At 40.2% G+C, this 72,089-nt stretch overlaps 2 protein-coding genes across 2 annotated transcripts in view; one reads left to right on the forward strand and one right to left on the reverse strand.

The window, feature by feature from the left end:
- The first annotated feature begins 14,622 nt into the window (after positions 1 to 14,622).
- LOC132262705 (alpha-2C adrenergic receptor-like) lies at positions 14,623 to 39,110 on the forward strand. Its single transcript, XM_059762055.1, has 5 exons — positions 14,623 to 14,871; positions 21,822 to 22,558; positions 23,012 to 23,177; positions 37,426 to 37,593; positions 37,650 to 39,110. Exons 2-5 carry the CDS (start codon positions 22,095 to 22,097, stop codon positions 38,460 to 38,462), a joined length of 1,611 nt encoding a protein of 536 aa, XP_059618038.1. The 5' UTR covers positions 14,623 to 14,871; positions 21,822 to 22,094; the 3' UTR covers positions 38,463 to 39,110.
- A 26,620-nt stretch (positions 39,111 to 65,730) lies between these two features.
- LOC132262724 (alpha-2B adrenergic receptor-like) overlaps positions 65,731 to 72,089 on the reverse strand; it is a 37,078-nt gene continuing 30,719 nt past the window's right edge. Inside the window, exons 3-4 of the mRNA XM_059762078.1 lie at positions 67,448 to 67,609; positions 65,731 to 67,381 (exon numbers count right to left, since the gene is read on the reverse strand). Of these exons, the coding sequence (XP_059618061.1) occupies positions 66,503 to 67,381; positions 67,448 to 67,609 (1,041 nt within the window). The 3' untranslated portion in view covers positions 65,731 to 66,502. The remainder of the gene's footprint in view (positions 67,382 to 67,447; positions 67,610 to 72,089) is intronic.

The following is a 72,089-nucleotide window of genomic DNA, read 5'->3' on the forward strand; positions in this document are numbered from 1 at the left end:
GGAACACATCTTGGAAGATTACACTTTCTTAGACAATATTGTAGTTGGCAACTGTAGGTGAATTATTGCTTAATTGACTATTAGGGCAATCTTCTGCTTCGGATGGTATAATGTTATTGCTGGAAATGCAATTTAAAGTTGAGTTGGAGTCTTTGGGAGGTCGCAGAAGGGGAATTGCTGTAATTTTCCCTTGCGCCATTTCTCAAAGTCATTGATATTGGGCATTATTTTGATGAATATGTTAAGTATTCGACCCTTGGCAACTGCTGCCGACCGGAATTCCACCAATTTGCCCACCCACAAGTGCACAGCATTGACAAAGGATGCGATATGAAGGCAAAAAGTCCTAAATTCTGCCGTGAGAGAGTAACTTTTGTGCGAAGACTATGTTGGGGATGTTCGAGTATGAAAATTATTATCCCAGCACGGCTTCTTGCACAAAATCCCGGAAGTGGCGAGAGTCGCACAGGGAGATTTATAAGACAGAAATGTGGATGGCCGAAGAGGCCAAAAAGGACATGCGGCGGTGAAGGAGTTTGGCGTGTAATTGGTGTGCATCTCTCTGGGCGCAGCGCGGGAAAATCTCCACCCGGAATTATTACAGCAAACGTCATCGTAAATCACATTATTTTCACCCACTGCTCTGTTGCCATTATTAATGGATTCAATGAGAATTCCCCGCCAGATAATTCACCAATGTTTGTGCACGAGAGGCGACTAATTGAGTTGCCATGGAAAATTCCGCGCCTCTTCGTTGCATTTTTCACCCCCTCCCAAATCCACATGCTATATATAATTTTCCATGCACACGACAGACAATTGTTCGCTATTTGCAAACATTCTGGGCATTGCAGAATAATTGTGAAATGCGATTGCATATGTTAATCCAAATCTATTTGGACAGAACTTATCTTATCGCAACACCTTTGGTGGTGAATTCTATAAAATTTTCCCTCATTAGTTGTGCCGCAGATAAATCGTGTCATGCGCGATTAACTAGGCAAAGCTTTGAGGTTTTTCATTGGAATTGATAGTGAGATGCACGCGCAGGTGTTTCACTGACAAAACTGATCATCAAATTACTATTGCTGCGATTTTGCTACAAAATGCCAGACAAATTTAATATGGTTTATGTAATTTTTCGGCATATTTTTTTGCGAGAAATGAAATATTGAACTGCACTTTAATGGCACTGGCGATGTGTCGGAAGTGGACAGAAAAAGCCACCCCGTAAACACACCCCAGCTAATTGTATAACAATAAATTACTGTCAGCGCTTCGGTATTCATGGCTTTGATGCATTTTCATGACAATTCACTCGAAAAAGCGCTAAAGAGTGGAATGAATGCGCGGAACTTTTTTAATTTGCGGTCGGATAAATGAACTGTGCGCCCAGATAATGAACAAAAAGCATATGAGATTTGGCATTGAGAGCGGTGGGAAAAATGGAAAGCAAACAGAAACGCCATCGGGCCTCATGAATAACAAAATTATTATTTTCCACTCAAAAATATGGTAATAGTGCAAACAACGACACAACCCCTGAATGCACAGAGCAATTTATTTGGCCAAACAGCGCGGGTGGCTCTCGGGGGTGTATTTTAATGGTGAACTCATCTGCAGCGATGGTGTGAGTTAATTGACTTGGGATTTCTTCTGCCGAGCAATTGATTTAGACGGGCTGGGCAGCCATATAAATTCTCAGCGTGGGCGGGAATCACCTGTTGTTCAGGTGGTCAATTCATTCATGCAATAGAAGTGGAAAATAATGGGACTCGCGCTGCTGAACTAATGCCAAATTCCCATTTCGCCCCTTTTGGCGTAAATTGACCGCAATGTTGCACGTAAATTGGACACATTTCTCAAATATTTACGTGGAATTCTGGCGGAAAAGACGCGTTGGAGGGCGAAAATCAAGGGGGAGATAATATGCCTTGAATCTGTGCACCACTTTCTGACATCTGAACGTCTTTAAAGGCATTTTCTAGCGCTTTTAGACTCCTTCATCTGTTATTTTACATTATTACAATTTAAGTCAGATTTTCCCGTCTCCAGAGGTTTAAGCTCTTCAAATGCTTAGATTTAAATTGTATGAACTGATTTTAATGTCTTACGATTTGTTTATGAACAATTTCTATCTTGATTTCCTAGTTTTGGCTGTGAAAAATGCTTAGAAAAGTTCTGACCAATTTGTGAGGTTAAGAAAAACGGCTTCAAAGCCACTTTGGACTAATTTAAATACTTTCAAACCTAGAAAATATGTAAATTAAAGGAATATCACAATATTTCTACTGGATAATGAAATACAAACCGCGGAAATAACTAAGAAAAAAGACATTCATCTAGGCTAAAATAACATTTTAAGGTTATGTTTGACTTCAGAGCTGTTTTTTACCTCCAAAATATAAGCAATCTGAAGTTTTAAGGACAGAATTCTTCAACTGTCACAAGATTAAACACAATTTTGAGGGCTATTTAATCACCAGAATATGTTTTAACGGTTTTTAGTACATTGAATATCCTCGAATATATAATAATAATAACCTACTTTCAATTTCTAACACTTCCTTTAGAGCTTTCCACCGTTTTCAACCACAATATCTGCCCCTTGGGGAAAATAGAGTCATATAAGTCATTTCTCATGGGAAATCAATGGATGGCAATTTTTTCTTCTCTTTTCTTTCAATATTTCCAACGATTTTCACACATTTCACTATGCTATGATTTGCCGCTGTCAATCAATCATTTTGCTGCACAACATTTATTCTGCATGATCAATTCAATTCTAGGGAGAAAATCTTGTTTGCTGTGTCGATTATTCATTACAATGCCAGCAACATGCACTCATCGATTTCCCAATGATGCTCATCATTCTTACAAGGATTTTCCACAGCACTGTAATATGTTCATGGCGTGCAATTGAAAATCTCACATGATTTTCAGCAGTATTTTATGTGATTCCTCCGACCAATTTAATAGTGGGTATTTTTACCCAGATTGCATTGACATAACTGTGTGTGTGAGTGTGGAAAATGGATACATCCGCAATCTATCTCAATTTGTAGCGTGAAAATGAGGAGAAATTAGGTGAAGAAGTGCCATGAATTGAAGACATCTCACCAGTGGAATTTATATGGCACAATTTGCGAAATATTGTGTTGTTCTGCGCTGTTTTCCCAAATACTTATCCCAAAAGTAAACTCATGAATTTCCCTGCGAAGCGATCGTGGATATAAATTGTCAATTTCTACTCGGGGAAATTCTCAAAATATCACTGCACCACAACTCCAAATACTCTTTGGCTCGGATTATGGGATTTATGGGAATTATTCTCAATAGGCGAAATCATTTTACACACACACGAAATATAACACCGCTGACATGAAACAGTGGTTTTTGTGATGTTTTTCTGTATATTTCTTTTAAATATTCAAGCAGTATTTACTACATTGTATGGTTTTGTTCACCTGCAATTCTGTGGACTCATGAATTCGCTCTTTTCATACCTCAAAGTGAAAGCACTTGATAAATTTACATTGAGTCAACCGTCAAATTGCTTCTCTCGCTCTCCATAATATCTCAACTACAATCGTGTGTCATGCTGAGTCTGTGGAATTATTCACTGACTAATTTGGTGCTAAGTAAATATATGTAGCTTGGCGTAACAATTAAATTTTGCGCAAATATTAAATATGGAATTTGAAATTCAACATTTCACCGCGTCAGTGCCGTGTCGAAATGGTGGAAATTATTGTTTCAATGGCGTGGAAAAATTTCCACCATAGATATATATGAATTTATGGGAAAATCCCCGTCAGACAATCTTGGGCTCATTCAGCGCCTCTTTCGCAATGTAATAATTCAATGAAGTGCCTTTCTTCCCGTACAAGAACGCCATATTCTCTCTCTCTCTCGTGCGCCATTTTAAAGTGTTAAATATAAGTTATCCAATTTGCTTCCCTTCTCAACCACCACGCCGAAAGACAGCAGCTCAGCTGGGGTGGAGAAAACAACTTTTCTCAATTTGCCGAATTTATCTCCCGCATGTGAAAGTATCAAAGCCATTTTCTTCATGTAACAAAAGTTAAATTAAGTGTCTCGAGACTGAATTTACACATTTCACACTGGCAAATGCACTTTGTCACCTTTTCCACACTCCAAGATAATTCAATTCAAACCATAAACTTGGCTGATGCCGAGCGAAAAAGAGGGGCTAGAAAACTAATAAAGTGTGATGGTTGTGAGAGGGAAATTTTCACTCTATGGATTGTCAAGGCGAACGTTGGGAAACTTCCCCTAAGTTGAAATACATATATTTTCTGTCGGTAATTTTAAATGTATAAAAGGGAATTTCCGCGTATATCACAACGCGGCGCTCTTGGGCAGCATTTTTCACTGACAACCCATTTAAAGTTGCACTGCAGCTTTTGGTCCTTCAGCAGGAGCAGCAATTGCATTATGTGCGATATTTAATTTCGCCAGCAAGAAGAGAGAACTTGAAGAACAGAGGCAGAGGAAAAAAACACAAGTAATGTATTTGACGAAGTGCTTTTCTCACACAGTTCAAGTGGTTTTCCAAGGGGTGGAGAAAAGAGGCAAAAGTTTATTGAAACTTTCGTTTAATTAAGCACAATTTCTGTTTGAAAAGTCGCACATGACCAAAAACATGAATGAGAATATTTTCCGAATGCTTATTTGCTCTGGTTTTACGCGACTTAGTCTAAACCGCTTAGCTGAGGTGCGAAAGAAATTTTTTTTGTTCTTCTCCTGCTAAGATAACTAATTAATCTTTTGACAAATATAATTAGTAAGTCAAATTTGGAGATACGCTCGGAATTTTATCTCTGTGTCTGGTGGAATGAATAGTTCAAATATTTATGAATGGACTTTCTGTGCAAACCAAAGGGTTGCTAATGTGTAAGATGCCAGGGATGAAGTTGTAATTATTTACAAAAATTCGTCGAATAAGTAGAATAATTGGAAAATAACTCTAGCAAAAATCCACCGGAAAAACACATGAATTTATTGCAGTTAATTTACTTTATGAAAGTGTTCGGACTGATTTAACTGGATCTTAAATGTCTCAGGAATTTTACGTGACAAATTTCTGTCTTCATTTTCTTAGTTTTGTCTTTGGTAAATGCTTAGGAAACTTCTGACTGAATCCGATTAAAAAAAAAATCCTCTTTGGCATAATTTTTAATCCTTTCAAACGTGTAAATTTGTGAATATTTGATGCTTAATAAACATTCTTCTAGGCTGAAATGACATTTTTGGGGTTATGATAAGTTTTTCCAACACAAATTCTTAATTTTGTGCTAAGAAGAAAAGGAATATTCCCAACTTAAACACAGATTAGATGATTTTGAGGGTTATTTAACCATCAGAATCTGCTTTAAATCAATCACATAACCTAGGAATGCAAAAAAATTGAATTTTCTACGCGAAATAATTTAGAAAATGCCTTAAATTTACTGCAGTCCGTTTTCAAGAATCAATCATTTCATGACGTGAATTATTCCGGAATAACAGAGAGATGAAAGATGCTGTGTCATTCAAATCTTAAATTAGCAACCCCTTGGTGCAAACACACCGAAAGCGACTCTGTGAGAGCGCAAGAAAAAGATTTCTGAGTATAACTCTATGAATATGATTGAATGCAATACAGATCAAATTTGAATTTACAGCAAACCGCTTCCATTCACACAGAGTATTCAATTGCGCGCTGCCAGAAGAGATGTGTAATAAACGGTGGGAATAAAACTATAAAGCTGTTTAAATTTTAAAACTATTTGCAGTGGAGAAGCGACACAAAAGCTTCATGGAGCTTTTCCATCTGAATTATATCTTTTATTCAGGAATCGCCTTAAATATCGAGCACAGCAGCAGAAATGAAATCACTTGTGTTGCTCCAGAACAGACGTTCGACGGGGAAGTGCTGTGAAATTTATATGACACAGTCTGTGGTGGAGCTTTTGAGAAATATTTCATGAACATCTTCTCCACAACTTTCACAATATTCTCAACACTTTATTGCGCGCTGTGCAATTGTCCCTGTTTTCTCCACCGGAGAACTGAAGGGAATGGCGAGGGTGGTTTTGTCGTAAAACCTACGAGATATTGGATGATCCGCGATGTCCTGCAGAGGCTCAAATTGCACTTGCATCGGCGAGAAATTAATAGTGCGACAAGCTGTCCTGATAGAAAGTCACGGTGCGTTGTTGCTAATTCAATGCGAGATCGCTTTTGGTGGGAGTTGTTGCCGTCCAAATGCAAACTGTCAGTTTATGCAAATTGATTGTTTGTCTCCACTATAAATCTCGACACATATTCTCAACATTCGCTGCTCACGTATGTTCCGTCATATAAATTTGCACTTAATACTTTTCGGTTTTCAGGTCACTCAGCAGAAGCCAGTGAGACAGATTTCATGTGCAAACACCATGTTGTGGGCAGAACACTTTGCTGTAAATCAAACCAGTCCTCAGTTTGTGCCGTGCACTCCGTAAATAATGCCATTACCGCCATTCAAGCCACTCAATATCTAATAATACAGCATTGCTGCACTTGCTAACTATTGTGTGATATATAGGACAACACCGTCACCACCTCTCGGCCCCCCCCTTTTCGGGCCGCAACATCCTCCCTTCCCGGCGCCCGGGAGGAAAAGCTCCGCGGAACACCACGCGGAGCCTCAGTCTCTGCCGATCTGGTCGAAAGCTCTGTGCGGCGCTCAAGAAATTCCCATCAGTGTCCGTGGTTTAATGTTAATTGAATGAGTAAAGTTTCAAGGTAAATAGCCATTAGTGTGACTTTCTTAATTAAAGTCCAGCCAAATAGTGCAAAAAGCGCCTCTGGCTCTGTCTCTGGAAAACCGCTCTCCATACTAATGGGCTGTTTACCTTAAAATTCCCCTCAATCTCAAGCGCGGGGGGGACTTTGAGCGTGAAAACATCTGAGAAACACCCAAGAATAATGTGACAGTGCGAAGATGAAGTTAAATTGTGTATAAAGTGAGACCATTTCAATTCGTGACGCTGGAAGAGACAAATTGAAAATGCCAAAAATTCACTCCATTGATAGTGGAATTGAGGAGCTTTTCCCGGTGATGGTAAGAAAAGAGCTCTCTCTCTTCTCTGTCAATATTCCCCGAATAATGCGTCTTTTTCTCGGATTTCTCAACCTCTTCTCAATGGCTCACAAAGCCAAAAGATGTCATGTGGAGTGAAGTTTCTGCAGAAAAAAAAGAATGTAATTGGAGCAAAAGGTGTGCCAAATATCTGCAATATCGAAGCAACAATGTTGACTGGAGAAGAAACTCCTTCCATGGCATTTTCTATTCGGCGGGAAAACGAAGCAAAAATATACTTTTGCATATATTGTGGAATATAAATTGATGCCATGACTGTGCAATAGCTTTTGCGTGCAAATATGAGAATTCATCGATGGAAATTGGTGCGCGCTGTGTTGTAGTTGATATTTTTAAAAGCAATTTCCCCACACGCTGTAATATGAGTAATGACAAAATTGGTGTGTTTCTGCAATTTTCCTCTCTTTGCTGTCGCGATGTTACATTTTATTCGCACCTGCGAGAGTGTTTTTTTTTATTAATCTTCTCCGCAAAGTGATTGGCTTCGCATAACCTACAGGTTTTTTTTATTCCTGTGGTGGAGTTTCAATTCCACAGAATTTCCATTAACCCTCGCGGCAAGCTTTTCCAATGTATTTTTTCATATTCATGGAATAAATTCAATTAAGTGCTAATGAAATTCTACACGGTAATTAAAATCCTCTCGGCATAAAGCACAAAAACACACACACAATGCACAGAGATTTATTGTGTGCAATTGAAATAGCTGGAGAACAGTCAGTGTTTCTGAATTGCAAAATCCCCCCGATGGGGGTTGTTCTTTCACTGGGTGTAATTAATTAAACAAATTCTCCTCATTGTTTAACTCCTCAACTGTGCATCTGATTCGCCAGGGAAAAATCTTCTGCACTGCAGAAGATTCAACTCAGATGCTCAAGACATTCGCCGCAACTTCTGCTCATTACACGGGTTGCTGAGAAGCCAAACTTTTCTCACAACACAACCCGGAGAGCAGTAATCAAGGCAGCAATGATTGCTGCTGGTAGACAATTTGAATAAATTTCCTCTAATCGTGCTCGTAAGCTCCTTATCTGCGTGTTTATGCTATCTTATCGCGCCTCGATTGCGTGCCAGATAGCATTTATCTCTTATCACAGGAGGTGATTAAAATTCGCGACAAGACCCCCTTCTGCCCCCCCACCGTCGTGACAACAGGAATTGGGGGCATGTTTGACTCACACCTCCTCTGTTATCTCGTGCAATTGTCAACTTTGCCATGCGCACATAAAATATATAGATTAAATATTGAAGTTTATTGACTCATCGCGTTTTGGGGGCTTTTATGCATAGAAGAACAATTGCGGCTTGGTCGAGGGTTGTGTCACGGGAAGAGGAGAGAAATCTACTTGCGCCAAGGCAAGACAATTCACTGCACGTGATGTACGCTAAGCTGTGTCTTTACTAAAGTTTGCATGAAAATGTTATGAATTTCGCTCAAACTGTATCGAAATGGGCTAAAGACGTGATCTGAAAAAAATAATATGTTCTAGAGAGTTGTAGGCTGTGAAGACAGCTTTCCAAAGCGCTATTATTCTTTAAAATCCACCGAAAGATGGCGCCGCTAGGAATATTTTACTGCGCCATGTATCAATAAGACTTTTATCACAGTAAGTGGTTCAAGAAGTGGTCATAAACATAACTTTGCGACTATTTTTCAATCTTGACATGTTCTAGAGCGTTTTAGTCTATGAAGTCAGCTTTTCAAATTCCTATCACTTTTGACATTCGGACAAGAACTTCGGAAGTTATGGATAGATAAATGGTAGAAAGCAGAGTGACTCAAATTGACGCCGTAATGAGTATGTTCCGAGGCTCAAAGCGTCTGTAATACACTTCCCTTGGTTTACGCATCGATTGGAGTTCACCGAAATCGTTGTACGTGTATAAAAGGATTGCAAAAGGGTCTCATTTCATGTGAAAGAAAATAATACCCATAAGACGACCCTTCTCTTCATCCCCAGTAATTTGCCTCAAAACTGATGCGAGCGAGCGAGCGAGAAAGGGGGTGAAAAAGTTGTGGGTGAAGCTTGACGAGGTGAAAAAATTATTTACCTTTTTCACCCTTATTCATGTGGCAACTTCAACAATTGCACAGATCTAAATTCTGCCCGGCTTTCGTCCGCAGAAACGAGCGCCGCAGTGAAAAGAATCCATTGAGATTCGCTCTCGAAAAGACTTAAAGCGAAGGTGGAAATTTTCAAGTTTTTGAATTCTTTCATTACAATACCTTCCATTATGTTTTGGAGGGTTGAAAGCTGCCTAATTTACATCCGACTCGAAAGGTGAAAACTTTCCTGTTCCCTCAAGTGTGTCTCGAGACAACTTGACGAGAGATGGAAGACAAAAAGAGTGTTGAAAAAGTGACGAAGAATATCTCCAACTCCGCTCGTGTCTCTGTTTGTACTCGTTCAGGCAATAAAAATGCTGTTTTGTCTTAACAACAACAAAAAAATCGCTGAAGACTTTGCTGCTTTTCCGCGCTCAAATTTCACTCTCACTCCAAATCGTGCGTTTTTCCTTTGATATCGGCCTTTGTGTAATTTCACATTCGGGAAATTCAGCATTGACAGGGCTTTTTCGCCCGTAAATCTTCTCCAGCACCTCAAAATGCCACAATTAGGAAGCAATCCGAGGGACTGAGGTGCGATTTTGTAAGTTCAAATACAGTGCGTCAGAGTTAAGATGATGCTAGATTGCAGAATTGGAGATTAGAGAAGCACTGTGATCAATAAATGCAATATTTGAAAGTAGGGGAAGATGGGGAATCATCGTACAAGTGTGAAAATTCAATGTGTATTTTATGATGACGTCTCTTTAAATACTTTCTAAAGAGAAAAATGCTGTAATTTTGACTCTATACTTCAAAGAAAACCCTTTAAAAGCGTTAAACGATAGCTAAAAACATACAAAAATCAATTTGATAAGTCCAAATCAAGGCGTCCTATAATGTAAATGTCTTCTAGACATTCCAAACTCATGATTTAATGTGATTATCCTAGTAAAAATTATGGCTATAACTTGGATTTAGAGCAAAATTTGCAGCGTCTTGACTTAATTTTCACTGTCCTTGTACGCAGCTCTCGCTGCATTTGGCAATATCTCGGCCCCAAATTGAGATATCGCCATGATCTCAACGCCATTTGAAAGATAATTAAATTCTAATAATTTCTTGTCTTATGGTAATTGTCTCCAAAATTGATAGAAATATGGAATTTTTGGCACCAAAAGGAAAAATGGCCTAAATTTCATAGGTGTCCTAATCTAATTTTCGCTACTGTGGTGTATTTTCCGCGAAACTCAGTTGTATACATTTGGCTGATTTGTATAAAGTGAGCGAAATGGGTAGCAAGGTAATATTTGTGGCAGAAATTTTGAAATATGCGTGTTTGTAGAAAACATCTTGAATATTAATGAGTGGTGAATTTTGAGTAACTGCCTCAAAAGTGCTATAAATATTTAATTGTATGCTAATTATTTGCTTTGACTTCAACACCCAAAGTGCAATGTTATGATGAATTTTCCCGTCAAGCAGAAATATCTGCATATATATGTCTATTTTGGTCTGTTTGCCGTGCGGCAAAACCATATCGTGCCTGCTATTATTAGTTTTTCCCTCCGAATGGGGAAATGCCGCTCATGCCACAGTGTGGCCTGGGTCTGTTGACCTCACGGGGGTTGTGCTCGCCGGTGAGGCAGAGAGTGTGCAGAGTGCAATAAATTTCAATTTATTGACACAGTGTGGCTGTATAAATTTTCAGGAGAGCGCAATTTTTCCCTCACGCCTGCAGTGTTTTATTGTGACACCTCGACCGCTGGGGTGGAATTCGGTGTAGTTGCCAGAGAGCGAGTGGGAAATATAGGAAAATAAACATCTTATATTACACTAGAAGACCATGGAGAGGAAAATCACGGAATATCAACACAAGTTTGTGCGCCCAACTTCAAGTCACACCACAATTACAATTTGTGCACTTCCGAATGTAAAAGTTTCACACATCTGAGAGAGAGAGTTGGTTTTTGCTTGTGAAAATAGGTGTATTTATGTACAATTCACTTCCGGACTACAATTGAAATGCTGCTATGTTTATATTTGAGGTGCTCTTAAGCGGAATCATATCAACAAGTAATACTTTGCTTCGCCTCAGAGTTGAGACAAAATTTTAAATCCCATCTGCAATTTGCATTTTGGGTAGAAACTTTCAGAGCTGGAGAATTGAATTTGCATGTTTGCACCCACGACATCGAAGCAAATTTATCACAGTCACTCTTTGCACTCCTATAAATTCACAGTATTCAACAATACAAGCAATTTTTGCCATTTGGTGCCACGCAGAGCGTTTTTCTTTTTGTTGAGTCAGTTGAAGTGTTGAGAAACTTGCAATATTCCTTCTTTTACTGAGAAATTATCACGATATTTTACGTAAAAACTATCTTATATATCGCTTTCTAGGTTATGTAGGAAATGAAGCACCAGATTTAGTAAAAAATGAGCAGAATTAAGCAATAAACATAGCAATTCTCAACCTTTGATGTCAAGAAACACTGAAAACTGAAACATAACCTCAAAAATATTGATTTGAATTTGGAAAATGTTTATTTAGATAACTTTCTAGACAATTTTGAATGTGATTCAGTAATTTTAAATTCATTGGTAAATCATAAGAGACGCTTTTGTGAGCTAGAAAGCTTCCACAGCATATAAAACTGAAAGTATTGGAGGCCCTGCATATCTTCTTATCGGGACATAGAAATGTTAACAAAGAGGAAGATTGTGGTGAAGAGAAGGAGTTTGAGCTAAAATGACGGTTTTCGTCAGCTTCCACAAGAAGAAAGCTTCCAAACTGAGTCTTTTGAAGATCTCTCAGTGATATTTTAAGGTTATGTTCGGTTAAAATACCCAAAAATGCTGTTTGAAGTGTCAGACAAATTTAAAAGTGCTTGAAATCGGATCCCTTCGTTGTTCCGCTCGTATTTTCAATTAAAATCCACTTATTGGGTGCCAAAATAATCTCTCCTTTGGCACTTTCATGAGAGTCTTTAAGATAGTTCGATTCCCGTTTGGATAAATATTTACTCCCGATAATGGTTTGATAGTGAGATTGGATGGTATTTTTAGAGCCAAAGATCGAAAATCATTTACAGACACATTGAGAGGTTATGCAGAAAGTGAGGAGAGTTTTATTATTCACGCTCTTCCCGGACAATGGCACTGTGACCTATTTATTGGGTGGAAAATGGTTGAATTGATTGCGATTTATTTTAAGTTTTGTGGGTTAAAATTCAGGTTGACGCGCACAATTTATGATGTGTTTGAAAAACAAGATTACAGCGAATATTCACTTCTCTCTCCGTCTTTGCCATTAATGTTTAAAGACGTCGCGCTATTGATGGTGTGAAATGGATTTGGGAAGAAATCAAACACCCTTGGTATAACTTCGTCAATTCTATTCGCCAGCGTGACGAAAAGTGTTTCTCAACAAACACAATCCGAGATTATCAATATCCTTTGATGGAGTGTTGCGAAGCATCTTCGGCTCAAATGTATCACTTCCTGGAAATGACAGGGACATCCCAAGTGGTTTGAAAGACATCGCCAGCTATCGATCAAAAATGTGTCAGTCGCTATATTGCCATCCTGGATGGGAAGAAAGAGGTTTTTCCCGCAACTCTAAATCTTCCGTCTTCAGCAAGTCGCCACAATTTATTACGCCTTCGCATTGAGAATAATTTATGCAACAAGTTTTCGCAAAGAGAGAGAGAGAGAGCACGGAAAATTATATGCGGAGAATTTTCAAGTGTGCTGGCAAAATTCCCAATATTTCTTCCTGGGCCAAAATTCGCCGCCCTTCGTCAATGTCCAGCGCCGACCTTCGTCCAGAAGTCTCAATCTCGGCGGCGAGTGGAAAATTTTGGTTGCTCCCAAGAGAATTTCCACCCAAAAGTGGGGGTTTAAAACTATCGATTGCAGTGCTCAATCGTTTATCGTCGAATTAATGATGCAAATCGCCGAGCAGCTTAGCATGAGACATTTTTATGCGAGTGCTCGCGTGCACATGTGGCGATGGGGAGAGAATTCAAATGGTAATTTCCATCTCCTGACCCACTTCGCACTGTCGTTCCAATCCCTTAAGCATCAGCCGTGGAATTTCAAGCAATTGTTCTCAACTTTTTGCGTGTCTCCATAATTGATTCACAGCTTCACGTCTCGCCCAAGTGACTAAAGGATCTCGATGGCTTTCTTGCTGGAGAGTATTCGGGAAATTTTTCCGCCACATCGAGGATGGAATTTGCAGCGTGATCCGTGATGTGGCAGCTCGAGGGGCGCCCTAAAAAATAATGTGAGTGGCACGAGACGTGTTTAAATTCTAATGCCTAAAATCAACCCTGTCCATGACATTATATCTCGCGATAAGAATCCTTCACTGAGCTGAAAAACCTCCTTTTTTCCCCAGGAAAAATGTCTGGAGAATATTGTGAAAAAGCACAGAATGCGACAAGAAATGCTGGAAACTTTAATTCTCGAATCACAGATGAAAAATAGCTGAATAAGGAAAAACATCATTTGATATTCTCGCTAAAATCAAACTTAAATTTAGATTTTTGAGGAATTCTTTTGGTCTCAAATAAATCATTTAAATATTGATTTTTGCTTTCAAATAATCAAAACTTAAAAATGATTCAAAAAATTATTATTTAACTTAAATATTTAATAAAAATTTTTAATTTGAATAGTAAAAAGAGTCAAAAATTTCACTGGAAATACAATTTGAACTCCAACATTCGTTTAAAATTTAAATTGCTTCCCTCTGGCGGCACTATATGGAGAAAATATTAATATATTTTATTATTTTAAATAAGTTATTGAATAATCACAGAATTAACTGTCTGAAATTGCGAGTGATTTTCAGTTTTACGTGAAAATTATGATAATTCTTTTCAACGACTTCAGTTTACTGTTTTGAGTTCAATTAAGTGCATTTGCTCTCTTGTAAGATAATCTGTATAGAGAGAGAGAGACAATTGAAGTCAGAAATTGCATGTGGATGTGAATATTGCTCTCAGTGATGTCGGTCCTCTACTGCGTCGCTTTCGCCACCCCGCGGCGAGGTGGGAGGGAAAGTTCGAGGGGAGCTTTGCGAGAGAGCGGCCGGAGAGAGAGCGAGAATAAATTGTGACTTTAGGGGTTGATTTTGTGCGCATGTATCGGCAAATTGTACCATCTCACCGTGGTACTATCGCATATATAGGCCAGTAGGTATTTTCCCAACTTCCCAAATATTATTCAGCAATACATACTTTGCTCTCAGCTATATTGGCGCGCGCGAGAGCGAATCACGACTCTCTCGCTCGCTCTCTGTGTAGTGGAAATGCCAGAGGAGAGCACACAATTTTCCATCCGACAGACCAACACACACAAGGGCATCTTATGCTCGCTTTTCTCACGCGACTTTTCCTCCGAGCCTTTTCACCATTTAGTTACGTTTCGAATGTGTCACAGGCGAGTTTGCATACAGACCACGAACACAACCCTTCCCCACTGTCGCAGCCCAGTGCGCCCCACGCAGGCAGTTCGCGAGGAAACGGGCCAGGAAAGCACTGGAGAGACGGACGTGGTGTCGCACATGAGACTCGGTGTTTTTCTTTATTTATTTCTCTCCTGCCGCACGCAAATGTCTCTCCACGCTGATCCCGAGGAGCTCCGCCGCGAGGCAGCATCGCGTGTAAGTACCCAGAGAGACAGTCCATTAAATTTCACTCCAGCCACCCGGAATTCCTCGGCATGGCAGTGTGACTTAATAATTCATCTCGCCGAAATTGCGAGGTGTCGTTTGACGTGCGAGAAAAGTGAACTTGGCGCGCGAATTAAGCAAATTGGACGTTGGCTCGCAGATCGTCCAGAGATTAAATGGATTGTGTGCCTCCGAAGGAGCGCCATCCGAAGTGACGAGAATCAATATAGAGAATTTACATAATCTAATGTATGCTTCGCCTGTATATGACGAACTATTGATCACAAATACCTCCCGACGACATTTCAATCCGGAAATATCCAACTCTGTCTTCCGCATCGCCTGAAACAGGATAATTACTTCTCGCAAGCGGATAATTAGTCCCAAAGGATTACTGTCACTCATCTCTCTCTCGAGGCGTGTGGCATTTGAACTTGATTCCGCCGACAGAAGGACAACTGCAGCGGCGGAGATTGTGGGTCAGATGATGAGGTGTGAGTTCAGGAGGGAGAAAATTAGCCTCTAAAGCGCAGACTGCGCGTATCTTGGCAGAAATCCAATATTTATGTTTCATCTATTCACTCGGACTTCTTCTCAACCCACACTCTCGGCCACTTGACGACTTGGGTGTCTCTCCGTGTGCCCCCAAGGGTGCCTCGGGCAGATTTCCTTCTCGTGAAAATACACTACGGCAAAAACCACTGTCGCTTGTCCACGCTATTGATCGGAAAGACATTTGAAGAATCCACTAAAACGACAAGAAATAGATGTAAAATTGAACGCAGAACATTTATATCACATTTTACGTACAAAGAATATGTAAAAATGTGAAAATATGGGAAATATCTATGAATTTCGCAAAAATCCCATCGGATATAGGTAAAAAAAATGGTAAAAACGTAACCCAATAAAAATTATATGTTCTAGAGAGTTGTAGACTGTGAAGTCAGCTTTCCAAAACGGTATTGTTTTTGAAAATCCACCCAAAGATGGCGCCGCTATGAATTTTTTACTGCACAATGAAATTAAAAAGACTTTTCGCACGAAAATGGTCAGAAACCCCATTTAGCGGCTAGTTTCCGATCTAGGCATGTTCTAGAGAGTTGTAGGCTGTGAAGTTAGCTTTCCAAAACCGTTTCGTTTTTGGCAATGAGATCGTAACTTTGGGAGATATGGGCAAATGATTGTTTGAATGTCTCAAATTTACACTTTCCAAAGTGTTGAGGGAAATTCTCAAATTTCTTTAATAGAAATTTAATGAATTTTCCGGAGTGTAGTGTCACATAACAGAGGATATTTTATAGTTAAATAGGTATCGAATTTATGGCGCCATTCGGCACATTTTTATTTTACCCGCTTTTCTACTAATGGATACATAAATTTCACGAAAACAGTTCAAGGAAAGCGTAAGAAATTTTTCGATATATATTTCAATTAGTTTCGCTATGGCACAAAACCTTCTTATTCCACCTACTGAATAATAGATATGCATTGTTATATCAATACACTCAAAATTCTCGAACATATTGTTGAAATATAAACTCCGGTTTCTTGGCAAACGAGAAGCTTGTTAAACACAAGTGATATTACATAGTGTTTAACGTGTTGGACGTCAAAGTTCTCATTTTCGCCCTTCCGAAGAGCACCGGAACTTCTCGTCTTGCAACTACACACGCTCCCCTGGCTCTTTTACGATCTGCCCACCCGCCAGATCAAACATTGACATTCCTTTATGACCCGAGGGTAAGTGTTTCTCCCCAATGGTTCGCCCCTTGAGCCACTCTCGCATCCGCTGCGGAGCCAAGAGGTCCCGGAGTGTAAACCAGAGGCTGAGGCTCACCTGCTGAGCACTGACTTGCGTCAGCGATATGGGTAAAATTACACAGAGAGGCGATGGGAGCAGAAGCCACAAACGGCATCTTTATATAATTTCCATTGTATGGGCTGCGAAAACACGTGAGAGTGTCTGTGGCTCAGTGGGTGGCGCGGGGGGAATGTGTAATAAAATTTGTGTTGACAGGTAATTGTCTCGTCTCGATTCAATTTGGCATACCCGTTCCGTGTTCCCCGGCGACGGCACAGAGGATTAAGGGGTTGTGCTCACACTTTGTCATCCACTCCCGCCAACAGCTCCGTATGGGGATGCGTATATGACTTGGGTGTGCCTCGTTCGCCCCCGCCCGAGAAGCAGACAGTCTGCCCTGAGTCTGTACATCACTTGTCACTCTGCACAAGCTTCTGTGCCAAATCCCAAACACTCCAGGCACTTTGGGAGCGTCTTAAAGATGCATTTTCTGCCGTCAAAAAGCACTTTCCGTAAAGCGAAATAGGATTTTCGACAAATTGTGAGGTTATGAATTCACTCAATTAATTTTTAATAGACTTTTCCTAACTTTCTCTAATTATTAAACTTGGTAATAAGTTCAAATCTGTTCCTTTGAAAAATAAATTGGGGTGAAGCGTCCAAAAAATTATACTTTTGATCGTTGAAAGATATTTTTAAGGTTATTTTTAGCTTTTAAAATATTTTAGGGGTTTTCCGCTATAAAATTGCCATCATCGCGTGTGATTCCTTAAGAATAAATTCTAGAAAAGCTCAATTCTTGCTGTAAATTGATTCAAAGTCATCTTACTTTCACCTCAGTTAGTCGCATAACCTAGAAAAACCCTAAAATTATGCCCTTATCCTTTGCAAAATTTTACTTCATTATAATTCTGATGAACTGTACACCACTTCCGACCTCATTATCTCGCCCTTGTGCTCACCTCACACAGACCCAGAATTAATTGAATTTATATGAGACTATCACAATCAAATTGGTCGTCTTTGAAGAAGTTCCTCCGCCTCGTGCGGATCTTTTCCCGCTGCGACATATCTAATTTATAATTAAATAGAAACAATACCCGGGACCGGCAGATACTTTAAAAGTAATAATCCCCCGCCATACCCATGTTACAAGACAAACAGCGACATGCCAGCCAACTTTTTTCCCGCCACACCCCATCCATGGCCACCATTAAACTTTAATATTTCTGCGTCTATGCCTGTGTGTTCATCCTCTCGGCGAGCATGACTTCTCTGCTCGCTCCCAAATTATCCACTCGAGGAAAGTCGAAAGGTAAATTGACACAAGACAGCATGAGAGAGAAAAAAAAGGAAGAAAGCACCTTCTATCGCTGAGCAACCGGTGATTTCTTTAATCTCCTCAATCTGCTCTCTCTTTGTTGAATTGATAAAATGCACTTGGCTCAGCTTTTATCTCTCGTCTCTTGTTCAATACACGTGAAGTTGCTGGAAAGTTCAAAGCTTCACGGCGAATTTGATAAGGAGGACTTTGGTAAGAGAAGGCAATCGGATGCGCATTGCCCTGCCTTGTGCGCCATGGATTATATATCGTCAAGATGATCCTCTGTTACTTCCTGCCAACAGATTATATAACACGCCGGGTGAACTTTGACTTGTATTAAATCCATCTTAAAGTGTATTGAAACCACATTTAATATCGCAAATGGGCAATAAGATAAGTTGAATGAAAGGCAATTTCACCCAGCACATCGACTTAAGGTTGTTGAAAGTTTTCTCGCACGAGGCGAAATCTTAAAGAAAAATTTCTCACGCAAATTTCTTTTTGGCAAATCTTTGTGGTTGAAGTTAACACACACTTTGATGTTGAATAAATTTTGGCGACTCGTAAAACCTTCAGGGCAGTTAAAAGTTGTTGCGAATTCCGACACGAGGAGAAAGTTTCATTTGTATTTCTCGCAGTGTTGAGATCATCTTCAGTTGTGTTCCGCGCAAGGAGGAGATATTGTGGCCAGAAGTGTTTAGAAGTGGAAGTGCTTGAATATTTCCAAAGTTAGGTGTTGAAGAGCTACTTTCAAAGTAAATAAGTGCAATACTTTTAGAATTTCTACATTAATTTCTTCAAGAAAATTCTCTTTGTTTGTTTTTTTAGGTTATTTATGACTTTAAGTAAAATTTAGTTACTAAATTAACACCGAGAAACGCCAATTTATGCACTTAAATTGGAATAATTCATATTCTTTACCAAAATTGATTTTCGTGATCAAATATTAAACTGTGATAATTACGCTAAGATTGATCATAACCTCTAAAATATAATTTCAGGATACAAAATTGTCTATTTTAAGAGCTGTTTGATTAATTTTCTACTCTAAAATAGCAAATTTCAGCTCATTGTCGATTTATAACTAATTAATATTGATGGCAATTTGTGGTTTTTACTATTTTTTGAGGTTATGGTCAACAGTGAACCCAGAAGGGCGATTATAAATTTAATTACATTAAAATATTTGCCAGAAACTTAATAAATTTCTTAAATACTCTTTCTCTGTGGGTTTTTCACAGTCAAATAAGTGAAAACTGAGTCTTTTTAAGACAATTGTGACCTAAATTTGAGGTTATGATGCTTTAGGCAGTTGAAAAAATGTATGAAGTTCCGAAAATCGCATGTTTTTAGCACTGCCAAAGATCAGGAAATGTCTGTGATTTGTCACAGAAATTGTGGAAGCTTGTTTATCCATACTATCTCCCCCTTGGCTTCTCATCTTCACTTACTCTTCTCAATTTCTCCCCCTGGAATGCACCGCCAGAGTGGAATGAATGTCTTGAGGTGCTAAACCTTGAGGTGTTCTCCCCTGGGCACATTCAACCCTTCTCGCACAGCCAGAGGATGCACTGCGGGGTGGTTTTCCGCGAAGGTTCGCAGATGTAATTTGCGCAAATCGATTAACGGCACGCAAGAGCTTTCCCCTGGCCATAGTCACCTACTGAGGAATTCCATCGCGGGTGCATTTTTATGATAAACGAGTGCATTCCATTTGATACCCAGGAGCCGCACACGAGGTGCTCGGCGAATGGAGCAAATTGAGCGGCGTGAGAGTAAATTAAACAACTATAAATTGCACTACAAGTTATAACAATATGAGTGGTAAAAAATGGATGCAATTATAAGAGAGAAGGCGTTCCACATTGCGATTTACGACTATTTACCTCGTTCCTCGGTCTCTCCTTCACGCCGCCTTCTCACTTGCATCCAACCTGGTTATTAACGTGCAGTGAAAGACTAATTTGCAGCCAAGTCTCACTCGCCATATCGCGCGCCGCCACGGCGATATGTGTGGGCGTGCGAGATAAAGTGACTTGCGGGCTCTTCATCGTGTACTTTGGGTAATTTAGCTGTTATTAAAATTTAAATTTATGGCCTGAAATCAACCCTCCAATGTGGGGGTGCACACAAACACAGTGGGGATATATGGGAATAATGCTGAGGCTGGAAAAGAATTTTCATAAATATATATACTTCTCCTCAAGTCGGAATTTGTCAATATTTACGCTTGATATTGAGATTTTCATGTGCCAGACAAACAATTTCCTCCACTCTGTGCCATTTTTAGGCATAAATGTAAATAAATAGCACAAATTGTACCACAAATACGCCACGAATATTTTGCAGAATCTGATTGACTCTTTGACTTCACGCTTGCAAGCTTCCATTCTCATCTCAATTAAAGCTCTGTGTGGCGGGCTTTTCAATCTGCACACAGCTCAAAAGTCCGCCCATCTGCTTGTCCAATCAATACTTAAATAATAGTTATTGCTACTCCTTCGGCCTGGCATGAATCCAATTTGCGCGCTCTCCGCCCAATAAGTACTGATTAAATTTGCAGATAATTGGGATAATGAGTGGTAATTGAACATTTTTTTTTTCTTCTGCCAGGCATGTGAAAAGCACTTAATTGCCTCGCGAGTGCCGCAAAAAGCCGCTCTCGCACACACACACAAATCCGCGCTCAAAATGAGCTTTCGAGGGGGCTCGATATGGAAATTGATGACGTTTTTATTGGAGTACAGCTTTGTTGATCAATAAATTCCGAGTTGGGCCTGGGAGAATGGGTGGCGTTTTTTTTCTCACTCTCGGCGCTCTGTTGGAAGGAAAAAAAGGGGCCCATAAATTGAGTGAAATACAGAAATATCCGGAATTTTTGCCAGAAAGCCACCGATGAAAGCTCACAGTTGTTTTCGCGCCCTCCCGCAGAGTCAGCTCACTATTTTAATACAATCGTGGATGAATTCATATGAAGAAGGATTTGCTTGCTTCAAGGGGAAGATGGTGTGCCTTAAATTTGTACACCAACATGAATTTGAGCACGAAATTTTTTGACTATTTGCACGCTTATTTTAAAATTCTCATAAATCTTTCAAAGTAACAACCGATATTTCCTGAAAAATTCAATTAAATTGCTTTGCTAAGTGTATTTTCCAGCCATAACCTCAAAATACCACTAAAAAATTGCCAAAGACTCTGTTTGGAAGCTTTCTAGATCACAAATTTATCTGTTATGATTTAATATTTAACTTAAAATGACTGATTTAAGGTCAAAATTGTCCGGAAAGTTGACTAAATAAACATTTTCCAACTTCAAATGAATCTTTGTGAGGTTATGTTCGATCTAAGCACAATTTTCTGTATTTCTGTGCTTCAAAAGTTCTGAATAGCAATGTTACTAGCAATCTTTCCGACTTGAGCATAAGAATTGATGTGCTAGAATGCGAATTCTTCGCTAAATCTGTCTTTGATTCGTTACATAACCTAGAAAATGATTTTTAGGATTGCTTCTGAGTAGAAATTAAGAGAAATCCAAAGAATCACTCCGTAAAAGAAGCCCTCAGAAAGTAGAATATTGGAGGTTTTTGAGCACTTCCACTTCCTAATACTCCCGCTGAACTGTACACCACTTCTGGCTATATTATCTTCCCCTTGGTTTGCCCGTCAAAGAGACCTTTTTTCTGTTAAATTGTACAAATTTAATGGCGGGAAAAGCTTGTGAACAAGCATAATTCCTTGTATGACAATTGGAATCGACTCTCCCGGATTATTTCCACTGACTCTGGGCGTGTTTTTCTCGTGTAATTGCAGGTAATTTGGGTGTGAGTGGGCAGAAGTGAACGACAAACCGCAACTCCCTTGTGAGCAGAAATCTGGCCGCAGTGGTGAATGAGTTGAATACAGCAAACGAGCTTTTATGATGATTGTAAACAATGTGTGGACAATACATGATCCCAGTGCGGTGGAATGTAAGGCAAAGCGATAGGAAATGCGGGCTTCTGACGGCACACGCGTGCTGCCGTAGGTGCAATCAATCAGACACGAGTACATTTTTCGGCGCGCAAGTGCGTGAGTGTGGTGACAATGGAGCTGCTCCACCAGGTGAATCTGACAATGGCGGATGACTTCCTGTCGATGGTCAATGCGTCATCGTCGACCATTCTGTACGCCGCCCTCGCCACCACAAGCGCCAATATCAGCGGCAACGCCACCTTCTTCGCCGTGCTGCCCAGCAAGTACAGCCTCGCGCACATCGTGATCGCCTCCATCGTGGTCACCATCCTCATGGTGATCATCGTGGTGGGCAACATGCTGGTGATCATCGCCATTGCCACGGAGAAGTCGCTGAAGGGCATCCAGAACTGGTTCATCGCGTCACTCGCCGTGGCGGACTTCTTCCTCGGCCTCGTCATCATGCCCTTCTCGCTGGCCAACGAGCTCATGGGCTACTGGATCTTCGGCGCCTGGTGGTGCGACATCCACTCCGCCATGGACGTGCTCCTCTGCACGGCCAGCATCATGAATCTGTGCCTGATCTCCCTCGACAGGTAATCAATCGGCCCACGCTTTCTATAATGAGATTCACCGAATTTCACTCGTGCTTAATTATAAACACTCCTCGAAGTTTTGTTGATGAGTTCACGCATTATCGATTGTGAAAATTGCTGTGCAGCGTTAATCATCGACACTCATCATCCCCAGATTTATCCGCAGAGTCTGCAGAAAGACGCGAAGTCGTCTAGTCGATTTGCGGTTAAATATTTAAACAGCAAACTCCGCAATGTTTACGTGACCTTTCACTTGAGATGAAAATAACTGGAATTAATTGAGGAGAACATCAGCGGCGTAGGAAGTGTTTATTTCCATTGCAATGCTGGAAGAATTTCTGCTACACTAACTGAAAATCAATTGTTATTTTTGAAATTGGGCTTAGTTTGTTAGCTGGGAAATGTGGCAAATGCAAATTAGACTAGATTGACTTGATTAATTGATCCTCACAGATATTGGAGCATCACGAAGGCCGTGGAGTATCTGAAGACGCGCACGCCGGCTCGGGCGGCCGTGATGATCGCTTCCGTGTGGATCATGTCAGGAGTCATCTGCATCCCGCCGCTGCTGGGCTGGAAGGCGAAACGCCCCGAAGGTCGAGCCCTGCCTCAATGTCAGGTGAGAGTCCTTGCCTGCCACGTGAGTGGCGAGCAATAAAGCAAATTGATCTAATGGAGATGACGTTGAGATACTGTGCGTGTGAAGACTCCCACGGAGAGAGCTCGACGCTGTGCGAGAGCTTTATAGATTTATGGACAAAGATATAGACCTTTAGTGCCCAAAAGTCAGTGTTATTCGCACCATGTACAGCGGCGGCCACACTCCCACCCCCCGCTGGCGCTGGGGGTAGTTTTTCCCAAAGGGGCGGCACAATTGAAAATGTTCGACGGTAGCCACAGAGGTCACACACTGACACGGAGACACGTAAGCAATTATATAAATTACACACACTTTCTCTCTCTCTCTCGCTCTGTGAGACAATTCCGCAAGAAGTCCCTGAGCTTTTCTTCGGGAAAAGCTCGCAGAGCTTCAGTGCAGAAAATGAACTTTAAGTGCCACTTACAAGTGTAATTGTATAAATTGAGTGTGTCTCCGCCATCATTGAACCTTCGGGGGGTTTTCTTGGGACTCCATAGACGAAGGGTGTCACTTGAAGGGACACTCGAAAGGGGTTGACTGGAGACTTTTCCCTTGACAAGATTAGTCCCCTGCTTTTCCCGCCTCTCTGGCCTCAGAATATCCATAATCTGTGGCCAATTTCCACCCAGAGTCTCAAGTGTTTGATTTTACAAGGGGACAATTCAGAATTATCCATGCAATTCGGGGAATGGCGTGAAACTGCGCCATCAACTCATATTCACAGGACAATTCACCAGAGCTTTAAACTTCAGACTATCAATTTACTATAATTGCATTTGTTGCTGTTGAAACTCATGTTACAATAACTATTATGAAATGCTATGTTAATTTAATATTGTCGAGAAATTTATTATAGGTTTGGTTTTTGGGGGAGAATTGTAAGAGCTTTGCGAGAAGAGTGAATTTCGGGTATATTTCACAACTTTAAATGAAGTTTAATACTCTCAAGAGTAACAAACATTATAGCTCTGGAACTAAAGAGTCTGAATAGCTGTCGTAATACATCAAATGGAAAATGCTTTAAGCCCGATATTTCTCCATTTGCATGATTCTTTATGTGCTTTCTCCAGAGTATCTGCTTAAATATTGAAAATGCACTGCAACTACGTGAAATGCAGTCTTATTGTGGTGCTTAGAATTTGGGCTAAGCGTATATATTTGAGCTGGCAAAGCGCAAACCATCATTTCTTGGGCTGAATTTGCGAGGCCGTGTGCAGAAGACAGGCGGATTTGGTGTGCGGTGAGCACACGTGAAATTGGAAAAACCGCATGTGACCTCATCATGTGGCGACGATTTAAGGGTGGCGGAGCAGCAATTGTGATTTCTGCGTTTTGCGGCTGCCACTCGCAAGAGCCGCGCGGCAATCATGGCGCCTTCAACACGCACAACTCTCGCCGTCTTTGATGTTCAACTACACGATAGTGCCTAAATGCCACTCGCTGGCGAACCGCACAGATTCCCTGCCGAAAAACTTTATTTCCAACACGTCTCGGCTCTGCACCCTCGTCAAAAGCTCGCACCGTCTCTCGGGGGTTGCTCAGGCCGATTTGAATTGAAGCGCGCTGCACAGAGTCTTCAATTTATATGCTAGGCCACTTTCTCCGATGCCCAGGAATGGGATCTGCCAAGGGAAAGACAATAATAATCCTCAACATCTCCCAGGACTTTAGACTTCAGGGATTGTTTGAAACAAGACCCAAAATAACCGAAAACTAACTGAAATCTAACTGCCAAATTTAAAACTCTAATTTTCAGACTGTTTTATGAAAGTTTAACTCAATATTTGATGAATTTCTTCTTTTAATGAACCTTTTTTACACTTCTTTTCAATTTTTGGACGGAAAACAACTTCATTTCCAGTGCAAGAAGTTCAATTTAAAATTCCAGGTTATGTCAAAGGGGCAAAAATCAGTGATAATCCTTAAATTAACAATAAATATTCCTTCAAAGATATTGAATATGAGATTTTTGACTCAAAATCGCTTCTGTTTAGTGAAAGTTTGAGGTTATGTTTCACTTTAGCGTTGTTTCTTAAGATTCCAACTTCCAGAATCACGATTTTCCTTGAGTAAAAACAGAATTCTGCTGATAATGTGAAAATTCTTCCAGTTTAAGCACAAAAATTCCTAATTTTAAATGTTATTTAGTCTTAAATTAAAGATTTGGTTGTAAATTAATTTCCGACTGATGTGTACACCACTTCTGCCCATATTATCTCCCCCTTGGGATTTGCTGGTCTTTGCAATATTTTTGGGGGTAAAAATTTTTGCAGGATTCTGCAAAATTCATGTTGAGCTTAAAGCGCGCGCTGAGAAAGTTGCTCTGCAAGACGGCCAATTCGTAAGCAATTTGCTTTCGCCAAAGTCATATAACAATTTCTTGGGGGGGAGCAATAAAAGGCGGCATTTGTTCTCACTCTCTTCCATCATGTAAATATTGGGTGCAAAGAGAGATCTGTTGGCCTCTGCCAAGAATCCATCGGAGGAAAAAAAAGTCTTCAACATCTATAAATTTGACTTGAGCGAATTTCAATTGAACAGCCCGAGATTTTTGGAGAATGAGGGAAATTAATTTGTTTCCCAACTTTTTTTTCCCTCTCATCTCGGCGTCTCTCTATCTTAATTTGCTGGGGAAATCCCAGCCACGCTCCGGGGCGCCCCGACGAATGTATTAAATATTCACCTCTCACATTCGCATCCCCCCCAGGGGGAAGGGCACGCGCGCGGGTGGGGAAGTGCTGAGGGAAATGAGCAGAATGATGAAATAAATTTTTATTTGTTGAGAATTCCTATTAGCACCACCCCTTTCAAATGAGAATTTCACCTTTTATTATATGAATTCCACGTTTCCCACCCCACTCGCGCAATTTATGTAACACTGCCACATTTTTTTCCCCCAACGCACTCCCACCGCCCCAAAAACCATATATACACTCAAAGGCATCAAAGTGAGAGTATGTCAAAGAATTTTTATTCGCTTATCTCCCATTCTCTCCCTTGTTCGCTTGCTGGGGGTGAAAAAAGAACGTTGGGGAGACATTTTTCACGCGCGTTCCCTGGCAAGAAAATGCCATTTCCTATGGCTTTCGCGCAACAAATACAAGACTTGATTTCACATATAATTTCCCAACCAGCTGGAAAGCCATAAAAGAAGATATGACATTTCTAATTATGAAACTATTACTCAAATTGCACATAATTCAATAAACACCATGACATAATTATTGACACATGAATTGTTTCTTGAACGTCGCAGGAAAGCTGTGTAATTTTCCTTTTTTTGTTTTCCAATAAATCTTTATGGGTCAGTAAAATTCACGTGATTCTCAAGCATTACTTTTTATTGCCACGGAAAGCAAGATCCTGGATTTCTTTTATTGCTCTGTCTTCCAATAATTCAATCTCGGTGTCAATGTATAATTTAGCATCGGAGTTTGATTTTCAAACGCAAAATGCATTTCCACTGGGAAATTGAAAAGTATGAAAAGCCAAAATTGTATTTTTTGAGCAAAGCGAGTTGAAAATTTAGCATTAATACTTCAAAACACTCAAAACGCTTTCAAATCGTTCGTTAAAGTGCAAATATTGCTCTGTATTTATTATTTTTGTAAATATTTTAATTGATTTTATTGGTATTTATTGAAATGTTTTATCAAAATATGGCAAAATTAATAGAAAATCTTTATAGATTACTTTCCAAAGTCGATTTTATCCAAACAAGCTCTAAAAAATTAACTATTCATACTTTACTTGAACTTTTCTACAAAGTTTTCAAGTAAAAAAATTTGTAAGACATGAAAAATATTCATTTAAAGTCTGAAAAACATTTCAGGATGATTCAGAAAATCTAAAACTATTTTCAGAAAAGGCATTTTATGTGTTTGATTGCAAATTTTGAGATATTTTTCTTAGAAAAATTGTTGAAAATTCGACTTTTCATAGTTTGAAATTCACCCGTCGATTTGTAAGGATAGTTTTTAATGGTGTTAGAATTCACCTTTTCAATATGCCAAAAAGGGATGAATACTTGTGTGGCAATCCTTTTTAAATCACACCCTCGTCGCCTTTTCACTGGCAACTCGTGCGAGGATTATTTGAAATTTGAAATTTTCCCTACATGTATGTGGAAAGTTCATGTCGGAGGAGCTGAATATGCGACACTCTTGTGACCAACACGAGCGTGAGAGGTTTGTGTGCAATTGTTACCCATGAAATCTGCAAAGGATCAAAAGCTTCCACAGTGAACTAAAATCCCTTCGCTCTCATATGTGTGACATAATCCCAAAGCATCCCTCTGGTGAATCACTATGAATAAATTGCGGGAGGGTCACTTGTAATTTTCCTGAATACCCACATTAATTATGGGCGCAACAAGAAGTCTGTGGCAAATTAAAAAAGGAGCTCTGAGGATAATGAGAACGTGTGTGTGTGTGTGTTTGGTAATTGGATGGTTTATTTGCGATGCGTGCATAATTCTTCGTGGGTCACCAGAAAGTCGTTTTCTGCATTTGATGTTTGCGTAATCAGAATTTTTGGGGTGTATCCTGAGGGGGTGAAACATAGAGACGATATAAAACATTTTAATGCGCTTCCCAGGGTGATGGGCGAATGGGGATAATGAACCGCTTTTCCCACAGAAGGAATTGAATTATAGGGCAACATAATCTCCGGCAATTGCCTATTAATGGTATTTGCCATATATTCTCAGTCGTATCCGCTTCAAATCTGCGAAATTGTTGTGAAAAGGGCGGGGGGGTTGGCCGGGGCAGAAACTGAGCAGCATATGTGGTACAATGGGGGGTCCTTTTCGTCATAAATGAAATAATGTAATTTGCCATAATTACTTTTGTACTACATGAAAACTTTAATGGTAATCGCGTTGGGACACGCAGTCGAAATGTTTTCCACATCGCATACCTGCCTCCCCTCCTGCCACCCCCCTTTTTCACGCTAATTGGTCCCTTCTCTTTCGGATTTCCCGCTCCTTTGTCGCGCGCGCTGAAAGGGAATCTCTTTATGATTATAAGATCAATTTTATTACACAATACGCCACTGACGATGTAGTCAAGTTCAATGTCATTTGATATACTCGCTCTCTTGTGCTCCGGTTGCGATGGGGCGGCGAAGGAAGGGTGTGGAGACTCTCTGCCTGGAGAGAGGTTGGGTGCAAACGACAGAATGGGAATGAGGCGGTGATATAAGGAAAAGTTGCGGTGCTGAATTCCATCAAGTGGATGGTATTCCACAACTTTGGAGCTTCTCGAAGGTGGATTCGGATCAGGAGAGATGTGAGTCGCTGTGGCGAAGGGTTTCCGCCAAGGGGGAGATGCTGTAGTCAGAAGTGGTGTACAGCTCAGCTGAAGTACTTAAGAAGTGGAAAGGTTTCAATATTTCTTTCCAGAAAGCTGTTCAAAATGGCATCAAAGTAATTTTTCTAGGTTATGTGATTAATTAAAGCAAGACTTAGTATGAAAATAACCTTCAAAAATAACAATTTTCATAATCAATATGGAAACAACCTTATTCATTGGTAGAATTCATCATTTTCAAACGATAAATATCGCGATTCAAGGTTCAAATTCTATGAAAATACAACATGAAGTTCCAAATACTATAGGAGGTTAGTTATATGCAACAGCGAGATTCTCGTCAGAGGGAGAAGGCCGCCAGGGCAGTGGCATTTCCGACACAATATCTCCAGGGATACCAATTGGGCAGGGCCTTGTCTTTTGACGGTTGATATAAGGAAATTTTACTTACAAACATAACCTCAAAAATGTGATTCTGATTTGAAAAACCTAAATTTTGAGCTTTAAAGAAAGTTTCGATGGTTGAAAATACACAATTTCCATATTTTAAATTATTTGGATAATTCTTAAAAGCTTCTTAATCCTGGTTTTTGAGGTTATGATCGGAAAAATTCCTAGAAAACAGATAAAAAGCATTCTTTTTCGAAAATATCAATTGAAACCTTTGAAATTTCCTTATCAAAGTTGGTAGTTTAGTTCTCAGGCTATTAAAATAACATTTTTCCTACAATCTCTGATCTTTAAATTCTGGAAGAGGTAAAGAAGCACTAGAGAATCATATTTTCCCCCTCTTGGTTTTGACACATGTCTGTGGATCACTTTCTTGTGGGTCTGAGTCTTTGATGGTTTTCAAAACCATCTCAGACAGTTAAAGCCAAATCTCGCGCCAGATTTGTATCTCAGAATTTCCCTCGGGGATGCGAAGGGCTAATCTTCAAAATATACATCCGCGTATCGGCTTTGCCGGGGCGAAGGGGATTAAATCCACCTTGAGATCCGTGCCGCCTCGTGGCGAACCTACGGCTTCGACGTCTGGCTTGGCAGAGAGCTCTGAGGCGAGCACACATTGGCAGAGAGACGAAATGATTTCACGTTTGATGCTGTGCAGAGGGTCACGGTCTTTCATACATAAAACTCCCCCAAACATACCTTCACCCACCCTTCCAGTGCCATTTGGGTTCACTCACATGCACATTATGAACGATTCCCTGGGTTGTGGAATTGTTTCGTCGAGGAGCATCGTCTCCGAGATCATCTCATGCCACACACTCCACTTCGCCACCCCTCAAAATACATTATTGTGAAAATTCCGTGGTGGATACAAAATCGAAATTCAATATCATTCTCCACTGTCCCCACTTGGGGCCTCCCTTTCCCATGCAATTCCACATTAGCCCCGAGCTTTGTATTTTATGCGTTATTGCCCCACAGAATGTATGAATGTCATTTTGATTTTATGTTATTTAATTTTGCACTTTTTCCACTCCCCATCGACCTTCGGGTGAAAGTTCACAAGACATCGCAGGATGCGAAGAGTGCGGGAATCTTTTATGTAAATTTTATCTCAGATAGTTGTGCCAGCAATGCTTTACCCTCTCTTTCTCTCTCTCAATTATAATACATCCTTTCTGGTGTATTCCTCTGACATATTATAGCTTCAATTGGTATCCTCTTGAGCGAAGCCATTTGAGGGAGAAGAATGGCAGCTAAATGAGAAACTGCAATTGTTGCTCATTCAAAAATTCAGATCAAATTCCCAATGGATAGCGAACAATGCACAATAGAGTTCTTTCATTGGGGTAAAAAAAAAGAGGGAGAAATTGCTGGGATTTCTTTATCATCTTCTGATGCCGCTGAAGTTCAATACTTCACATGCAATGAGAGATGATTGCGAGAGGGAAGATTGGCAATAATTCGTCATATTTCCGATTATATATTTCCCCTTTTGCTGAAATCACAGCGTGAAACCGCATTCATCGTGTCAAATTGACGTCCTTCTCTGTGATCAAATCCTTCTCACACGCTTAAAATTAGATTAGACGCAGTTGAATGGAAAATAGATGAAGAGTCAACAGCTAGATTGTGACTAATTGGTGTGATTCTGGATCTATAATATTCCCCCCATATTCATTTCTCATCCCATTTCCACTTGATTAAGTGTTGCTGTGGATAAAGTTTCTGCAATGATGATCAAAGCTTTTCACACTGACATCGCCGTAAACACGGCAAAATGTGGCACACACACATTACGAATGGGCGGCATTTGAGGGATGATTTTCATCGTGATCGCAAATTCAAATGGGAATTCGGCTCGCCAGCGAACAATGTGCCTCTAATCGAGCCATCATTTGAGTGTTTATGGTAAACAATGGGGGCACCAAGAGGGGCCACTGACAATTAGAATGTAATTACAGTGAAGAGATGTGTTCTGCTGGATGTGTTTTGCTCTTGGTTTTGTTGGGGCTATTCTTGGGTATTTGAATGATGGTTTTGTGTGGATGCAGAGGAAAATTGCACACCACAAATTGCCACCCACACAAACATTTTCGAATGGAGAGAAGAAGAAGAAAAGCCCCAGAATTCTGCACACAAGAACACTGCAGAGATGCTTCCTTTTGCCATTTTGCAAACAATGAATTTGCCACTGATTGTGGAGAATATTATACAAATCTCCGCTTTGCATGTTGATGTGGAAGTGTGTACTCAAGCGCAATTACATTGAGGGACGCAATTGAAATGGTTTTCAGATGGTTTTCATTTGCTTCATAAATATTATTTTGCGGTTTGTTAATCCCCAAAGATTCCATGTTTCCACAGTCGCACAGCTGACAGACTTGAATGTGTTTTGGATTCTCACGGCACAGCACAAATTTCATATTATTATAGCCAAAATCTCTAAACATGTTTAGCGTATCATGTCGCATTGCAGAATGTAAGTGAGAAGTCGTTGCAACTTTACGTTCATATCATATGAAATAAACTGTCAATGTTATGAATAACAAATTTATTTATTTTCTATAAGACATTGAGGCATAATAATGAAATTTTTAGGCATCAAGCACAGATTAGTTGGATTTTTCGGATCATTTGTGAATATCAAAATACACCTGATTGAGGTTATGTCTTTCCGGACATCCTTCAACCCTTTCCAAAGGAACGAATTGCATTTAGAAGTACAATTTTCTTCTATTCATTGCGAAATGCGACTGTGTTGAAACATCACAGCAAAAATAATCCTTTCCAGACATTCCGGAAATGGGTTTTTGACAGTTTTGACAGCTGAAATTCGTATTAAATAAAATCCCAACATTTTCTTGCATTGTTATCTCGTTTATATTTCAATAGCGCTTTACACCAGCGCTGCTAGACGGTCACTAATATAAGCTATAAAAGCGTAAAGTTGCATCCTCGATTCGTAACTCTTATGAATTGAAATACAATGTTGCATCGACCCCTGGATTTTGACAATACGCTTCTATTGGCCTTTTTATGGAGAGTGACAGGATTGAGAATAGGCGAGAACTTTCGTGGCAGAACTTAATGAAGTGAATCAGCAATGGATGGGAATTGCGAAGGTCGCGATGGGAATTTTAATTACATTCGCCACTTTTGGTCTCCAAACAATAAATTACTTTGTCAATCCGAAATGAGAATTCTCCAGCGGCAAATCCACAATGAGATTTATAATTGATGGATGCCATTCCGGTGTTGGTTGGGGTGAAATATTGCCTAAAGCGCCAAGACTTCATCTTTTTCCCCACACCGCCAAAGGTGTCAAAATGTGTGAACGTGTCGTGAATACTGCAACTTTACACAGCGACAAAGTACAAATTACATGTCATGTCTCCGCAGAGAGACACTTTTCCAATATATCCGGTGACCACGGAGCTTTCCCGGGGAGCTTTTGTGCAAATTAAAAAATTCCTCGCAGTCACCGCAACGCTGCCCAGAGCAATGAATATTCGAGTGCTAATGCGAAAATGTGATTTTCCCTTCCGGCAAAGTGAGGAGAAGCGCACGAGTAAATAGATGAGAGGGCAATAAAGTTGCCTAAAGAGCTTATTACTTGTTTTCAATTTTTATACAGATATTTCACAACCCCGCCCCCTCTTCAGGTACAATCGGCCACCCTTTTTGTGACTACACAAATTTTCCAGACACCTTTTTTCGCCACTTTCTTCCTCGCACTTCACAAAAAAAGCCCCGCTAAAGCATGTTTGCGGCACAAGAAGTGAATTTATGTAGAGTTCGGATCAATCCATTTTTCCCAGAGCCTTTTCCATGTGTCCTCAGCGATTTTGTGAGTGGCACAGAAGAAAAGCAGGGGAAAACTTCATCATTGACCAATTTCATGGCTTCTGGCAACTCAATATCTCATGTTCAATTTGCCATCAATCATTAAATTTCATTTACTCCCTCATTGAAATTCACCTATTTTGTACGACGTTTATCCAAGAGTCTTTACATCTTTCACCACAACCACTCAATAAGATTTTTCATCCTTTTCCACCTTACATTCAGGCCATCGTGGCCCCAACACGTGGATCAACCCCAAACACACGCCTGAGTTGATACAATAGAGGGATTTCCTTTTCTTGATAAATAATAAAGATGGAAAGAATTGAAGAGAAATAATATTAAAACCATTTATTTTGGGACAAGAAAGTGTACGCAAAAGTAGACGTTAAATGATTAAAGAATTAAATTGTTCTAAAAAGTAATTTTTAACGGAAAAATCTGGCAAAATTCCTCAAAATTTCCTTAATTTCTAAACTAATGGAGAAATTCTCAGTCACACAAAAAATGTAAAAAATATGTTATTTTGGTTTAACACACGCCTTTGCTATTCTGGCCTACATATTTTAAATCATTTTGTATCGTCTGAATGTGTAATTTTAACACGACTTCCAGGGGTTGTTTAAATGAATCTGCAAATATCTTGCAAAAATGAATCAATCGGAAATTGTGGTTCTAATTTTTAAGCATGATCATGAATTATGTTTACAATAAATCCTTTTTATCGCGGATTTTTCACCACTTTTCCTCTCTTACACATTGTGGAATCGCTTAAAACTCTAAAACATTGTTTTAGCGAGTTAAACTTTTACATGTGTAAAGTTTAACGTGTCTGTGCTTGGCTGGGAATCACTCCAATATTCTCAGTGATGACAGGATTTCTCCAATCTGCTTTATTTGCAACTCTGTTGTAGCGTCACGCGAGTCTTTGGCGTTCAATATCACTTTTCGCGCGCGCGGAACACGATGGAGGAAAAAAAGCCAAAAGGGAAATTTATTCAAAGGATTCGAACCCCCAAACGACTAACCCTCGACGCTGGCACAAAAATTCATACATGTATGAAAAGGGTAAAGCGTGGTTGATAATAATTTAACAGCTCCGGTAATATATTCATATTTTATTGCGGTGTCACGTTTTTTTTTCTCCCTTCCGACATTCTCTCCACGCGAAGGTGGCAGGAAGTCGCAGGAGTGGCCCAGAGAAGACGATAAAAAGATTATATTGTTCCACGGCGAGATACCCAGGGAAAATCTCTTGTGTGGGATTTCGCCATTCTGCTCGATATTCGATGTTTTCTCCGCCTTTTTTTTCTCCACTACGCCATCAGCGCGTCTCCTCAAGAAGGAGAGAAAGACGTGAGCTCCACAGACGCCAATCTAAGTAATAATAAATGACTTTATGTATTTTAGAAAACCACTTTACCTCAATATTTCGATGTTGATTTCGTCACAAGAGCGGCAGGGATTTGAAGAAGGGGAAAAGGGGCGATCCTTGCTGCCGCCGAAGGGCGATATTGGATCAGGCATTGACGCAATGGGAGTCTTTGTGGATAATTAAATGTGCGTGTGGGAAAATTTTCAGTATGAGCCAATAAAATCCAATGGATAGAAATTGAAAAATTGGTCGGATTACATTTCCAATTCATGAAAATCACTGAAAATCCAACTTTGAGGGTTGCCTTTAGGTGATGAATGTGCGGGAGTGTAGGGGAAGGCGGGGCGTGTTGTGCAAATGCGGATAAAGTGTCTAATTGATGCGAATCTGGCGGGAAATACTGCGAAGGTGCTCTAATGATCTCGACAGCAGATTTATCTCTAAAGTGAAAAAGCTCTCGGCTATCCCAAGGGGGAGATAATGTAATGAATTCTCAACTCTTCCTATTGGCAGTGCTTAAAAATACATTTTCTTTATTTTGTTCGTTTTTCTTTGACCTAACCTCAAATTTAAAAACTTGAAACTTACAGAAAAATACAGAATTTAGGAGATATTTCAAGTTTTCAGCAGATATTTGGATGATATTCAATTTTCTATCGCTCTTTTGGATTATTTTGACACATAACCTCAAAATTATCCTCAAATATCTAAAAGACTTATGTTAAGAAGCTTTTAAGGGAGAAACTGGTCGTGAAATTTGCTATTTTGGAGTAAGAAATCAATCAAACACTTCTAAAATAGACAATTTGGTGTCCTTAAATAATATTTTTGAGGTTATGATCAATCTTAGCGTAATTAACACAGTTTAAATTTGAAATATTGTGATCTCTTCATCAGATTTTCTTATTCAAACAGCAGAATCAATGATTTTCTCTTTAATTCCTTCACATAACCTAGAAAAATGTGAAAAACCATCATTTTTCGTGAAATTGCTGTGAAAAAATTCAAAACTGTGTGCTGATCTGTGCGAAAATCTCCCCCTTGCCCTAGAATCCAATCGCCCTGGGTCTGGAAGGAGTTTCAAGTGCACCCCGACGCCCCATTAGGCGAGTGCGGAGCGAGATGGGAATGTTGTAACATTATTCCATTATTCCCTCGGGTGATGAATCATCGCACTTTGGCTCTTGTAGGGCATCGATTTTTCCACATCCTCACAGCGCCGCATCTCCGGTTCTATTTCCAGGATGATTCTTTAATCTTTAATTTAATTGACTGGGAGAAATCGGGAGATTCGCTCGGAAAATTCGACACTCCGACGTCACACGCGAGGGTGAAATATTTTTAGCCACCGAGATAACGATGCGCCTTCACCTGATTCCCCCGATGCTTCTGGGCTGTGGCGATAAATTATGTTTCAAGTGCATAGGTCAGGGTTGACTTGAGCGTCGAGAGGAGGAAAAGATCAAGTGGGAGAGACGGTCTAATTGACAGGCTCCTTGTTTGAGCTCCGCACACTCCACCATCCCCCCTTCGGCTCACGTGGGGGCTAAGCCGAAGGGGGCGGGGGTGTTTGTCTGGCAAAAATTGAATTCGACGATGAGGAATAATTTGGTGAGTGCCGGACTCTTTTGCACTCCACTTTCCGGTCACTGAACTTCAATATTTGGCAAGTTGAGTAATTCAGTAAATCAACCACTGTCACTTCCTCCAAGGGGGAGATATTGCTCACCCCCTCGATATCTACAACGCAAGCACATTGAGAAAGTTCAATGAAGAGATTCTCAAGCAAATCCTGTCATTTCCCATCAAATTAGCGAACTTGTTTGGGATATCCTTCAATTGTTTACTTAAAAACAATTGATAATCATGAATTTTGAGGTTATGTAACCATTTTAAGTCGAACTATGTGGAAAAATTGTATTTAGTCTTGTGTTATGCTGAGAATATTTGTTCTTAATGACTCTGAAACTTTTGCGTTAAGAAATAATGAAAATGTGCTAACATAACCTCAAAATAAAGCATTTAGGAACACTTTCTTGTGGTTTTAAAAGTATCAATCAGTAATTTTGAGTTTATTACTTCAATAAGTAAAGAAGAGATGTTTCTAGCCTTGCCCTAAAAGTGTTTTAAATGAATTCTTCAGCGGTTTCTTAATAGTATTTTTAGGTTATGTAACCAATTTAAGTCAAACTAAGTGGAGAAATAGTATTTAGTCTTGTGTTATGCTAAAAATAGTTGTTCTTATTGACTAGATTACTTAACTGAACTTCTTGAGTTAAGAAATAATGAAAATGTGCTAACATAACCTCAAAATAAAGTATTTAGGAACAGTTTCTCGTTGTTTTGAAGAATCAATCAGTAATTTTGAGTTTCTTAAAGTGTTTTTAATGAATTCTTCAACAATTTCTTAATGATATTTTTGGGTTATGCATTGAAAGATGTTCAAAAGTGTTTTGTATTCAACTTGGGACACTTTATCTCCCCCTTGACTGCCTCTATGTCAACATATGTATGTACATAATATCCGAAGGTGGGAATTTGCCCCTGACATTTGAGTGCGCAGCAAAAGGATCAATAAGATGCAAGAGGAAATCACTATTTATGGCATGTGACATAAAATTAATTTGCAAGTGTTCGAGCGCCTCTTCGACTTACGCTTCGGATAAGGGATTGTGTTGTGGGCATTGAATTTATACCTTGTTAAGTAGGATTAATGGATGCGATGGACCTTCAGCATTTCCATATATTGATTCAGGAGCTTCTGCGGTCGAATGCGAATCTATGTTGTAAACAGGGTGTTAAATTGCATTACACAAAATATATGAGGTTATATTAAAACATGATTCATTGGAAAGTTGTTTTTCATCGGCAAAGCCTCTCAAGTTTGAAATATTGTTGTGGTGTATAGTTTTGGCTGGGGAAAATTAATCTTGCAAGAGCGTAGAATTTTATCCCTTTCGGCATCACATGAAAATGCATTGGGCGCTTTTTGTTGATGCAAACCAAAGCCATACAAGTTAATTCACCATTTCTGTGTGGCTTTTGCAAAATAGCAACCTCATGAATATTCAAACGCATCCTATAATATTGTGGCACTCCAGCGCATATAATTTGCATGCCTTTCTCCGCCCCGTTCCGCTGTAATTGTCATATTCCACCCCGCGGAGCTTCAGCCCTTGTGGAATGGGGGCTAAATGCCAAACTGGAAGCTTTAGTAATTCGTCTCCCTTTCTCTCTGGCATTCCAGCTCAGCCAAGACGTCGGCTATGTCCTGTACTCGGCTCTGGGCTCCTTCTACATCCCCAGCTGCATCATGGTGTTCGTGTACATCAGGATCTACTACGCGGCCAAGCGGCGAGCGCGACGCGGCATCAAGAAGCCGTCGCGCAATTCTGATGAACAAGTATTTGAGGATGTGAGTCGGCGGAATGCGGCGATTAGCATTTAATTGAATCTCCTCTCTCTCCGCAGACGACCAACTTCATCTCTTCAGTCACTTACAACACACGTCCAATGCCAACAGTGCCTGAGTGCTCTTCCCCCCACCTGATCGCCACGATTGAGTCCCACCAGCCCAGCGAGGACAAGCAGATCCCCGTGGTGACGTGCGATCTCGCCTCCGAGTCCTCCAACAAGGACACCACCAGCCTGGCGGACGCGGAGAACCAGCTGGGCGACGTGGGGGCGCTGCGAGAGCCCTCCACCATCCACCTGCAAGTTCTTCCCATGATCAGGCACACCACCAACGGCATGAGCGCCATCGCGCTGCAATCCACCGCCCCCATGCGCTGCCGCGCCTTCTCCGTCGGCATCGACTCGGACATGGTCAGCGAGTTCGATCCCTCCAGCTCGGACTCCGGCGTGGCCAGCCGCTGCTCCTCCGTGAAGCCCTCCAAGTTCCGCCTCTTCCATCCCATCTTCGGCCGTCGCTATCCGCTGCGCACCGACGTGAGCGCCGTGCAGAATGCCACGGAGCTGGAGCCCGTGATCACGAAAGGGGAGAAGAAGCGCGATCCGGAGAAGGAGAAGCGCCGCCTGGCGCGCAAGAAGGAGAAGCGCGCCACGCTGATCCTCGGCCTGATCATGGGCTGCTTCATCGCCTGCTGGCTGCCCTTCTTCTTCCTCTACATCCTCATCCCCACCTGCGACAGGTGCAAGATACCAGACACCGCCTTCGCCATCGCCTTCTGGCTCGGCTACATGAACTCAGCTTTCAATCCTGTCATCTACACCATCTTCAACAAAGACTTCCGACGCGCCTTCCGCCGCATCCTCTTCAAATAGCGCTAGGCCGACCACTTCCCAATACTGTGTCTTAAGCATACATTTGTGCATCTCCGAATTTTACCCGGTTTTTAGAAGACGCGAACAGAAGAAGAAAATCACCGTATTTTCGTCATTTACTTTCTTACAATGGCAGACTATTTGCAACATCTGCAACGGACAGTGCATTTCTTGGTATTTTACTGAACTTCTGAAACAAGAACTTCGAATTTCACGTTCCTAGAACAATATATATATATAAATATTGATGAATTGTATGCAGAGCATTGTGACACTCTGAGCTGTATTTTGAATGATAGAGCGTGACTCAAAAGTGACTCCCTGTAGATCAGTATAGTCCTTAGGTTGATCCTAAGCTGTATAAAAAAAAACTACCGTGAAGTTATAATATTGTGTACCCGTACCTTAAACTGTACAAACCAATCAGATAGAGGAAATTACTGGCAATTTATGATGTGTGGAACCTCGTTGAGTAGCTAATATCCCAAAATTTGATGTATGAAAATTAAAAAAAAAACTTTGAAAAGCCCTCACACTTTTCAAAGGGGTCTTTTTTGTAAAAAGAGCGAAAAGAGGAGGAAAAACATGAACAAATGATAAGAATATGAGTGAAATTCTATCAAATAAACTCTAAACTATGAGATGAAAGGAGATTTTTTTGCTATAGTTGGCCGTTGAAGAGCTTTAAGCTGAGAATCAAGGGGGAGATATTACGACTGGAAGTGAACAAATTGGAAGGATTCTCAGAATTTAGTGAATTTTTCGAATTTAATAACATAAATTCTTATGCTTAAGTCGAAAAGATGGCTAAATATTGGCAGAAATCAGCATTTTCATGTAATTAACATTGATATTCTGAAGTTTTGAGGTTAAAAAGAGCTCAAAATTGTACTAAAGTCTAACATAACCTCAAAAATTGTTATTTAGACTTGGAAAATGATTATTTAGCAAACACTTTGGACGATTTGAGCGGTTTTGAGTGGATTCTAAGAGCGATTACAGACTTGCTGATAATCCACGGGAGATTCAGCCAATTTTTCAGGAGTTACCGACGGCAGCGCGCTCGTGCGAAAATGCGCCGAAACATTGCACGATTCAGGAAAGAGAAAATGGCCTATCTTTTGCTGGATGATTTCCTGGATTAATAAAATCAATAAATTCTTCTGCGAGTCATTAATTTTCGCAATTTTAACGTTTCGCAATTTTAGCTGAACACACCAAACACAGTGTCGCTAGTGTCGACAAAGAAGTATAATCCCTGAGTGTCTAAAGGTGCAGATCAACCACGAATTATCGCTGATCTGACCTTTGCACACTCCAAGCTCATCGATTGATTCGATGATAAGCGACAAGTCTGTAATCGCTTTAACAGTGTAAGATACTCAAATGCAGGAATTGTGAATAATTGTACAAGTTTAGGGCACACTATCTCCCCCTTGGTGAGAATGTAAATTGAAGAATTGCAGAGGTGTTTATATAATCTCACATATGAGCATCTTTGGGATCTCAATTCAATTCTGAGGAATAATGGCAATTGAAATTAGATTTGCCCAAAAAGGTGCCTTGGAAGTCCCTTTGGTGGATCCCCAACATTACGTCCGCATTTCAATATGTGCCATTCTCTCTAAGCAATCCGAGGCGAGAGAAAGTCAACAACTGTATGACAAGAAAATTAGATGTATTGAATGTGAACCTAATTGTCCTCAAACAAGGGGGTGGGGGGTGGCTTTGTGTGACTGTCTGTTTGTCCATGGAATAGGTAAACAATTTAAATTACATTTCTGAAATTGTATGAAGAGGTCTCTTGTGAGGCATAATGTTTGGGCGAATATTCAAAATGAAATTAGTTTCTGCTGGAGGAGCTTCTGCCAATGGCGCAATGAAATCTTGGGGGGGATAGTTTTGTGTGAAAGTGGCAGAATGTCTTGATTCAATTTTAATTGTTTCGCAACAGGTAATATGGGAAAGTTTCTGGCGTCAAGCTTTTCTCTTCTCACCTTTTCGTGACTCCGCCCGAAAATTTCGCCCAGGCATTTCCTCTGGGCTGAAGAACTTTTCTTCTGCGGGGTTTTGTGTATGAGAGAAGTGTTGAGAATTGGCGGGAAATCCGGGGTGAAATTTTCTTCTCTGGACGTGCCGCAACTGTAACAACTCAGCCAACCATGACGAAGAGATGGTTTACACACAAAAGCTCCATACGCCAATTTTTATCGAAAACTCTTGTATTCTTTCAAGTATATTTGCTATTGTGTCATAAATCATAAATCAGTCATTCTCTTTTTCCATCGAATGTTTTTCTACCCCCTCAAAGTGCTCCAAAGCGTGATACATTTTGCCTGGTGATCTCCTTCCTTCCTAGACATATTTATTCACTACAGCGAGTTGCAGAGACGAATAATAAAAAGTTCCTCCAAATACCATTTATTGTTGGCACATTGAGAGCCAACATAGCAGTTTGTCTGTCGGAAAGTACTGGTGGTTTTGCGATGGGTAAATATTTTCGAGGAAATTCTTACGGCAAATAGTTGATGGCAACAGGAAATACCAAAATGCTTAATTTGCCTCCCCCAAGAAGAAAAACACACACAAACTCAGTGTGACGAATTGCAGCGAATTAGCATTGGGACTTGACTTAAGATTAGATGCCTCAAAAGTAATCCAATACTTAAAAGCTTTCTCATCTAATGTGTGGTAATTTATTCTCACTCTCAAGCACAACTTTTGCATGCAAACCAAAAGCACTTTTCACATCCACTTCAGGGCGCAAAAAGGGGAGAAAAAAAGGGGACGAAAGCTCGCGTGTGACATTTGAAAAATGATCAAGTGAGAGCTTTTGTAAAAATGTTTAAATGTTCGCTTTTTTTTTACTCTCAGCAAACTCCGTATGAAGTCCCAAAATAAATAGACATGCTGTGCCGAGGCAGGATGCAATTGATGGTTGAATTTGGACGACCAAATAAATAACACAACTGACAGAAATGTATCGTAAATTACTCATCTTGTCAGTGGACTTGTTTTTTTTGCTAAAAGTCATTCAGCTATTCAGAGAATTTTATGAATTGCATGTCATGACTCAGCGATGAAGTGCAGTGATGGGAAACTATGCCGAAATCCACAAGAAGTCTGGCTGCAAGTCTTGAAGGCGCACAAGGAGGGGCTGAAGAGGCAGTCAAGAGTTGTCGAAAAAGTTCAACACCGAAGAGAATATCGCTCGCAGACACTCCATATTCTGTTGTGTGCCGTTGGGATCATGAAGAGACGGGAAAAACTTTGAAATTGATAAACTTTGTCCAACTTTGATAATATTTGCACTGGACGATGAAGATGGCGCATTATAATGGAGGACAAGGAATGTTCTATAGAATACAGTGTCCATCATAATTCAAAAGTATTCAGGAATTTTATTAATTTATAAGAATTGTTCATGGAATGTTCCAAAACTTCCGCATATAGACAGAGTCTCAATGCCTTCAACCAACAGTGCCACACTGTGCGATATATATAGAGAATGTTATGAAGAAAAACATCCTTTTATACTTCCACTCAGACATTTTATTTGCAAATCAATATTTTCCCACAATAACTTATAGTTCAACCATACATGTTCACCATAAAATATCACCCTCCCAACATTGGGGCGACGATGAGCAGACAAAAAGCTTCCGTAGTTTTATTTCATATCATGACCTACAAAATCGTAAAATCCCCCCCACACTTCCGTCCTAAGACATCCCACTTTTCAAATGTGGCGAGAAATATGAAGAATATTCATTTTCTTACACTCTTTCCACTTCTATTTGGGCGGCGAGACGAAGGACAGCTGAAGAGTGATTTTACTTTACAGCGTAATTTATGGGTAAGAATTGCAGGTAATTGTGTCATTTGAATTGTCGTGAGGAGACGAGTGGTTGGAGAAATTTCTGCAGTCAATGAAAATTGACATTTCGCGGCGCCGCGTGTCTTGTCTCAAGACCAAGCTGTGATATTGATTGCGAATGAATGCAATGTCTTGATCAGAATTAGCAAAATAAGACTAAAATTTGAAGTTTCATAGCTTGAATTTCCTTCTACAGTTCTGTGACGTTGTCCTGGAGTGTGTGTTTAAGTGAAAATCACGCTGAAAATGCTTCTTATTCTCTACACGCAATTTAAATCCACTCCAGTTGATGAACGTTCTTCTCTATGAAAGGTATGGTTTTTCCCCCCATTATTGTTTCCTTGGCACACACCCCTAAAAAAGGGGTGGTTCGCCACATTTTGCCTCAAGTGCAAATAATTCTGAGATTTGCTACCGTAAAAATACCATGAGAAATAACAAGGGTGAGAGCCGACATTCAGTGGACAAATGATTGCTATACATAATGAGGTGAAGATGGGGAGAACACGTAATTTCTGTTCGACCATTGAGACACGGACAGTCCTAATTGGCATCCGTTTTATTCCAGCACACACAGGACTAATCTGCGCATTCACAAGACAAAAGCCAATTTGGTAACACGATGACCAACTCATTATGCTAATAACGCTGCAGAATGGCTCAAATTTCTACTATTATCGGCTTCACAATTTCTGGGAGTGCCTGAGGAGAGAGAGAGGATTTGGGATACTCTTGTGTGCACATTGCATGTGGTCGCGACTGAGTTCGGATTTTTGGGGTAATTGATGAGCTTTTCTGCATTCACGATCTCTCGTGCTCAGCAGAGCGATTCTGGCATTCACGTCAGTCTCTGATAAGCCACGCATAGAAGCAATTTCAATTCTTGCTTTGGGTCTATTTATACAACTTCAATGTCTCTATTTTCCAAGCGCTTTTCGTCCTGATGGAATACTTAAGAAATTATTGATTCGCCTGCATCAATTGCCGCATTCAATGAATAAATTAATTCGATTGAGCGGCACGAGGAGCCTTCCAGGCATTCACCAGTATTGACATTCCCGTCTGCCAAGGACTCGACAAAGCCCCAAAAATTATTGACTCGTGACATCGATTCCCAATAGGTAGAGAGAGAGAGAGAAAGAGACTTTCGGTGGGGAAGTTTTGGGGAGTTTCAGGATCAACTTTGGCCATCTTGTGTGTGTGGAAAATCAATTTGTTGAATATTACTTGATGATCCATTCAATCCAAAACTCTTCACGTGCCCACCATTGTTGTAAAAGTTTGCCAACCTCCGAAGCTGTATTTACCCACTTTGCAGTATAACTTCTCTCTCTCTCTCTGCTGGCAAATGAATTCCAATCAGAATTGAATTTCGTCATTATAAATTAATGCTTGAAGCATCATTAAATTTTGTGAGTTGCGCCCATGAGTTTGGCAATAATTTCAATATCCGATTGAATTTCTTTGCACAGCAAATTGTTGACTTTTTCTTTTCTCAATCCTTCCTTCGGCGCGCCACCCTTGGCAAACAAGGCGGCGAAAGGCAAGAGCCCCTAATCAATTCAATTAAATCGAGAAAAATGACTATGGCGCGGATGAAATTCATGGGCAGAGAGAGTGATGGCGAACGAAGGAATGCCATTAATAAAAAAGCAATTACACTCTCTTGTGGGTCGCGGAAAAATGAAAAGCGCGTTGCATGCGGAGTTGAGAAAATATTTGAACAAGCATAATTGTGGAATTCTGATTAATGGAATTCTAAAACCCCATCGCGGAAAAGACGCGCGGTTTTTCGCGCAAGAAATCCAAATTTCATGCGATAATTTGATCAAAATTACCCACCAAAGTTCAATATGATGGAGAAATTATAAGCTGCAATCATAAACATATCCAATTTCCCCAGGAAAAACGCCTTTTCTCTCTCGACGAGAGCTCGTGGTGTAAATTGGGTGGAAAATCAAATGTCTCTGGCACTCAATTTTGTCCCACATTTAACTCAAAGCGCCTCAGTAAATTACGCGTAAAATAATTTTATGACATGTGTGAATGAGCATTTCATTACGGAGTGGTTTAAGTGAACAGAAAAGGTATATTTTTACGATTTCATCCACGAGAGAGGTTAAAGTGACCTGTAAGAAATTTCATTGCTTGAGTGATGTTGCTGAGTGACGAGTTCAAAATAATTCCCGCGCGGAAATTTTATAGATCCCCAACAAGGGGGAGATATCTTCATTTTGATGTGGTTTTCTAGACTATAAGGGACATATTTAAAACTAAATAAAAAGCTTAGGATCCAAGATCTTGCAATGTGAATGAAGTTAATCCCTTTTATTAGTAGAATTGCGCATTTTCTCTCAATGAAAATCGTGATTTTGGGTGCTAAACGGCAAAAAACAGTACTAAAAACGAACATAACCTAATTGTTTACCTTAATTTTTGAGAAATTAGATGAAGAAGATCATTTGTAAAGTTTGTTAATTAGATTTTGGTTAGTTTTTAGTAAAATTTTATGGTATAATAGCAGAAATTAACAGAATATCGCTAAATTTGCCATTTTTATCGTTTTATTCATTTAAATAACAAGCTTATGATTTAAGTTCTTGTAGATTAAATGGACTTACTTCCTCTTATTCGTAGAATTTCACATTTTCATTTAATAAGCATCGTAATTTTGGGAGCTTAGCGTCAAGAAACAGTATTTACGTCGAACATAACCTCATTTTTTAACTTAATTTTAAAGAAATTAGATGAAGTAGATCATTTTGTAAAGTTATCAATTAGATTTTAGTCAGTTTTGAGTGAAATTTCAGGGTGAAATACCCAAAATTAACAGAATATCGCTGAATTTGCCATTTTTATCGTTTTATTCAATAGCAGGTTTTTTTTAATCTTCTGATATTTCTCCCTTGATTCTGAAGCCTTTTCTGAGTTTCGCAACATGATGAGAGACAAATTCTGCCTGTTATCATTTCATATTTTCACAGAGAGAGACTCAAAATCTTAAATTCAAAGCTCTTCACACGAAACTAAACGGTAAAATGGTTTAGTGAAGTGGTGAAAAATTTGAATGTGCGCTGAAAGACCCAATAAATTTCCCCTGAGTTTGCCAGGTGAGAGTGAAAATCACTTGAAATTCAATTTGAATAACTCACAGTTGAGTCTTTATGGGGTTGAAAATCACTCCTTGACTATTGCCTTTGCCTGCTTCGCAATTGCCTTTCAACTCATGTCTGCCACATAAATATTTGTGAGTGCTAAAAATTGCGTTCAATCGCTTTCTGTCACACTTCCTCAGCTGCATGGCGCCTTTATATTAAAGTGAAACTCTCCTCAAACCCCATCAACTAATCCGCCAAGGACTCCATTGGGCTGTGTGTGTCATTCTCCGTGAGCAGGAAGATGACTTCGGGAGAGTTTGTGGGTGTGTGTGTCAAAATATGGGACAATTATTTCTCGAGTCGTTGACAAACGAAGAAAAATTGCGGTTGTTTTCTCACATGAAATCTTCGCCGCCCCTTCTTCCATCCGACGGCGCAACTTTTCCCCTCGCCTTCCAGACACTCAATCACCAGCCCGGCGCTCTCAATGGCCCTTTGTGCTTGCGATGGTGGAAGTTTACACGGAATGGATTCATTCTTGGGGACGCCAACACGAATTCACTATGTTTCTTGGTGATTCTACAATGAACACGTAGCGAGGATCCACTTTTCAGGAGCATCCCCAGAATACAAATCATGACAACTTTGTGTCATTATCGGTTTGTAAATCAGGATCGGCCTCCTTTTTCTCCCGCTCTCGGGACGCATTTCTCACGGAGAAAACACATTCCCTCGGCTCCATTTGATAATTCACAGGAGAATTAATTGAATTTATTGGGGCATCCCGAGCAAATCCCCCGCCATTTGTTCATCGAACTTTCCGCATGGCGAGTGTCTGAATAGGGCGGAGAGGGTGGGAAATCGCAGCTTGTCTTGCCCTGATACAATCGGGAAATATGCGAGTTCGAGGAACGTAAGAACGACAGTTGGTGGCTTAAAATGCATGGCTGCGATGGCAGTTAAGATGGCTCTATCGAATGGCCAAGAACTCTTGCTCCGAGCATCTAATTTGCCCCAGGAGATTTGTGCACACCAAGTGAATGCCTCGTGAAGATATGTTGGAGGAAGACAGTGCGGCGAAGGCAGTAAAATTCACCATAAAATAATTAAGCCATCTTTTCACATTCCATAAATTCTAATGAGGATGTTTTCGCCAGCTCTCGTGAGACTATAAGAAAACTCACAGTGAGGCGAAATGGGTGAAATTTTCTTCTGCAATTTATGCCTCACCTTTGCAGAGGATGCAGAGGACAAAGGGAGAGATATTGTGCCCTAAATCTGTACACCACATGCTGACAGTTTCGCAGACGCTTCTGAGCGCTCTTAAAGACATTTTGCCTCGCTTCTTAGACTTCTTAAACTGTTTTTCAAACCTAGAAGTGCCATATTTGAGGTTATGTTTGACTTTTAAGCTGTTTTCTACTCAAAATTTTATCAATCTGAAGCTTTTTTGAACAAAAATGTTCAATTCTGTCGAGAAAAGGCGAAATAATCGCAGATCCTCAGAAATATTATGATTTTGGAGGTTATTTAACCGCCAAAAACTGTTTTAAATCAATCACTTAAACTAAAAACATTCATAAAATTGATTTTTGTAAGTAAAATAATTTAGAAAATGCTTCATTTTGTTGTAAAATAAACTTTTCCAACACCTTGAACAGTTCTGAACGCCTTTAAAGGTATTTTTCGTCGATTTTTTGACTTCTTAAACTGTTTTTCAAACTTTCAAATAACATATTTGAAGTTATGTTTGACTTTAAAGCAATTTTCTACTTAAAATTTAACCAATCTGAAGTTTATTGAACACAAATGCTCAATTCTGTCTGGGTTATTTCACCGCCAGAAACTGTTTTAAATCAAACACATAACCTTAAAAAAGCAATAAACTTGACTTTTCTGAGTAAAATAACTTAGAAAATGCATCATTTTGCTGCAAAAGAAGCTTTTACAACACAATTGGTCGGATTGTCGACCATTCAGTGTGAACAATGCCATCAATTCATCTCTGGAAGCAATTCCCAATCTAGAAGCTTCGCAACTCTGTTTGGCACCTCATTTCCAAGGGTGATGCTGTGAAATTACATACTGAAACTTTCATCCTCCGCACACTGTGCTTTTTTGCTGGTCCTCAAGTGTATCTCGTGGTGCTCCCATGTGACCCACTAAACAGGCAACCTCTCCGGCAGCATCCGGAGATTATGTTGTGTGTCACAAGTGTGCTTCCGCTGAGCGAGAGCGGAAGATTTCGGGCGCTCTTTCTGGGGCGTGTTGATTGATAAACAGGACGGACGTGGCGGAATGGCTGCAAGAGGCCACAGATTACATATTGCCCGTGCTCATGGGGTGGCAGTGTGTGTGGGACACCCTGTGAAATGCGAGGCAGTTACTCGTCTTGTGCCGGAGGAATGGAATGTAATATTGGAATTCCTTTGAGGCCATTATTTTGTGTATGAAGTGGAAAAGAGCTCCTCCGACGGAGGATGTGGTGATGAGAGTCAATTTGATCGCTGCCATACATCACTGGCAGTGGAGTGACCCCCGGAGACCTTGACCCAGATTCCACCACCATCCCCCAAAGGGGGTGCACTGGAGAATGCTCTCGCGATGCTTAATTGTGAGAAATTGCTTCATTCGCGCCGCGCGCATTGCGTCCTGATTTATGTTCACCACTAGAGCAGGTGGATGGATTTGACATCATTCGTGGAGATTTCCAGCCATTCGCGCGCCACTCTGTAATTTGCCCTTATTCATCCTCCGTGGGAGTGATTAAAGTTAACATGATTGAGGGAATTCTCTCCGGTGTACGTGTGGTGGCTTCACATTAGCAATTTGGCCCCAAAAACCAATAGTCATAAAAGCTCTCACTCTCTCTCTCGCTCAATGCCAAAAGCTTTTACGACAACTTTAGCTTTACAGCGACTGCAATTAAATTATCTTTGGTACATTTGTCGGAGGTCGGAAAATCCATCCTCGACAGTTCCTTCACACTTGCCACATTAAATGCATACAATGTAATTCAATTTAATTTTATTACACATGCACCATTATCAAAATGTTTTCAAAACCATCACAAGCTGCCTTTTTACTGGTGTTTGCTCTGCAAGTGTGCGGATATTAAAAGCTTATGAAGTGGCTCTTTCTGTTTGATTGTTAATAACACAGAGAGAACACATATTATTGCTTTCTATGCTCTTGCGCACCACTACATATTATTGTAAAAAAAACAGACAGAGAATATGGTAAACAGCCATAAGATATGTTTATTTTGCGTCCAGCGCACTTAATGCCTGGAGACTGACATATTTTGATTCGAAACGTCCGAAATTCAAATAAAATTTTAATTTGTTTTCATACCACAAAAAATCCCAAGGGGGAGATAATATGCCTTACATTTGTACGCTACTTCCAGAAACTTCCAAATTTGCCTGACACTTCTAGAACTTGAAGTTTTTAGACTGTTTCCATTTCAATTCACTAATTATAATGAATTTCTTAAGTTTCTAACTGATATTTTGGTAAGAATCGACTTTACAACGCATTTTTAGACATCTTTTCCAACCATAAACTCAAAAAATAAAAGAGATCGCTAAAAACTCAATTCCGAAGCATTTTAGATCAGAAAATCGTCTGTTATGATTTGTCAATAAACTCAAAACTGCTGATTTAGAGCCACAATTGTCCAAAAAAATTTCTTGGTCTAAATAACTTTTTTTTGAGGTTATGTTCGCGTTTAACACTATTTACCATGTTTTCTGCACGCAAATGCCTTATTATGCCAATGATTAGCGATCTTTCAGACTCTAGCGTAAGAATTGATGTGCTAGAATGCGAATTATTCACTAAATCTGTCCGTGATTCGTTACATAACCTAGAAAAAAAGATTTTAATTATTAATTTTGCGTGAAAATCGGAGAAATCCAAGGAATTGGGATAATTTTTCAGTACAATAAACACTCAGGGAAGGAATATTGTAAGCTTTTGAACACTGCCACTTCTGAAGCATTTTTACTATATTATCTCCCCCTTGTAAAAGCCCTTTCTTTATTCAAATGAAACATGAATTCGCAAAATAGATATTCATCAGTGTGCGGTTTCAATGGTGAAATGATAACCATATTCTGTAAAACACACAAAAAAAGTGAATGAATTAAAAAAGCATCGCGTAATGTGAGCTGAAACATGGTCAGTTTATGCAGTAAAAACTCTTCTCTGTATTTGAATGTTTCACATCATAACCAAAATAGTTATTTCGGTGCATCTGAATGGCAATTCATTGTCATATTCACATATTCCATGTGGAATTTGAACACATTAAATTGATAGACAATACGAATAAACATCACGTAAATTTTTATATGAATTTTTACGTCTTCTTAGCACCATTTAGGAGTTTATTGTCTGGGCGTGAAATATTCAGAAGGGATTCCTCACTTGGGGACTGATATGTCTGACCTAAGACAAAGAGATCCTCGTGAGGGAAAACCCTGTCGATTTTCTCATAACGGGGGCGAATGGAAAGCCATGAAAAAATAATACGACTTGGGATGTAAAAAAGTGTACCTTTGAACTGATTTTATTTTATTCCTCCACGACACATTTACTTGACTATTCCTTCGCTGGGTTTTCGTGGAGATTTATTCATGAGAGCCATTCAATCAATATTTTATTGAATTACACGCAGAATATTTCGCTCAAGGAGTGCCACAGGAGGGGATGAAAAAGGGTGAGGCGCGCCCATAACATTTAAGGGATGGCAATGAATTGAGTCTGTTATGCCATTATAATGGGAATTTGTGACTCTCTCTCTCTCTCTCTCAACATCAATTTCTCAAATAGCCAGTCAGAGAAGAAATATTGGCTGTCTTGCATAGTTTGAAGTGAATTTTTATGGCTGACGGGATAAATTTAAGTCGGCAATGAAAGGGGGAATTAATTAGGCTGTGTTTCTTTGTCTAATGAAAACAAATGGAATTTATTCATAAACCATCGCGTGAAGTGTGCTGCATTCCTCAGCAGGAACAGGTGGTGCGGAAAAGCCCAAAGTCACCTGATGGTGACTTCTCCCTATATCAAATCCGTATTGGAAAGTTTCACATTAATAAAATCGTGAAATGGGATAAAGAGACCTTTTATTTTGTCGACAGTAATAAAACTTTAAAGTTATCGAGAACGTGCTCAGAATTGAGAGGCGAAGCCCATGAAAGCGGGCGTCTTGTGAACTTGGGAGTGAAGGTGTCTGAAGGTGTTTTTGGCTCTTATATGCTTCACGAGAGGCAATCATCGTCGTTTCTCCATTAAAAAGGGGTTTTTCGTGATATTCCACCAGTGTGATTCGGAGTGAGAGTTTTGTGCCAAAATCTATATTGATTCAATATTTGTGCGCTCGGAATGTTTTTCAAAGTCGCGTGAAAATCACACGCGGGGAAATGTCATGATTTCCACGCGAATTGTAGGCGTTTTGGGAAAGTTAAATTTAATAGCTCGAGCCCAGATGAAGGTGAAGTTGTGCGCGGGAAAAAGTCGTGGGATAAATGTAATTAGAAAAGCTGTATAGTTACTAAGTTAAGTTTGAACTTTGTGAACGCCTCCGCGTCTTATAAATTTAGACATTTTCTCAGGGCTCATGCTTTCAACGTGATTTAGTATATTTGATTAAATATGACTTTAGAGAAGAGCTTTTTCTCTTTATCATCGGAGTGTTTCTCGCTTTCGCCCACAGCAAAACTTTGCTGACCATCATAAACTTTCCCAGTATCATGTTATGTCCTGCCAAAAGTCCACTTCAATCAGCTTTTTAATTTAATCTCGTCTGCAACTGAATCCTTGTAGATTTCATTTTTTACCACTGCAGACTCTCTTTGATCTCATTTCTAATGTTTTTCTGCTTGGTTTTGCTTTTTTTTCTCAGTATAAATGATAAGATGGGTTCTAGAGGTAAATCTTCTTTCAAAAATTATGCAAAAGCACAGCGCTATGAATTGCGTTTCATTGGAAAAATGCAGAAAAAATGGTCATATTTCACATATAATGAAGCTCTCCAAATTGCTCTTCAACTGCACGCAGAAACTGGGAAATGAAACTTCAAATTGCAGGCATTAATCGATGGCTTGGCATGAGTGTGTGTTGTGAAGAGGATGAGATTGCGGAGACTTCAGCATCATTTATTAAAATGAAACATGACGCGGAGCTTTCACATAAATACGATTGCAGACTGGTTTAGTGCCTTCGCCGTGGACGCGGAATATTTGCGCTTCTGACCACACAATATGACTCCGGGCAACCGTGAAAGCTACAATCAACAGAAATAATTAAAATTACCACCATTAATCAGCCGGGGAAACACTGGGCCACCCTCACTTTGGGGGTCCACCGAGTGATTTTTCATGCCCGCGCGTATGTTTGGGTCGCCAAGATGATTCATGATCTGTGATTGTTTCGCCCTCTGTGCGAGGGTGCGGGAAGCCCGCCAAAGGAAATCAATTAATTACATTTTGGTGCTTTCGATTGCCCAGACTTTGACCGAGGGTCGAGACCAGAAAGATTTTCACGCCGAGGACCTTCCGAAAGATTTATCATTTTTTCACTGCCATGCGAGCATTTCCACCTCTATTAACTCGGCATTTTATTTTCCACATGAAATATGGACCTTCGCATGCGGTGTGAAATTCATTCAATACATTTCGCTGGCACCATCTTGATATTGAATTGAAGACGCGTTTTCGCGGCTCAGAGTTTTACTGTTTATTGCGAATTTCAGTACAGAGAGAAATTTAAGAAGTTCTGCAGGTGATATTGAGAAATATAGGAGGTAAATTAAGGATATTTGGGGTAGATTTAAGAAAATCTGAAGATAATTTTGAAAAATTGAAGTTTTAATTCTGAATATTCGGTGTTGATATTTTTTTTGAAATACTTTTCTAGGTTATGTGACTAAATAACATCTTAAAGTAGAACTTCTTATCCCTAAACTGAATGTATTTTCATTTTATTGACAGAATTGCATATTTTTACTCAATGAAAATCGAGATTTTAGGAAAAAATGCTAAAGTCAAACATAACCTCAATTTATTGTAAATAAATTCTTGCGATTTTGAGTTAATAAATAAAAAAGAAAATTAACAAAGGGCTTATGATCAAGAAAAATACGCAAAATTGCAATTTTAGAAGAAGAAAATCATGAAATATTGTAAGAAAACGTGAATTTGAAAGTCGACAGTTAGATATCGGTTAGTTTTCGGTTAGATTTTGGTCAGATTTCAGTTATTATTTGAATCGTTAAAGATTTTCTATACAAACTGTGGAAGATAAATCTGAAAGTTGTTCCTAAGGATATTCTTGGGTGTATAACCTAAGAATTTCTTAGTGTTATAATACAAAATGACGTAGATTTTAATTTACAGTAAATGTAAAAGGTTTCGTCCTTGTTGACAAGTCCTGTATTGCTCTCCAGTGAAATCATACGACTCGAGAGGCAATTCATTGCACTGAATGGCGTATTTTGAGTGATCGAAGGGCTTCTGCTTGTTGACAGAGGCCATTTGAGGCTACAGTAAACAATTCAAATTGGCTGGAAGGTGTTGCTCGCAAATTCCTCGCAAGACACGCACACAAAACACCGGAACCATCCTTGGATCTCTCTCTCTCCCTCCCACCGACTTCCGGACGCCCATTAAAGGCGCCCGCTGGCAGGCCACCCCCTGTGGTGGTTTGGGCACGATGGAATCATAAAGATTTTATTAGGAACTCTTCGGGGAGTAATTATTTCTGATTGCGATGGTTTGGCTGCTGAGCACTTAGTGTTCTCCGTGCAAATGTGACCTGTTGAGGGGCCGGGACGGGGGGTGGCACAGGATGCAATATCTGTTGGGGGTGAACATGCGAAATGAGGCCCTTCGCAGTCGAATGGCTGTGATTTTGTGACTTTCATCACTTGTACATGGAAAAATGCGGTGAAAGCCGGAGGATTTGCCGTTTATGGGCATCGAGTCATTTGATTTCACATGAAAAGCCACTTTTGCACCTTTAATACCTCAGCATGGCTTGTAAACTACCCACACAGTGGGCGATTCGCGTGAGTATAAAATGCGAAAAAGAAACCAATCTCCGCGCCATCGAGGGAATTTACTGAAGTGGGAACGAAATGCTTAATCATTTGAATGGTTGAGTGGATATTTTCGTCTCAATGTCAAGCGATGATGGCGACGATTGGGGATGAGGGTTGGGGGGATGAGAGAGGGAGCCAAAGGAGCACCCTCATTTATTTCATCTGTCCCCATGATTGTTTGAGTGTGTTAAATTTTTCACGACATTAAAATTTCTGGCACGTCTTCGACATATTTCATTTTTATGAACTCCATCTCCAAATGGATATATTTAATTTATCCAAACCACTCCACTTAACATTTTCCCTCCCTCTATAGACAGCGACGTCACACCATTCTGCTGGGGCATTATTCACCAATGTTGAACATGGGAGAGGAAATGTGAAAATTGTCCCCATTATTTTTGCACCAATTCTTTAACCGTCTTCTTTCTGTGCGCCTCCCAAAAGTGTCCCAGCACGAAAAAAGAGTAGATAAGCACCCAAACAGGCTTGCAGGGAGTGAGATTTCTGGGACACGCTTTAAGAAATGTGACAAACTGTGATTTTCTTTGAAAATTGGTAATTTAATGACACACAAAGGACGAATTGTTCACAATTTTCAGTGCGAAAATCGCAAACAATCCAGATAAAGAATTTACAGGCCTAAGAAAATATTTTCCAGGACATTTTATGCTATGTTTTACCCTAAAATTGTGTTTAAACTTAGCAAATATTCTTTGTCACTTATTTTCAAGTCTAAAAATTCGTTTGAAAAACATTTATGGGTTTCCTTGTGTCGATATTAAAGTGAAAGTGTTTTAAGAAAAGTACAAAGCTTGATTCTCAGCAAAATGTGAGGTTATGAGTCTGCTTAAATCTTTATTGAATTTATTTCTGATCCTTTTAAGGTCTGAATTGGACCAAAATGCCTTTAAAAGACATTCTTTCAATTTCAATTAGTATTTGTGGTTATATTTGACCATAAAAGCACAATTTTAAAAGGTGCAAAAGCTCAAATTTGCCAAATGATTTAACTGAAGCGCAAAAATGGAATATTTTTGATGTTATTTAGTCATTAAATCTGTCTTAAATTAGTAAGTTGTTCAGCACTTCTGTGTAAAATAAAGTGTTTAGCAGCAATAGGAGTAAAATGATTAGGCCTTTGTCGTGAGGATTTCAACCCCAGAGTGTTGAGTAGGGAAATTAATTGCAGGGTGAAAGAGTGAGGGAAGAGTGAAAAATATAACATAGCATTTTAATATAAATTGCATGGCGCGAAGGTGATAAATGCGCCAGCCGATATCTCTGTAATTCACCAGGTGGGGAGCATCTTGTGTAAATCATGCTGAGCAAATTTAATTACGCACCCTGCGTAGATGGTGCGTGTGTGCCAAGGTGAAAAACCATCCCCCGCGATGAGCAACTCTGCCATTTATACGCCTTTCAAAATTTATTGAGTGATAAAACATAAACAAACACCAAAGGATCCTCTCAGGAAGTGCCATTGGTGGATTTTCCGCGATATTCCGTGCGCGCGCGATGGGGTGATGAAAGAGATGTTGCTCCATCATATCGCGTACATCTGCCGGTGGGCTTGCGGGGATGATATTTCGTGGATGAGAGGGGCTGAGAAATTAGATAGCTATTTTCATCAAGACGTGCGGCAATAACAGATTTACCATGAATAGCGCCTTCAATATTCTCCATGTTTATTTCTCATGAAATCCTTAGAGGGTTTTTGCAATAAACATTCAGCCCACTAATCTCCATTTGCCAGCAAAAGAGCTCCTCCAGTATGTGATTTGAGCTTTTGTGGGGCGCGCGGGCGGTCGCTTATCGGATTGCAGACAAAGAGCGCGCTCTGTTTAAATGGATTCACAATATTTTTCTGCAAAATCTCACCTCCAAGTTCCGGCGTTGGCAGATAAAACCGGATCCTTACACTGCTCATGCACGGAAAATATCGCTGGCAGCTCCTGGGTGGTTTGTGTTTATCAAGGGGTGGCTAATATTGGGGAAGCAAATTCAAATTCTAAATTTTCGTGCCAGTTCAACGTTCATTTTTGAGGGTTTTCTCGAAATAACAGATGTTTTATCTTGGTTATTTCTTCAAAATTCATTTATAAATATCTTGTTCACAATTTCTAAAGAGTAAAAAGCGAATTTCTTAGCTGAACAAGTAGAATACACAAATAAATAGACAATACTTCTTTAATACCTGATCTTTAATCGAATATTTACGGTTTTACGCAAGGTTTTGTGATAGAAACTAGTATTAAACTGAAATAATGCTGACGATATTCTATAGTTCAGTTAAAATTCCTTTTTCTAACCCATAAAACACTTTATTCTCACAAAATGATCTCCAAACTGGTCCAAAATACACTCTTAATATTCTCTAAAATCTATTCTTCAGACCTAAAACTTCTTCCAACGAGACAATTTGATTTCTAAATCCCACTAAGAATTCTTGTCTTCGTCCTTTTGGGCATATTTTCCGGAACGGAGCTTTCTTCGAAACGACGAAACGTATCGCGATGCAGCGAAGACACAAGATTCTGAGGCATTCAAAAGCCATATTAGCAACCCCTTGATGTTTATGGGGAAGGAGAGCGCAGTGATATCAGATTTTCTATGGGGGGCTGTGTGTATCCCTCGAAGAGATCCTCTGAATTATTTAGGAAGTGCAGAGGTGAAAATTTACGTGCGATGCTCTTGGCAGGAAGTGAGAGTTTTTGGGGTCTTTTATTGCGCTATTTCTGCAGTGATTCATGAGACGAAAGGGCGCAGCTTTTCCTCCATATCTTCCCGGCGATCGGGAGCAAAAAGTTTGCGCACAAAGCACAGCGCGGAGATTAGATTAAGTGAAATACAATCCGGAATTCCGGCAAAAGACACACACAAACACACTGTTAACTCTCAACTCCATGGCGTTTCTCCGCACACTCGCCACGACAATATGTCACCATCTGCAGAGACAAAGCCACAATTGTATGTTAATAATCGTGGCTTGTGACATTTCACAGAGACGACAAGATAACAAATAATCTATTTGTGTATAATTTTAGGTATACCAGAAGTACAAATGAAATGTATGTAAAGTCCCGAGAGATGTTTTGTTTGCTCTCATACTGGGGTTTAGGTTAAGGGGTGAGTCTCTCCCTCCCCCCTTCAACCCTGGCAACCGCACAAGGAGTTCCTCCACCAGCGAGAGAGGGAGAGAAAGTTGAAAGGCCCCCAATAAAAACAACTTGTGTCGTTCTATGATTAATCCGCTTCTACACTCAAGTGGATGACACACACGCCCAGGCAAAAAGATGATGTGTCGCCTTTGATAAACGGATTCATTGTTTAATTCAATTTTCATGATGGAAGAAAGTTGCTGCCAAATGCAGAGATAAGACTTGTAATCTAATTCATTCGCTCCCATACAATTTTGTTTTCCCTTTTTTCAAGGGGTCTCTCTGGATTGGTGTTTCTCTCCTGGTGCGGAACAAAAGGGAAGAAAGTTTCAACACCCAAGAGCATCCTTTCCACAACATTTCGCCACCAAAAGTATCCTTATCCTGGATGAATCCGATGAGAGACGAACACGTCTTTTCCAATGAAGACTTGAAACTTTTCTCTGTGCGAGAAGAAAACATTCTTCTTGGTCTTTTCAATATAGGAAATTGTCTGGAAGCTTTTATTTCTGTATACAAAAACACATTCACCTCAATTGTCTCAGTCTGTAGGCCTAAGAAAAAAACAAAGGGGACGTCACAAGCCGATTTTTCAGGAATCTTAATGGTCTTGTTCAAATATTTAAATATTGAATATTTTATAACATTTATTGGCCTTTTATGTTTAAAATTTAAATATGTGTGTAAAACCCGGTCAAAAGCTTAAGGTTGGCTCGAACTTCTAAAAGTAGAGGTAAGACGTTGGCGATCCAAACTCAGGAGCCAAATTTGCCTTTGGGAAATGCAATCGGAACTTCTACATGCCCTTAACTGCTGCCTTTTAACTGATATTAAAATTTAGTTTGAATATTTATAAATAATTAAAAAAAAGATCTAACGATAATTACATTTTTCTAATATTCTTTCAAAAAATTATTGAAATTTATATAAAATAATCAAAATTTGAAAAAAAAATCACGAAAAATGAAAAAATTACTGAATGAAATAATTAAAAATCACGAAATAATAAAAAAGTCATTGAAATTTGTTTGAAGTAATCAAATTTTGAAAAGAAAATCACGAAATAATCAAAAAATGATTGAATAATCACAAAGTTGATAGTCTCAAATTGCGAGTGTTTTCCCCCTTGAATGATTCACTGAATTCACTAATGATTTGCCCCTTGGGAAAAGGGAAACACTCGTGATGACTCCTCCCTTTGGGGCTCCAAATCGTTCTTTAATTTCCACATTGAAGGCATATCGCAAGGGTTTCTCACATCATCTTCATTACCATTTGGCCTGGAAGTTCATGAAAATTGAAAATGCATCATGAGTCCGTTTTCCATTTCGCCTCATGGTCGCCGAAGCGGTGTCCTGCATGTGAAAACTGTTCAAAATTCAATTTTCTTGCCGTTCTCGCCCAGAACAACCATCTGGGGCGGGGGGTTCGGATGGGAAAAAGAAACTTACACATTTATGTGGTTTATGGAAATTGGATTCAACTTTCCTCAAGTTTTCCTCCGCTCCCTTTCAGCTAGCTTGGGGGGTGAAAACGGTCCGCAGGCGCTTGGGGGCTGAGGGTGTGTGGGGTTTTTGAGACAAGTGAAAGGGATATACAAGTGGTGATAGTTGTCAGACAATCGTCCTCATCAGCTCGAGAATAATTTTGGGGGGGTGGAAAATCGTATCGTGTCCAAAAGGCGTCTGCTCGGTTATATTGAAAATGATCCTCTTGGCAGGGATTTCCACCAGCAATTTCAGCTGTTCTTTTGGCCTCTTTGCAGAGGCTGGAGAAAGAGAGAGAGATCTAAAATAAGATACAATTAAGTGCTGCGGAGGAGATTCTCGAGAGTCTCTTGGCGAGTACGTGGAATCACGTAGAGGTCGGGAAAAAAGGCAGTCAGGGGGGTGAGGAGGGAAATATAAATATCAATTAACTGAGTCATTTAAGGGAGGGTGTTCGCCTGGGGGCGCAGTATCGATTAAATGGGGAGAAATGTCTCAACTTCAGCCCCCCCTGAGAGATTCTCCGCAACCCTCGGCGCACGACAAATACATCCAAATGTAGCTATTCCCACCCGAAAAAGAAACTGGAGGCAGGAATTCAATTACATCCCATGGCTTACAGATTAAGGAGCACGAGAGTAATTGTAAGTTATCCCCTGGATGGGAATCTATGTCGGTGACAAGTATGAGACAAGAGGAGATTTCTGCGTAAAATACAATCAAATCACCTTCATCGCAATTGAGGGTGATTTCTTGCCATTACGGGCCGGATGACATCAAATTTGTGTGGAGAGAAGGTCGACAGAGAGGTGATAAAAAAAGACGACGAAGACACGACTTGTGATTCACATTGATAATCGAATATTGACGCACTTGGTGGCATTTTCCCACTCTTAATTGAATTCCACGTGGCCAGATTCAATCATCGAGCAGAGATCTTTCCTATCGAAAATATGACCCCAATGATTCTCGAGGAGCATATTTCAGGGCACACACCAGTCAAGGGGGAGATAATATGCCTTAAATCTGTACACCATATTCACATCTAAAAAATACCACCAAGAGATTTTAAGAAATTCAATTTAAACGCTTTCTAGGACACAAAATCAGCTGTTTTGATTCGCTAATGAACTCAAAATTGCTGGTTCAAATTCAAAATCACCCAGAAGAATTTTTAAATAAATATTTTCCATTCCTAAAATAATATTTTTGAGGTTATATTAAATCTTAGCATGATTTGCAGCCTTTATTGACTTTTATCTTCCTCTTGGACACTTGAAATAATAGTTAATTGATTTCGGAGATGCTCTGCATACAAGTTGAGAGAAACAACATCGTAAACAGTGGAACAGATGCTTTGAATTGCGCCAATAAAACAACAATAATAATAATAATAATAATAATGGATAATCACAATTATTGTTCCTCAATTAATTTCACAATGCTTCACTTGCAAATGAATTTTTAGTTAAATACATTTTGCAATTAACATAAATCAAGGTGTTTCACTCTTGCGGTGCCAATTTGTTGGGTTTAATTAATTTTGCCAATTAGTCACAGTTGAGATATTTTAATTGAATATGCCCGAAATTTTTCATGCGGGACGCAAAATTGCTAGAGATGGAAATCATTCATGTCACTATCACTCACCTTCGCCAAGAATTATCAGCCAAATTATTTACGGTGGTAAGCAGAAGGATCCCGAGGATAACCCATCTTAATGCGTCGACTGAGAAAGGGGCGAATGTTGGGGATTGTGTCGAGGTGGGAAGGCAAAGCCATGTGAATTGTAATCGATTGGCTCTATTAGGGATTTCCTCCCTTCGCTGCCGCCTCGAAGGAATATAGAGGTCATGGCGGAATACCGGTGCGTGTTCTCGGCAATGCTGAGAAACTCACCCCGTTTCACCCTGTTTTTCTTTTATGTAAATAAACACCCATGAATGTGCCTCGAAATGCGGGTTGGCAATTTCAGGGGGAAATGACTTGGTGATATTAGCAAAAGTTTGACAGGAAATCGACTTTTATTTATGTATATACCATGCAAAAGTCTTCTGCCATCCTGCGAGCTTTCTTGCCGCCAGCCCAAAAGCTCTGGGGCAAGCTGGGGAGAAGAAAGAAACGCACAACTTCAAGTGGAAACGCTCCAGAGGCGCAAAGAAAGAAAAAAAGAGTGACGTGAGAAGTTCCTTAAAAGTTGCAACAAACAGACAAACGCGCGATTGTATCTCATGAAAATTCACCTCGCTTTTCAAGCCATGGAAACTTCTATCGATTTGAAGGCAATCAAATTGGAGGAAAATGTTTATAAATAGCAAATCAAAAATTAAACTGCGTACAGAAACTCTGTCAAGCTATGAAGTTCAATTTAAATCTTCTTCTGTAACTTGATTTCTGGGAAAAAATTAAATTTTCCTGGAGTAGCTTCACGATGTCACTTGGCAGCCCTTCATCATCGATCTGTCGCTTGTTTTGAATTGATTCTCCTGGCAAAACACACGGAAGTAAGGGAAGTTGAGGGTGGGAAATGTTTGGTGAGGAGTTGTTTTGTGTGTGATTTTTTCTCAAGCCAAAAGCTTTCTGGCTTTTTCCAGTCGCTTGCAATCACTCACGCTCATTCGACTGTATCGTAAAATGGAAATTTGATGAGACATTAATATGTCTGAGAGTCGTGTTTAAAAGCCCCACAGCATCTCCTCTTGTGTGGACAGAAAAAAAGCCACCTAAACATGTGACAGTGTTTGGCAAATCTATGAGTGGCAGCAGAAGAAACACTCGCAGAAAGCATGGCGAACGGTGGAGTGTTTTGTGGTGAAAGCTCACAAGTCCTGCACTGCCAATCTTTTTCCGCTTGGCGAGTGGGTGGGAAAGCTCCTTTGGATTACGCGCCATTCACAGTTGGAGGCTGGTTCCGCTCTGGCGACAGTCTTTTTGTCACTCCCGAGAATTCATCCGCACTCCGGCGCGTCTCTGGGGCCCGTAAATATTTTCAAGTGGCAAATTAAAATGCTTTCAACTCACATTATCCTTCTGGTGATCCCTGGTGAGGAAAGGCAGCGCGCGCGCGAGAGAGAGAGAAGTGCGTGTGCAGCACTAAAAGCGTCATAAATTCACTTAAACCTCAACGAGGTGCGGGGTTGGCGTGAGCTGCGCCGGAGAAAGCTCAAGTGACGCCAAAGCTCGCGTTGTTTGTGACAAATTGTCTTCCTTCTGTCGTATTAGATTTATTTAATGTTTTAATTAAATATTTCACTTCCTTCTGCCAGAGATGAAAATGCGTTTTTTGTTCATGGTTAAAATTCAATTCAATTTTTCTTTTTATTCTTTCCTTCACTTGTTACATTTTTACAGAATTTCATCTTTATACACACTATACTATCCTTCCTTCAGTTTGAGAGTTTATGTCATAAAATGTACACCTAAAGTTGCTTCCTATCATTATATGAGAAAGTTCTCCAAATGTTCTCCTTTCAATCACTTGCTCACAAGTTTCACACTCGTACTTAACTCAATATATATCGTGAACTTTCTTCATTAACTCTATACCTCATGTTCTGTCTGAAATGTTATCCATTAATTTTGAAAATGCAGTATACTTAGCACTCTATATCTCATATGAATTATAATGGGATTCTGTCAATTTTCTTATGCTTTTCTTCTACTATATGAAATATATTTTACACATACAAGATTATATCTTAATTGATTACATTATATCTTACAATTTCATGTAACTCTATTCCATAAAGTGTGAATTCAACGAGACAATCGGGCTCCGGATTGTCTGATTGAATGAAATGACTTTCAAATGAGTTATCGACTTGCCTTACACATTTTCCCCTTAACATTACAGTATTTCTTCTTCTTTTCTTAATTTTACACTCAAATATTCTCGCATGTGAAAATCGAATTTCGACACGCAGAGAGCATTAGGTGGAGGAGGGAATAAAAGGAGCGGAGACAATCACATGTTGATAAATTTGCATGCTATTTTCCTTGGCGCCAAAACTGATATCAATGATAACCGTGCGAAATATTCAATAGCACCATTCTTCGTTGTGTACAGTTCTTCAACTTCCCTCATCGGGGGAAGATAGACGAGGACTTCCTCCCCTTTTCCTCATGCTGAGAAATTTGTGTTTTTTTGCTTGGTCGAAATGTGGTGTCTGAATTGCGGAAATTTAATATAGTACCTCAATGGGATTCGAAAGAAGGTGGAGAAATGTGAGCACAGAGATATCCAGTGTCAGAGTTGATGGAGGGAAATTGAGTGAAATTTACCAGATAGAAGATGCTGCGAACACCTTCAATTGCTGCAATGGAATTATGTTAAAATTACCCTAATTTTTGAGGTTATGTTTTCCACTTTTACAGCGAATCGCGGAAACAAATCGCGTTGGGAGTGGAAAAATGCTGGGAAATTGTACCCTGAGGACAATAAAATACGTTCAAGGCAAATTTACGTGAAAAAGTGCCAACGATCTGTTATTAGCGTCGTTTTTGCACAAAAATTCGCCTGATTTTCACAAAACTCACAGTAAAATGTACTTAAACAGTCAGTAGAGTTTTAAGTAAAGATTGTAGGCAATTTTTCACGTTATTTGGCGACAAAAATACTGGAATATTGTGTCGATCTTCGACACGGTAAAACGACACGGAAAATAGGGTGATTTTTGCATAATTCCGTCCCGGAGGAATTTAATAATTCTTCAAGATCAAAGAAAGTCCGTTGTCTGGCCCAGCTTGTGCTACAGAATCTACAAGTGTGTCAACTCTATGCGAGGCTGAGCATGTACGTTAACATTGGAGTGGATCTTGGGTGAAAGTTGAGATGGTGAGGACGCACCTTCATGAGCATAAAATGCCATTAAAGCAGAGTAGATGGAACATGTTGAGAATCATGAAATGGTACGTGTGCCAGCGATACATGGAAGAATCTGCCTTCATACGTCACCGGCGACATCATATGAGGTGAAATGTGCAAATGCGTGCGGAGTTGGGCGCCGAAATAGATTTTCCACCTCGGGTGATTTCTTCGCTGTGCAGAATCAACGCGTGATTGTCTCGTTTGTGAGGAATTTTCTTCCGTGAAATTGATTCTATATAGTCCTGCTTTTTGTGCACAGAGAGAGAGAGAGAGAGAGGGTCCTTCGTCCCGCAGCCGAAATTATTGGAGGGGGTGAGTTTGGAGGAGAGCATCTGCCTAAGCGCTTGTCTTTCCCCACGGGATTTTCCGTTTCTTTTTCAAAAATAGAAGCATCCTCTGGTGGTCTCAATGCCGGAAGATGCTCCCCTCGTGTATCCTGCAATCATACTCGTCTGATGCATTGCTTTCCTCGTCCCGCATTGCTCCTTTAAAATGAGATCTTGTGGGTTTTCTTTGTGTGTCACCAAATGAATTTGACGGCGGTTCCTTGTGTGCTCATGACATGTATGTGTGTCTCATTTTGCAACATCCCCCAATGAAATGATTGTACAGCAATGTGAACAAATATTGTTTATATAGTTATGTGTTTGTTTCTTTGTCACAAGAACAATCTCGCGCATATCTTGGAAGAGAAAAGAAATATGCTTCCTTCTGATGCCTATGTCAATAATTTCTCGCTCCCTTTGATCTCATCCGACTCGCTTCCCTCATTCAGACCAATCTCCTCTCCTCCGCCACAGTCAATTCCTTGTCTCAGCTGAGAGTTTCGAGTATTTACACACATAAATATAAAGGAGGATTTTTTTACACAGTGTTTTACGCAACTCAGTCTTTTACGGTACACAATTCTGATTAATTTGCCTTCCTTTTGCTATCCTTCATCACTAAAATACACCCCCATTGAGGAATTCCATTGTAATCCAGCTTCAAATGCTTTCTATCCAGAGATGGGCCAAAGTGTCTATACAGTTTTATCAACCCCTGAAGAGAAGAACTTAAGGACTTTTGTGCGTTAAAATATTTGCCATTCGTGTTTGTTAATCAATACATACAATTTTAATGGAATTCATTTGATTATCAACCAGTTCTTCACTTTGCAATGTTGTAAGCTTTCCTCTGACGAAAGCCCATCTCGTCCAATCGCGCCGCGGTGCCAGTTTTCCCGGGGGAGAGGAAAGGGAAGGGCGTGTCCCTCCCTCAAATCAAGCCATATATAACTTCATATTTTTTCCTGTAATGTTGCTCGCCTGTCTTCAATCGTACGAGACAAAGTGAGGACGAAAGGCATCCCTTTCATGTGTGCGCCTCGCTGTGCGCCTTCTTAAGAGTGAGAGAAGAAAGTCCTCAAGATTTACACTTGGCGTGTCGATTGCCTACATTCCTAGAGAGTTGAAATTTCTTTAACTACACTTACAACTCACATCAAAAATATGCCTTAAGCTTATGTACAATTGTCCTAGAGGTGAATGGGAGTGTCCATTTAGATACACAAATCCTATACAATGACTTATAAAATCATTTTGGTACCTATACACAGATTAGGAGGTTATATCCTTGTTTCTCAATTTGATAAATTGTGGGTGATTGTGAAAACTCCCTCTTATCTAATATAAATGTTCAATTTGAAATTGGTTTCCTTCTTTTCTTCCTTACCTCAAACATTTCCATTTCGCCCTAAAATCCCACGATGCGTTATCTTTTCTCCATACCATATATTTTTTTATCGCAATTCTTTTCTCTCTTTTTTTTCCTGGTTAAATTATCCTAAGAAAATATATAGTCGTGAAATTAGTTCTACGGAAATTTCGGAAAGCCTGAGGCGTTTATGGGGGGATGAAATTGTGCCCTCTTAAGCCCACCAGCGAATCGACTTTCGACGGAAAGGCGGGGTGGGGGGGAAAGGGAGTGAAATTCAAGGATGACAGCGTCTGTTTTGGCCTTAAAAAAACTTTTTCGAACTCCTCCGCTGGCGTCATCTTCTCTGTCGCCATTTTTTGCCGGTAGTTCTTAGCCAAACTACGGTCGTATCAGGGACCAAGTTGTGCATTGTTTGATTTTTCGCACAGACTATTATTGTTGCTACAATTCGCCATCCTTCGGGGCTCGTGATAACATTCTGCAGAGGATAGAGAATGCTCAATGCCATGGAAATTGTGTCTCTCTCCAGAGCTGTCATCCTCTGGCAACAGAGGGGAAAAAACCCAAGAGATTCTGTACAGGGTGAGTATGGAGAGTTGAGATTTTTTGTGTGTGTGTTTCATGAGATTTATGCTTTATATACAGAGAACATTATAGAGTTCATCTCTTTTAAATTATCACAGAATTTATGTCATTGTTGTTACACGTTTTACCTCCAAATCTCTCACGCAAAAACCCACCATTTTGCATCATCACGCGCCTAAACCTATCTGAACACAGATAGTAGTATATTAGATTTCCAAGTTATCTATATATGCATGTTATATTATCCTACACAATATATTATATCTATAATCTGTCTTTCAACACACTCTGGAAGATGAGCTTCAAATGCACACAAAGCCTTGTGTGCATGAGAAATAACGTTTCTTTCTTTACAATGTCGTACAAATCCAACAGAAATTGAGATGTAAGAAAGAAATCGATAAAAAAAATCAACAAAAGTTGTCAATCTATCGAGAATTTTTTTTTATGGTCTAAACATCAATATGTTTATTATGCAAATATTCTACACTTCGTTTATGACTCTCCGCGGGGGAGAAATGTTGCGTCATAACATCCTCTGCGTCTTGCCTACAATACCATAACATTTAAATAGACTTCGATAAACACTGATAAGAGAGGTTCTTGCATCCTCCTGCGGAGATAATCCTGTACACTTATATTACTGTGGAAACCATCTTTGTATAAGTTTTGCTCTCCTTTTCTTGGCATTAACCATCTCTAAATTCAAAGTTCAATACGAGACTTAGCTAAGGAATATTTAACTACGGTAATTGGTGTTTAGATCCTTTTCTATATATGCTCAACTATTTAATGTTTAATATGTCTCTGTTACAACTCAACATGATCTCTATTTATTGCTGGTGTTAGAATTATGTCTAAGAGCAATCTCACCTTTGGCTATCACGCATTCACGCTTGCACTTCCACGCAGATACACAGAATTTGACGAGTTCGCTAGCCTAGAGTTGGAGGTCCGCTCGCGGGGGGGTGGTTGAATCACAGGGGAGGGCTTTTGGCTGATTTCAGGCCGGCGGACCTCCGCAGATGGGGTTGTTGTGCGGCGGGAGTCTAGCGGCGCGCCAGATAGCCGCCATAGCCCATCGGTGTGCTGCCCATTGCCCGTTCGGTAGCCTTTTCGATGCTCCTGTAGACGCAACGGTAGCAGCACACGTACGCCAAACATCACTTGAAGAGGATGCGGCGGAAGGCGCGCCGGAAGTCCTTGTTGAAGATGGTGTAGATGGCGGGATTGAGGGCGGAGTTCATGTAGCCGAGCCAGAAGGCGATGGCGAAGGCGGACTCGGGTATTTGGCACTTTGTGCACAGCGGCGTGAGGATGTAGAGGAAGAAGAAGGGCAGCCAGCAGGCAATGAAGCTGCCCATGATCAGGCCGAGAATCAGCGTGGCGCGCTTCTCCTTCTTCCTTGCGATGCGTCGCTTCTCCTTCTCCGGATCGCGCTGCTTCTGGATCTTGGGTATCGCCGGCTCCAGCTCCATGGCGCCCACGGAGGGCTTGTGCATGTGAATTTGGGTGTGCTTTTGCGGGTCCTTCTTGCGGTGGTTCTTTTTCCCGAAAATTGGTTGACAAAGTTTCATCTTAAGTGGTTTTACAACTGCACATCTACTCACCACGCCCGAGTCCGAGCTCGACGGATCGAATTCACTGACCATGTCCGTGTCGATTCCCACGGACAGGGCCCTGCATCGGCCGACCGTGGTCGGCATGTCGTTGGACGCCGTGCCATTTGACGAGGCGCGAATGCCGGGCGCGTGCGTCGTCACGATCGTGCTGACTTTGAGGGTGTCCTTGCCGTAGTTGGGGTCCACGGCGTCGCACGCCTCGCTCGTGGACACGTCCGACGCGAAGTCGCACGTGATGTTGGGGATGGCCATGACGGAGGGCGTGTTGGCCGTGTTGGCGCGCGCCTCGATCGTCGCGATCGAGGGCTGCAGCTTTGGCGGGTCGGGCTGCGTTTGTACCGGCGTGTTGGGCGCCGTGCTAGGCACTGAGGGCATTGGACGTGTCCCGGCTTTGCATGGACTGGTCGTGAAGCTGGTCACCTGAATCAGGGGGGAGAAATGGCGTGGTTTCTTGCTCTCAAACACTAGAATCGCGCGGATTCTTACCTGCTCATTCGTGGCTGACTTCCTGGGCGGTTTCTTGATGCCCCTTCTCGCTCTCCGCTTCGCAGCGAAGTAGATCCTGATGTACACGAACACCATGATGCAGCTGGGGATGTAGAAGGAGCCCAGAGCCGAGTACAGCACGTAGCCAAGATCCTCGCTCAGCTGCAATTGAAGAGAAAAGGACTCTCAGAACAATTCCCCCAATCACACAAATCTTGTTAGTCAAACTGATAAAAACTCCTCGCAATTTTGCCAAAGATTTTAATTGAGTGACTTGGCAGTAAATTAAGGAGGATTTTCTGCAAATTGATTCCCCTCCCCCAAAGATTATGCAATGCAAATTCAAACTTCCCTCAGCGTGTGTCTTCCATTATCGGGCCACTTTTGGGGAGGCTGATTCACGATTTGATGGATAAATGAGACTCCCATGTGAGTGAATGAGGGGGGAAAAAGCAAGTCAGAGGAGGTGGAGAACGTCTTCTTTCGCTTCTCTACTTCCTGATTAAGGACACACACACACATAATGGAAGAGTATCGCCCTGAATTTCTGCTGATACTTAAGCTTCATGGTGTAACATTTCGGGACTCGCAGATAATGGTGCAATGCAAATATTCACAAAAGCTGCAGAGTAAATACAAATTACGAGTTCATCGATGAAAATGCATTGATGACATGTAAGAAAATATATTGATATTTGCTGATCTGATCTATTGAATTACTCTAAAAGCATCCTGATTGATGGTTTCAAGTGAGAGTCACTCACTTCTCATCAAACAGCGAAAGAGAGAGAGAGAGAAGGGATCAGTTTCACTATGGAGAAGTATGACTGAAAGGGTTACTTATCCCGCCCTCTGCTTCCAAGGGGAGAGTATTTAATGATTGCGAGACCCACAGATGGGTGGCACCGGCAGGATTTTCTGTATCCTTTTTACTTTCTCCCAGAGGGTAAAATGGGCATATAAAATGGCCAAATAGCATTTTGATTTATCGTCTGAGATATGCACGGCGGGGGCGAAAAGCATGGAAATTCTGGCCCTTAGTTTGTGGTCATCCTCCAATGGGATTAGCTTCGGGTCAGCTGTCACGCTGTGAGGACTTTTCAATGGGCCACAATCTGTCCAGCAGATTCGCCAAATCCCAGCCGAGGCACGCGCGCGCGCTTTTCTCTGAGCTTTACGGCAAATCTCACAAAATTCCCGGAATTTTCTCTCCCTCAAAGGCCACACACACACACATTTTGATAGACTTAAACTTTTCGGGGGCTACGTTGATTTGAGATTGAGTGCGCGGCAAAGTCACAATGAATTCATGGTTGAGAAAGTTTGGCGGAAGGATAAAAGTTCCAAAAGCAATGTGATCGACACAGAGCGCAGAAAAAAGTCACTCCAGTTTTTCAGGCAAATGAAGAACAGACATTTCATCTCAAACCGGGTGGAATTTTAGGAAAACTTGACAATCGCGTCAACTCTTGGCATCAGCATATTTTTCACACGCCGACTTCGAGTCTCTCTTTAGTACTTTTCCTTGTTTCACTTTTTCGTCTTAATCGGTTTTTTTTCTTCTTCTTCTCCTCCAAGCGACGATAAGAATTCTTGTGTGTGTGTTTTCTTTGATGAGAGCGAAGATGAGAAAAATACCCGCTGAAGAGCTTTCAATCAAGCATTTTTCTTCAATTTCCAACACTATTGTTTGCTTATAGTCCAAAGACACTTTTTGCCATAAGCAGAAATTCTGTCGACTTAATGTTTTTGACTCTGAAGAAGGAAGAAAGATCAATGTAAATCGACAAGTGAATAAGAAACTATAAAAAGACGACAATTCATGGTTTACGCCTTGCATTTTTTCTAAGAAAATTGTCTCAAATCTCCCTAAAATATTCTTTGTTTTTAAATGAGTATAATATTTGTCATATCTTTTGATTTTTGATTGATGAATTGACTGAAAAGCCAATAAATAGCAAGAAAATCAACTGGAGCATCCAGAAAATAATTATTACATTTGATTCTTGTGGATTACGCGAGATAAATGGCGATTTTGACTTTTCATCGTTTTCTATTCACTTGCAAAAATATCGCATCCTTGTTATTAATATTTATATGAAATTATTCCCAAAGAAAGCTCTCAAGGAAGCTCATAATTTTTTGCCAAACACTTTAAGGGAATTTCGCCTTGCATTACCGCCTAATGTAGCGAGAAATTTATGAAAATAAGCACATATTCTCTGCACTGGAAATCCTGTCTTGTGCTATCCCGAAAATGGTCCATTTAAGGAGCATTTCTCTATTTCCTCGTGTCCCCATTTTTCCTGTCTCTCCCGCCCATTTTCCCCCATGAAGTCAAGCCATGGAGTTTCGCTTCCCGCAGAGTGTGTGGCGAAGGATGGGCAAAATCAGGAGAATTTATTGAAAGTTTCTGCACATCCTTAGCTGACATTTGGGAATGGAATTGAATGGGAAGCCATGCTAGATGTCATTACCGCAGATTTTAATTTTGAAAATGCCTCAGCTTAATACTTCTTCGTGGGGGTTTGTATCTTAATCTGGGGCATGAAACGAGTGAATACTTTATCGCACTTCCCGGACGGATTTAATTAAATTATTCTCAATGCTGGGAAGGACTTGAGGGATGTTTATGGTATAAACAAGTGTCACATTGGGAGATTTGCTCGTTGACGACATCACAAGAAATCTCGCGCCAGTATAAATATTGTGAGACAAAATAAAAATATATTACAAAAACCGCCTTTTCGTCCTTTTTTTATGCCCTTCTTAGCGCCATCTGATACACACCGACAGCGCGACTGTTTGCTGTGAAAATACTTGTGCAAAATTTGGCGCTGTTCGTCTGTGGAAAAGTGGACCTCATCGTCTTTGGTGACACTGTCTGGCAAGGGAAAGTTTCTTTTTTCTCTCTCCCCCCGAAAACACACCCCACACTCGAGGGGGTAATGAAAATTCCTCAACCGTTACAACGGGACGCGAAGTGTGAAAATGCTTGGCAGCCATCGGGCAGAAAATCCACTCCTCGTATCAGTTTATCAATTTAACACTGAAGAATTTAATTAACACCATCAAGAAAATACTTTATGTGTTTATAAGTGTTGGCTGGGATGTAAAATATAAGATGCTACACGGCACTCAAATTGGGTTCAGACTAATTGGCGCAAATTAAATTTTATGCTTCCAATTAATTCAAGTTTGATTCGATAGAGAAGCCATTTTCAATCTTCCCAGCATTTTCCATCGCTTATGTCATCAGCCGCACATTCCCGCTTCGGCATTTTCACATCCCTTGCGAGGAGAGAGATATCCTCGGAAAACCCCCGGCACAAGTGAAATTTTCTCTTAGACACAACAGCGACAATGATAAATTATCTGGGAATTCAAGCCAGAGGCAAGTAATTTTATAATTACGCATATATAGAGCACTTTCGTTGCTCTTGCGGACGTGGAGCGATGGAGAGATGTTGATAGATAGAATTTTGATATTGTATGAGCAAAATTCCAACGCTGGGGGTTTGTCCGGGATGAGTTGACTCGAAACCTCGCCGATTTTCCATGCTATGCAAGGGTGAAAATACAAAATTCTGCGTAATTTATCCTGAGAGTATATAAAATTTAATGGTGAAAATATGGTTGGGAAAGTTTTCCCTTTTTCGATACGCAGACAACTGCTCACTAAATAATCTCGTACAGTTCGTGGCTTAGGCAATAAATACAATCCCTCGCCTTGAGACATCCTCAGCAGTCAATTTTAGGATGAAAAACTATGTCAATTGCCACAGTCTCGGGGCCAAAGTTGCGCGCTTATTTCAATATTTCGCAAATTAAGTGCTGAATCCCCAATAAATATCGCCCTTCACAGTTCACAGAAGAGTTCCGCAACTTTTATTGATAGTTAAATTATTTACAGCGGAAAAGTGTCGCTGTTCAGTGTCAGTAAAAGTTTCCACGAAAGTTTGTCAGTATGTTTATGATATTATGCGAAGTGATGGACAAATAAAGTGCATTATTAATGCTTTTAAAGGATTACTTATTGATTGGGAATTTGTTGAACAGCCAGAAGAAGCTGGAAGTATTCGAGGCTCTTCACATCTTCATAACGCGACATAGAAATGCCAATAAGAAGGAAGATTGTGTGAACGTAAGAATGGTGAGATTTTCATTATTCGTATTAAGATTACACTTGTCAGATGATAATTCCAACTGAGCATGAAATATTTTAAATGTATTTAACCTCCACAAAAGCACGACAAATTTTCTTGCATTGTAATGAAGGCGGTGGAAAATTTCTGCACATAATCCGCTAAAGCTCAAGTCTTTCACTCATGAGCGGTGTAAATTGCAAACAGATTTTGTATTCCTCAAGCGAAGTCATTAAGGATGAGTATTGCAGAAATGTGTGCAAATGACATTGCTTGAGAATGTAAAATCTCAAATTTACTGCGACTATAAAATTCCCAATGGAGTCGCGTGAGTTTTTAATGAATCTCCGGGAAGTGTTTTTCATCGGGCAAACCTCATGTATGGCTAAATTAAAAATGCAATTCTCAAATGGTCGACTCGCGCGAATGTCCGAGGTGAAAAGAGTAATTAAAAAGAGACATACTCCTGGATGGTGAACACATTTCAATCGATTGAC

Source organism: Phlebotomus argentipes, unplaced genomic scaffold (assembly GCF_947086385.1).
Source record: "Phlebotomus argentipes unplaced genomic scaffold, Phlebotomus argentipes genome assembly contig_59, whole genome shotgun sequence".
Lineage (NCBI taxonomy): Eukaryota > Metazoa > Arthropoda > Insecta > Diptera > Psychodidae > Phlebotomus > Phlebotomus argentipes.

What these genes read in the sequence shown, in the direction of transcription:
- LOC132262705 (XM_059762055.1), top strand. Translation starts at nt 22,095, where the DNA reads ATGGAGCTGCTCCACCAGGTGAATCTGACAATGGCGGATGACTTCCTG. An exon ending in TGCCTGATCTCCCTCGACAG is followed by an intron (nt 22,559 to 23,011) that starts GTAATCAATCGG and finishes TGATCCTCACAG; the next exon opens with ATATTGGAGCATCACGAAGG. An exon ending in GAGCCCTGCCTCAATGTCAG is followed by an intron (nt 23,178 to 37,425) that starts GTGAGAGTCCTT and finishes CTGGCATTCCAG; the next exon opens with CTCAGCCAAGACGTCGGCTA.